Source organism: Podarcis pityusensis (assembly GCF_964106645.2).
Source record: "Podarcis pityusensis genome assembly, chromosome: 8".
Lineage (NCBI taxonomy): Eukaryota > Metazoa > Chordata > Lepidosauria > Squamata > Lacertidae > Podarcis > Podarcis pityusensis.
Genome location: NC_138033.1, coordinates 18461062 through 18516770, shown reverse-complemented (window position 1 = coordinate 18516770; position 55709 = coordinate 18461062). Strand labels below are relative to the sequence as shown.

Here is a 55709-nt window from a genome sequence, read left to right as displayed (position 1 = left end):
AAAATGTATATAAAAAACCATCTCTCGCCACCAATGAGCAATATATTTTACATTTTGACAGTAGGAGAAACAAGAGAAGAACAAGACTTAATTCACAATTTTGGTATATGTGTCTGCTGGAGATGGGCAGAGAATGCATGTTTGTTTGTTTGTTTGTTTGAAGAATTATTATTTACAGATAGGGGTGCCAACTGACCAGAAAAAAAGCTCCTCTTGAGTCCCTCATCACCGCGAAACCTGCAGAAATCAGCAGGCAAACCTCTTTTACAGAGCAGCCTGCAGATCCAGCTGCTGCTGCGAAAGACAGAGCCACAGAGTTCAGCTGGAAAGTTGGCAACCCAGTTTGCGGCACTCTCCTTTCATCTGCTGCAGTTCAGCCACAGTGGAGCCAGCTGAAGTCAGAGACTTGTGGCTTTGGGGAAGTCAGTGGGATGCAGCAACACAGATGGCAGGGATTGCCTGCTCTTTGGCTTCGTGGAACTCAGGTCTCATGATTCTCCATGGGCCATCCCACATCCTGCTCAAGCATCAGAGGATGAGGCAACCCATTTCCCCCCTTTTTAAAAAAAGAACCCCATAGCTGGTTGTGCAGTCCGGAGACCAGTCTCAGAAAGACCATGTGGGGCTTTACTGTTTGCATTTTCTCCCTGCTTGCTGGTGAGTGTCTTTGGAAATATTTTTTAAAATGGTTGGAGTTTGTACATATGGGCTTCCAGGCTCTCTGTAGCTCTAGTGGGTAGGCAAACTAAGGCCTGGGGCCCAATCACCTTCTAAATCTCGCTCGCGGACGGTCCGGGAATCAGTGTGTTTTTAAACGAGTAGAATGTGCCCTTTTATTTAAAACGCATTTCTGGGTGATTTGTGGGGCCTGTCTGGTGTTTTTACATAAGTAGAATGTGTGCTTTTATTTAAAATGCATCTCTGGGTTATTTGTGGGGCATAGGAATTCGTTCATTTCCCCCCCTTCAAAATATAGTCCGCCCCCCCCAAGGTCTGGGGGACAGTGGACTGGCCCCCTGCTGAAAATGTTTGCTGACCCCTGCTCTAGGAGCTTGGCTACAAATAGTCTCTTCATCTGGTTTGATGCTTGTTGGAGACTCAGCTCATGAACGTTACTCTCTCTATACAGTGGTACCTCGGGTTACATACGCTTCAGGTTACAGATTCCACTGACCCAGAAATAATACCTTGAGTTAAGAACTTTGCTTCAGGATGAGAACAGAAATTGTGCTCCGGCAGCACGGTAGCAGCAGGAGGCCCCGTTAGCTAAAGTGGTGCTTCAGGTTGAGAGCAGTTTCAGGTTAAGAACGGACCTCTGGAACTACTTAACCTGAGGTACCACTGTACTGCCTTGAACAGGTAGGGCCATAGCTCAGTGGCTCGGTACATACTTAGGGAGCAATCCAAACCCAATATACCTTGGGATGAGTGAAGTTTGGAAAGGGGAGATCTCCAGCTGGGCTAAGCCAGGGCTATGCCAGCCAAAGTCCTACATCCTAACTCAGCTAGAGATTCACTGGTTTAAGTCCTCCATCCTGGCTCAGCCTTTTCAACCAGGGCTCAACCAAAGCAGGGGTAAATCTAAAAGAAAGAAAAAGAAGGGGGGTGTTTCAGGGGTGTGGCCAAAACAGAACAAGGGGAGGCTTATCTTTATTCCAAACTTGATTGTTCACCTGTAAAGCTCTGATATTGTGATGGACATTGAAAAAAACGTGTTCTGCACTCCTTTCTTTTCCTCCGATTACTTTCCTTGTTGTGTTGTTCGGAAGCTTAAAAATAAAAATTACTGAAAAGAAGCACCTGAAATATCTTGAAAAAACGTCTCTGCCTGAGACCATGGAGAGCACCTGCAAGTCAGAGTAGGCAGTCTAGAGGTTTAATGAACTAACTCAGTATACGGCAGCCATGTGTGAATGCGGCTGATGGCTTTGCCCACTGTCTACTTCTTGTGCTCCAACAAGATATTTGGCGGATAGTTTTTAATGATAATTGATTCTGAAAAAAATATGATCCTTCTTTAATTGGTGCTAGAACCTATTTGTTTATTTCATAAAATTTATACACCGCACGATAGTTGCTAGGTTCATAGCAGGGGCAATCAGAATAAGGGCCACTAACTGACGGCAGATTCAGGACTTTAAATTGTGCTCTTATATCAAATTTCCTTTTCTGCGTATACTGTAATGTTTTACTGTTGCTATGGCCATTGGCTAATGCGAATAAATTTTTATCTCTCTATCATCTCGAAATGGTTTACAAAAGATGTAAAATCAAGAAAAAAATGCAACCCTACCTTAAAACATATGGAAGTTGGAATACGAAAACAGATGGAAATGACCTTGACTTTCTAAGCATCTGGGTAGGCTTGTCTCAACAGGAATGGTTTTAGTAGGTGTTGAAAAGAGTACAGCGAAGGCATCTGCTTAATCTCAAGAGGCAGGGAGTTCCAATGTCTAGGTGCTGCCACACTTTTTACCAGTGTGGAACGGGTATTATGGGGCACCTATAATAGTGCCAATTCGAGTTAATACGTAGAGAGGAAGGGCACCCTGACACAGAATCATACTATTGTCAAGTTGGAAGGGACCTTGAGGATCGTCTAGTCCAATCCCCTGCAATGCAGGAATCTTCCACCCAACATGGGGCTTGAACCCATGTCCCTGAGATTAAGCGTCACATGCTCTACTGACTGAACCATCCCTCAGTGCTATAACCAAACTCTTTGTGTGGGATTCGGCTAGCTGTCTTCTAGTGGTTTGAAAGTTCATTAGCTTACATCTCAGCTCAGCCCTTTACTCATGAGGTGACCTTAACCAAGCTGCTTCTATCAGCTTCAGCCTCTTCCCTGCCACTCCCAAGTACAGTGGTACCTCGGGTTAAGTACTTAATTCGTTCCGGAGGTCCGTTCTTAACCTGAAACTGTTTTTAACCTGAAGCACCACTTTAGCTAATGGGGCCTCCTGCTGCCACCGCACAATTTCTGTTCTCATCCTGAAGCAAAGTTCTTAACCTGAAGCACTATTTCTGGGTTAGCGGAGTCTGTAACCTGAAGCGTATGTAACCTGAAGTGTATGTAACCTGAGGCAACTTTACACTAGTGTTATCAGGATTAAGGAAATATCATATAAACATACACATTTAAAGCACCCCCTGTCCCCGGTCCAAAGAATCCTGGGAACTGTAGTTTTTTTAAGGCTGCTAGGGATTGCTGCTTGGTGAGGGGCAAACTACAGTTCCCAGGATTCTTTAGACAGGGAGTGTGTTTTAAATGGGATTTAAATGTGTGGTATGTATGGAGCCATAGTTTAAGAGGGATCTTGTTTCAGCAAGTGCTTGTCCTTATGTAGCTGAAACAGTGTCAGCTATGTCAAAGAGGGAGGTAACTTCTTCAGGGGAATCCCAAGGTTTACAGAAGTACAAAAAAAGAGAGAAACCGTAAGAGGAACCTTCCTCCCCACCCCCTATTGAGGACTGAGCATGCTCCGTGGCTGTTCTAGAGAAGTGGGGAACCAATGGAAAGCTAGTGCAATGGGAGAATGGAACGGACTACCTGGAAAAAGGCCAGTGTGCCAGCCACATTTTGTTGCAGGTCCCGCTTAGTGTTTGTCACACAGTATGCCTTGTGGATGAGTGGGGATCCCAACCCCAGTCTCCTCAGCCTAAACCCAACACCCAAATTGCTACTCTCTTGAGACCGTGCATGCAAACGGCTTTGAACACCCGTGCAACGTGCATAAAGTCATGTTGCTGTTATGGGTGGCAACGGCGATGTCATGTGCCTTCGGCTTTGTGCCGATTTAGCTGTGCAAAGCTGAGGTTAAGCTAAGGGGGTTGTGGGTCTGTCTTACGTGGGGGGAGAGGGTCCCCTTCTCAAAGCTGTTCTTTGCAGAGTGTGACGGGGGGTTTGCCCATGTGTCGGAGGAACTGAAACTGCTAGCGGTGTCTGTATTCGTGTGTGTCTGGTGGGAGGAAAGGGGGTGGGAATGCAAGATGGTGTGGCAAGAGGAAGTCGCAGCAGCTGACAGGAAAACTATATGCACTGTAACCACTGCTCTTTCAGCCTCCACACATTCTAGTGTCCCAGATAACCTCTCCCTTTCCTTCAATGCATTTAGTCCCCAGAATTCACAGCTTGCCCTCATCCCACAAAATAAATAGAGGCGAGGAACCTCAAGCTCAGGGGCCAAATGCAGCGCTCTGGGCCTCTTTACCTGAGCCTCAGGAGTCTCCACAGGTGAGACCTCTTCTCCAGGCCCCATCCTCTCTGCCTAGGTTGTCCCCCTCACTTGTCCTGTTCTATGATCTTGTCAAAGACCCAGAATTGTGGCGATGCTTCTCACTTGGTGGCCTGCATGGACCCCTACCATGGATAGCTCAGTTGGTTGGAGCATGGTACTGATAATGTGGGAATGTTCAGGGCGGCAGGAGAGGATATATTGTTTATCAATATCCTTCTGAACTTGCGTTACCAAGTTCCTTTACTCAGCAGAGTTTACATTCCCCTTCTAACACACAGCAGATAGCTGGTTGCAGGCTTGTGTAAGCCTCTCACTATCATACAGATCAGTATTGAATTGTATGTTCCTGGTAAGTTCCCTTTTATCCCTCTTAAAAAGAATAAAGGCACGGCAATCTTATTTAAAGTCAGTAAAAGTTGTTTACTCACATCAGTTCACAGTTGGATCCCTGAAGGCAGACTTTGTTACAAATATGTACATGTGGATGTACCCCATATGGGGGGTTAACCCCAGTGCTTCTGCTAGCTGGGAAGCTAGCATTTCTAGCTGGTCCAACGACAAAGAAAGTGAAAAAGAGAGTGGCAGCATGCCTTGGCCTTTTGTTACCTGGGCAGGTAAGGTCATGCCCACCTCTAGTCACATGCAAAAGGAAGGATGTTCCAGCCCAGGAGGAAACAGGAAGTTCTGACTGGCTGGACCAAACATCCCCTTGCATGCCCACTCTAGGAAAACAAGGAATGTTGTATTTGACTGCTCCCAGTGGATTATATCCCACAGATAATGCCAGTGTTGCAGGTTCTGTCCCTGACAGCTGCATATTCCTGCATTGCAGGGGGTTGGACTAGCTGTTCCTCAGGGTTCCTTCCAACTCTATGATTCTATGAAACATATATCCATTACTCTGAGCATGCTTTTGCCTTTGGCCTTGCCAGCCAATAATATGCGGACCCCAGAAAGATGCTCAAGAGGGAATGCAGGCTTCAATCTGAAAGTGCTTCCCCATCATTGCATGAGAAATCAACTACTTGCAACTGCACCCCGCTTTTCCTTCAGGGAAGCGAGGCATGAGGTTATGACCCATTTTGTTTTCAACAGAGTCTTAACGAGAATGACAGGCTGTAGGGCATGCATGGAGCTTCATGGCTGAATGGGGAAGTGAATCCAGGTCTCCTTCAAAGGGATGGGGAGAAATTTGATTCAGTTCACATTTAAAGCCAACTTTGTCACATTCGCGCTTTCAGAAACAATGGGGGAACCGAAACACAGCCACCCTTTGAAATTTGCGCTTCTCCGAATTTTGCAATGCCGTTCTCCAACCAAATCATCTTTGCAAAATGCATTGATGAGGAGAAAGTGTGCCCCCAAATGAATATATATTTGAAAATAATATACAAAAATGTTATATATATATATATATATATATATATATATATATGCAAAAATATGTACATGTGTCAAAACTGCATAAAATGGGGTAATTCTGCAATAAAATGATATATAAATAGAGAGAGAGATATACAAATCGCTGCAGAAATGTGAAGAACCAACATTAAGATTAGAAAAATGAGAAACTGAGAGACCCAAAATGACAGATCCTTCCACCCTTGTTTCATCCCAATGTGACCATGCTGGGTATACCCAAAATAAAGCCAACCTTGTTTATTTTCATGACAGTTCATTCAAATTGCTTATTGTGAAAGTCACACATTTTTCCTTTGAATATATACAATTATTCAAATTGTCTTACATTCCCCCCACGAACCTTCTTGCAACAGTCCTCTAAGGTAGGCCAGGAATTATTATTAACCCTTTCCCCGCTTCCCCTCAAATACTGATGTTGATGGAAAGTAGCGTTCTGAAAGCCATCTAGCAAACTCAAGTTTTAAACTGGCAAAAACAATATAGGGTAATACCCAACGTTAGTTACACTCAAAAGCAAACCCATTTAAATCAGTAGACTCTGATAACTTGTCCATTAGTTACACTGGGTCTACTCTATGTATGATAGAACCAGTCCCCAGGCAATCTTGTGACACCTTAACAACAAACATTTTAATTTTGATACAAACTTTCAAGCTATTATGAACCTGTTAGTTTCTAAACTGCCACGAGACTTCATGTTATTTTTGCTGCAGCAATCTATTTCACTACTGTTTTGGAAGGTCTGCGTCTAGGCGTTCCTGATTTCACACTCACAGACAGTGCTATCCTGTGAGTCACACGCAGGTCTGCGTAAACACCATATATTTGAAACACATGCCCCCCCTCCAAATTCTGGGAACTCTAGTTTGTTAAGAGTGCTGGGAATTGCAGCTCTGTGAGGGACAAGCTATACAGTTCCCAGGATTCTTTGGAGGAGATTGTGTGCTTTAAAATGTGTTTAAAATGCATGGTATGTACACAGCTTGGACCCTATTAAGTTCAGGCTGAATCCCAAATTAATGTGCTGTGTATAGGATCTCAGCATCAGTCTCTTAGCTACTACACAGAGACTCGTCTCTGTATCAAATCTCCCCACAGACAGAGCCTGTTCCATTAACCAGTAATATAGGGCGGTATATAAATTAAATTAATAATAATAATAAGGGACTCAGCTACATTAGTCAAAAAACTGTGATTTGATTGCATTATAAACACACAACACCAGATGGCACCAGAGAGCACAAAACATTTCTATAGCTTTTTAACATAGGTTTTCCTCCTTTTCATTATAACAATTTAATTTCTGACTTATTTATAGCGTTTTTCCCCCTGTGTGTACTTCCACCCTTGGTTGCCACCATTTTGTTTTATTCTATTTTTAAATGTCCTTTACAAGTGACACTCCTTTGCACAAACATGATGCTCATATATATCTTTTTAACAACAGACTGTGAGCCAGCCTCCCCTCTCTCTTCCTCAGAGGTGATTGGTGCCTATCCATCTAGGCACATATCATCCTCTTAAAAAGGAGAATTTAGCCTAAGAATGGTAAAAGTGATGATCAGAGTGCCCTTCAATAAAAGTTCTCAGGGTGGTGTATGGCAGGGTCAGAATGGGATCACACAAGTAATTCTTGGATTATATAAGTGTTGATAACATTTACATCCTACTGCCTTGTCCAAAAAGCTCAGGGCAGTATAATTGGCTTCTTCCCCCATCTCACTTTCCGCGGTTAACTCACCCTTTAAAGTTGGCAAGGCAGCATAATATTACCGAAAGCCGAAGAGCATAAAGGAATTTTTCCGAAATGCTTCTGATAAAAAGCTTTCTGAAGGTGGCTGACAAACTAAAACATACAAAGCATGAATAGTAAAATATGTGTAAAATACAAGTAGCTAAAATAACATCTGATAGACTATACAAATTTAACCCCTTGAGTTGCTTGGGACCAGAGAAACTGGTTGCAACTTGATATTGATTGGGGAAAGGCTAACAGGCTTCCTCCTCTCCAGAAAAAGTTGAAAGGAACCTATTATTATTATTATTATTATTATTATTATGCCATTTGAAGATGTACCAAGGAAGTTCAGAAGCAAATAAAGTCAACAGCAAAATACCAGGAATAAAACCAAAACCAAAACCAGAAAAAATAAAAACACAACTACCAATAAATTAAAATATATAGTAAAACAACAATAAAGGTAAAGGTAAAGGGACCCCTGACCATTAGGTCCAGTCGTGACCGACTCTGGGGTTGCTTCGCTCATCTCACTTTATTGGCTGAGGGAGCCGGCGTACAGCTTCCAGGTCATGTGGCCAGCATGACTAAGCCGCTTCTGGTGAACCAGAGCAGCGCACGGAAATGCCGTTTACCTTCCCACTGGAGCGGTACCTATTTATCTACTTGCACTTTGATGTGCTTTCGAACTGCTAGGTTGGCAGGAGCAGGGGCTGAGCAACAGGAGCTCACCCCGTTGCGGGGATTCGAACCGCTGACCTTCTGATCAGCTAGGCTCTGTGGTTTAACCCACAGCGCCACCCACGTCCCTGAAACAACAATAAAACATCCATAATTAAAATACATAATAAACAAGCCCATTAAAACAGCATAACAGTTAAAACCATTATGGCTGTGTTCTATACTTATCAGGCTATCTATGTTGGGTCGGAAAATGCGACAGTAGTTGCGAGTCAGGAAGCCACTCCCTTCTTACGAGAAGCAAGTCTGCAGTGCACAGAGAGCCCCTTCAGGCGCAGCTGGCCCTGTTGTTACCAAGAGGGAGGCAGCTGCCTCAGGCAGCAAATGTGGAGGGCGGGGAGCAGGAGCGAGGGGCTGAAGGCCAGCTCTGTGGGTGCCACGTGGCCTTCGCCCGTGCCCTGTAAACTAGTCTGGCTCCGGCATTGGGGAAAGATTCAACAGCCATTCTGGGCAACTGAAATGGGGGGTGGAGTGGGGGCAGCTCTTTTGTTATTTGACACAGGCAGCAAAATGTATTTTGTGAGTCGCCCACCCCTCTCTCTCTGCCATCCACGCAAGCAAAAGGCCCTGTCAGAGTTCAAGGACACATTGCAGCCAGGCAAAAACAGCGAAAGCAGGGCCAACAAAGAGGAGTCCCAACACTAAAATTCAGGGACCTCCAATGAAGCTGAACGTTGGAGGAAGTTTCAGGGCAGTACAAGAAAGTATTTCTTCATACAGTGCCTAGTTGAACTCGGGAACTCAGCCTAGCGGTGGCCACCAACTTGGATGACTTTAAAACAGGATTATGGAGTAGAAGGCTATCGGTCAGAAGCAGTAAAGGCTCTGAATACCAGCTCCTGGGAACCACAGGAGGAGAGCGTCTCCACCCGCATCGTTTTGCCCGGATGCTGAGGTCCAGCGCCGAGGGCCTTCTGGCGGTTCCCTCACTGCGAGAACCCAAGTTACAGGGGACCAGGCAGAGGGCCTTCTTGGTAGTGGCACCTGCCCTGTGGAACGCCCTCCCACCAGATGTCAAAGAGAAGAACAACTACCAGACTTTCAGAGGACATCTGAAGGCAGCCCTCTTTAGAAGAAGAAGAAGAGTTGGATTTGATATACCGCCTTTCACTCCCTTTAAGGAGTCTCAAAGCGGCTAACATTCTCCTTTCCCTTCCTCCCCCACAACAAACACTCTGTGAGGTGAGTGGGGCTGAGAGACTTCAAAGAAGTGTGCCTAGCCCAAGGTCACCCAGCAGCTGCATGTGGAGGAGCAGAGACGCGAACCCGGTTCACCAGATTACGAGACTACCGTTAAACAGACCACTGTATTTTAATACTTTGTTGGAAACCGCCCAGAGTGGCTGGGGAGGCCCGGACAGATGGGTGGGGTATAAATAAATAAATTATTATTATTATTATTATTATTATTATTATTATTATTATTATGTTTGGGTCTTGCTTGCAGTGGCTGACCACTTTGAGAACAAGATTTGGGACTAGATGTGATGTTGAGCTGATCCAGTAGGCTCTTCTTTTGCTTTTGGGCATGGCTGGGAGTGGTGCATGGCCTTGGGAGAGTCCCGAGGGCCTGACAGAGGGGCTTGGAGGCCACATGTGGTTCCCCGCCCCTGGCAGATGGAAAGAAGGCTTGCCTTGTGAGAAGGGATTGTTATACCTCTGGAGTGACAGTATTGTTTTCTTTCCCTCTATCCTTTTCAGCAAGCGCCGCCACTGGGACAACAGGTAAGAGATTTCAGCAGATTGTCACGGGGTCCGGAAGGACGGCTTCGTTTTCTATGAGTGATTCACACATATGGAAACAGCTATGCAGCCAAGCGTGTGAAAAACAACACGTGCACTTGGGCCTTCGAAACCACTGGGTTTCCCCACCCCAAACTCAACCTGTTCCCCTGGGGAATTGGCCTTTGAGTCAATGCTTTCGAGCTGGGAAGGTTCACCCGACTTTGCCTTTGAGCAAAGACCGAGGAGCTCTTTGTCAGGTGCCACACCAAAGCAAGACTCACTGGGTTTCCCCTCTCCCTCTAGGCACCAGCTCCTTGTTGTGATACAGTAGTCTGATTAAGGCATCCGTGTTCTTAAAATCTGGGGGAAGTACGAGGGAGGCTGCCCACCCAGAAGAGAACTCCCCTTCATGGGCACATGTTAGTCTAAATGCATCCCGTTACGTACTGTCAGAGGTTAGGGAGGGAGCCACAATCTGACATCTGTATTTATGCACGGCTATGCAAAGGAAATGGGACGCGGGTGGCGCTGTGGGTTAAACCACAGAGCCTAGGACTTGCCGATTAGAAGGTTGGCAGTTCGAATCCCCGCGACAGGGTGAGCTCCCGTCGCTCGGTCCCTGCTCCTGCCAACCTAGCAGTTCAAAAGCACGTCAAAGTGCAAGTAGATAAATAGGTACCGCTCTGGCGGGAAGGTAAACAGCGTTTCCATGTGCTGCTCTGGTTCGCCAGAAGCGGCTTAGTCATGCTGGCCACATGACCCAGAAGCTGTATGCCGGCTCCCTCGGCCAGTAAAGCGAGATGATCGCTGCAACCCCAGAGTCGGCCACGACTGGACCTAATGCTCAGGGGTCCCTTTATCTTTACCTAGCATTCAGAAGCTGTCTTATACCAAATCAAACCATTACTCCTTCTAGTTGAGTACCGTCAACACTGACTGACAGAAGCTCCCTGTGGTTTTAGACAGGTAATCTCCCCCAGTCCTACCTGGAGATGGCAGGGTTTGAACCCGGGATATTCTGCATGCAAAGCAGATGCTCTACCACTGAGCTATATGGGGTGTGTGTGTGTGTTTGTCCAGATGAACAGTGGATAGATCTTTAGCAGATGTAAAGAAGATTTATTTCAGCAGGTGCTATTTTTTCCTCTGGCACTCATACACCAATCTTTTTGGTATTGTTGCTTTGCTGAAATTTCCATTTACATGACAGAGGACAGCTCTGACGTGAAATTACTTGCTGCTTTCCTAAGCATTCTTTGGGGCTGAGCAAAAAAGACCTCACCCCAATTCTGGACCCTGTTTGCAGGTGGTGAAATTGGGGTCGAGGCATTTTGTTGAATTTTGTTGTTTTTAGTGGTAGAAGGATTCATCAACAATTTCTTGTGAGGGTTGACCATTCACACCTGTGGCAGGCAGTTTAATTTCCTTCTTGTTCTCTCGGTTTTGTTATCCTTCCACCACAGGTTGCAGCAGTGGCAACAGCAGTTTAGGGCAGTCTGGTAGCCATTTTGTGACCCTCCCTTCACAATACCCTCAAGTAATTTTGTTTGGGGGCATTGTGTGGGATGGGGTGTGTGTGTGTGGACAGCCTCCACTATAAAAATGGCGGAGCAAATGTTTGACAAAATGACCTCTTTTTACAAGGGGGCAGGGGGCTGAAGGGGGAAAATCTAGGTGAAAATTGCATTAAAACTCTTCTGAAAATGCTTGGTCTAGGTCTCCTTCCTCATGAGGTCCACTCATAGCCTCTGATGCAGGCTTCCTCAACCTTGGCCCTCCAGATGTTTTGAGACTACAATTCCCATCATCCCTGACCACTGGCCCTGCAAACTAGGGATCATGGGAGTTGTAGGCCAAAAACATCTGGAGGGCCAAGGTTGAGGAAACCTGCTCTGATACCATGTAACACAGAGATCATGAATAGGGGAGGGCTATTGTATTCACATTTGCGAGTGGGAAAGGGTTATCATGCTTTTCCATTGAGATTGGACTGGTCACTGTGAGAAGAGATTGCTAGGCAAAATGGGCTTTTGGCTTGAATCAGAATCAGAATCATGGAACTATAGGGAAGGGACCACAAGGGTAATCTAGTCCAACCCCCTGCAATGCAGGAATCTTTTGCCCAGTTTGGGTCTTGAACCCATGACATTGAGATTAAGAGTCTCATGCTCTACCAACTGAGCTGCCCATCTAATGAGTCCCATCAGATCTTAGGGTTTATCCACACTTACTTTTTGCGCCACACTTTCCAGGCACAGCTCCGCATTTTAAAGCTCTGTGTCTGAGCGCTCTCTCCCCCCATTTTGGAGTCCCCACCCACAAAACCCCGCTCTTTAAAACTGAAGCACAACAAATGCCAATTCAGGTTTTCTGCAGATTACTGTTCGCTCCGATTCAGCAGTAAAGAGCGGGATTTTGCGGGGAAAGCTCTGGAGGAAAAAAAATAAAGAGTGCTCAGACACGGAGCTTTTAAGCACAGACCATGCCTAGAAAGCACGGAAGGAGGGTAATTGTGCATAAACCTGTTTCTCAAGAGGAGGGACAACTTGACGACAAATGGGGACACAGTGCCCTCTGGTGGTGATCTGGGGTCACTGCATTCTGCTGCTGCCTTGACTCGAATGGGAGAAGAGAAGCTGATAGCGTCCATGACCGGTTCTTTCCTCTCACATACAGGGCATTATGAAGACTGCTACCACATCACCACAGGCATCATGATTGCCATTGTGGCCGGAGATGTTGCTCTCACCTTGCTCTTCCTCAAGCTGGTCTCCTGCGAGAAGCAAGACAAGTGAAACGGTGGGATCTGTTCTGGAGAAGTGTGCCAGTTTGAAGGAATGGCTCTTTGGAAGCAAGACAAGTGAAACGGTGGGATCTGTTCTGGAGAAGTGTGCCAGTTTGAAGGAATGGCTCTTTGGAAGAAGGGACGGAGAAGGGTGGTGCGGTGGGGGCGGACCTCCCCAGGTGTCCTCATTGAGTGGGGTGGCATTTGGCGCACCGCCAGTGACTCCCGAGCCTACTCCAAGCCACTGGGGGAAGGGGGGAGCTGAACTGTTTTGCCGGCGGCATTCCCCCCTTCCCCCTTCGTTTTGACATCTTGGGGAATGCTTGGGAGTTGTGGGCGGCCGGTGTGCCGAATGTCCGCCATTGGCGGCTCGCTCCACCCCCGGCTGCAGGGCATGTGCACCACTCCGTACACCCGAGCGGCTATCCTGCACCTGGGTTAGCATCCTCCGCATCCCACCCCCCTCAGGGGTGTGCCCTGCCCCCCTCAGAAGTGCACCCTGCCCCCCCTTGGGAGCACAGGCATATGCTCTGCCACTGTTTGGAAGAAGGGCAGATTCATAGCCCTTAGCGTCCCACAGGTGGTTTCTGAAGCCTGTTTTGCGGTAGAGTAATTTTTATTGATTGACCTCCCACTTTTCGGCCAAGGAGTTCAAGGTTAGCAGACTTAGCACCTCCTCTTTCATTTCCGCCTCACAATAACTCCGTGAAATAGGTTAGGCTGAGAGATCATGACTACACTAAGGTCGGCCACTGAGTTCCATGGCTAAGTGGGAATTTAAACCTTGGTCTCCCAGGTCCTAGTCCTTTGCTCTAACCTCTAGACCATTCTGGCTTTCATAAAAGGTCTGATTGAAAGTGCTAATAATTAACACACACTCCCCCCAAAAAGGGTAGGATAGAACCAGGGCAGAAGTTATTCTCATTTTTTCTTTTATTCATACGTTTCAAGTTTATACATTTCACTAATTTTACAATCACTTTGACATTTCAAAGCTTGACTTCCTTCCCCCTTTTTCTGTGGTTCCTTAAATTTGTTTTTAATATCTTCTGCATATCCAAATTCACTCTCTTCGGAGGCTAAGCGAAGGGCCTTTACCTGTGCCCGTCTCAACTGTTTTCCTACAGCAGTTCTGTCGGGTCGTTATTCCAGAGTTCCCATCGCAAATAGAACATGCACCTGTAACGACACGGCCCTGGAGACTATGGAACATGTAATGCTCTTCTGTCCTAACTGGACAGATGAAAGATCTCGGTTTTTAACTCCCCTCGTGAATAAGCTTCATCTCCCAATCCAGCCTTGGATAGTGTCCCTCCTTTTGCAGGATTCTGATTGTTGGATTACCGAGATGACAGCTAACTTCCTGCTTAGTGTGATGAAGAGGAAAGCGGCACTAACTTCTTCCTTAACACCACAGCTGCAGTCGATACGCCGCACAATCGAACGAAGTTCCAAGTAGTCTTATTGTACAAGGATAATGGAGTTAGGATAAATCTGAGGAGCTGAAGGACCCTTTAACGGTCCTCCCCCAGCTTCAGCAGTTTTTTTTGTTTGTTTGTTTCTGTACTATCTGTCGCTCAATGTTTTAAATCCCCTGTCGCTTTACTAACCCCCCCTTTCCCCCTCCTCTTTCTTTAAGTATTCGCCCAGGAAGATATCTACCTTTACCTCCCCACCCCCATTTCATGTTGTTATTTCAATGTATATCATGCTATGGCCACACGGCTAATGCAATAAAATCTATTGATTGATTGAACTTAATTTACTCATTTATTTGTCTTCTTTAAATATATACTCTTATAAAACTGCAGGTTATTACAACAATCCTGTCCATGTTTTTATCTGTTTATAATTTACCTGTAAATATTCAACAAACCATTTCCATTCTTTTGTTATTTTTTATCTTGATTTCTTATTCTTCCAGTAAGTTTCGCCATTTCTGCATATTCCATAAGTTTTTGTATCCATTCTTCCTTTGCTGGGACTTCTGCTTCTTTCCATTTTGGGACAAGTAACATTCTTGCCGCTATAGTAGCATACATGAATAAGTTTCTATACATTTTAGGTAGTTCTGTCCCTATAATTTCCAAAAGAAAAGCTTCTGGGTTGTTGTTATTATTATTATTATTATTTTTTACAAAGTTTATTTTAAACATCCTTTTCATTTCATTATATATCATTTCCCAGTAAGCTCCAGGGCAGAAGTTATGAGAGATGCAGGGCCGCCACTGAAAGCTGTGACCCTGTGCTCTCCCTGGTAAGGCCTAGAGGGGCTGGCCTAGGACAATTTGTTGCCTGAGGCAAAAGAAAAAATGGCGCCCCTGCTTCTGTATACAGAAGCCCTACGAGATCTTGCCAGAACCCAGAAGCTGCGGCTGTGCGACCCTGGTTAGCAAGGCTTGGGTGAGGGTGGCAATGATGGCGGGTGGCATGTGTGGGGCAGCACCCTTCTATTTTGCCTCAGGTGGCGAAATGGAATGCTTTCCAGCCTCTCTGCTGCTTCCTAAATAGGCATGGGACAATGCAGCTCAGGACAGAGGTGGGTTCCCTGGTGAGAGTGCAGGATCCATTGGCTTACCTGGAAAGGTTTACCTCCCCAGGTAAGCAGCAGCAGTGCCGTTGTAGGGAGGGTAGCTCCTTTTTTTATATAACATTTTATTATTAATTTCCCAAAAACAACAAAGATAAAACAATAACAATATCATATTGAAACAAAGCAAAACAAATTGACTTCCCCCAGTCCGTTCCTTGGTTCCATTGTTTATCAACATACTGCATGTCCATTGTAAAGTTATAAACCATTGAATTACTTATTGTCCATTCAAAATTAAATTACAAGTAGTCTTAAAACCCTGCTAATGTATTAACCTGAGTACATTGCTTCTGAATATATGCAACAAACTCCTTCTGTTCTTCCTTAAATTCGTTTTTCAGCATATTCCATTAATTTAACTTGCCAATCTTCTTTAACTGGGACACCTTCTTCTTTCCAATGTTGTGCTAATAATATTCATGCGGCCGTAGTTGCATACATAAATAGATACTTTAGTGATCTTGGTCAATCCATTCCTGTAATACCTAGTAGGAAAGCTTCTGGTGTTTTTTTAACAAAGGTTATTTTAAACATCTTGTTCATTTCATTATAAATCATTTCCCAATATTTCTTCACAATTTTGCAATCCCACCACATATGAAAAAATGCCCCTTCTGTTGTTTACATTTCCAACACTTACTTTCTTTGGTTTTGTACATTTTTACTAATTTGACTGGAGTTAGATACCATCTATACATCATTTTCAGGGAGGGTAGCTCCTTGGCTGTGCCCGCTACGCAAACCATTGCTGGTGTCAACCCTCTGTGCAAACTTAGCCCCCATATCCAACCTAATTGTGAATCTTTCCATCTTTCTCCAGGAGAAATGCACAGTTATGTGAACGTGATTGGAATGAATAAATGACACTCCTTCCCATTTGGATCTCACCACAAGTATCCAGCAGACATGACCAAAATCAGCACCTCCACAATACATTTGCCAGCAGGGGGGAGGTCCTCTTTGTGTTGGGTGGGCTGAAACCTGACATTTTGGGTGTGCGAGGGTTTTGGTGTTGTGTCTCTTAATGGGCAGAATTTAGCTCCATCTGTTGATGTGCATTTTATTGTGAATTCCCACTGATACAGTAATTTTTTGTGTATTTTTTATCACTAGCAAAAGCCTTTTTATCCAAGCTTTATATGTGTTTTTTTGTACATACTGAGCTGTCTTCAACTAAACATTGCTCAGAAGAGACCTGTTAAAATTAATAGGCCTAAGTTAGTCATGGCCATTAATTTCAGTTGGCCCTCTTTAAGTAAAAGTTAGTTGAAAACAATCCATAATGTGGCTGGAGCTTTGTATTGCAAAGAAGTGTGAATTTTGAAGAATGGCTGTATGTCAGTTTGTGTATTGTATCATAAAGCACAAATTAGAATAACTGAATCATAGAATTGTAGAGTTGGAAGGGACCACAAGGATCCTTTAGTCCAAACCCCTGAAATGCAGGAATCTTTAGCCCAATGTGGGGCTTGAACGCACAACCCTGAGATTAAGAGTCTCATGCTCTACCACTGTATTTACTGGCACTGACATAATGGAACATAATGGGACATAATTTCTAGCATAAACATGTTCTAAAATTCCTTGGACTGAGACTGTTATTTTGGTACAAAAAATGCTTCTGTGTGTTTCCTCTGAAATATAAGGGCACAAGGGGAGTCCAGGTAGATCGGACCAAAAGGTCCATCTAATTCAGCATCCTGCCTCTTGTAGGGTCAGGGCCGACCCGATACATTTTGCTGCCTGAAGTGAAGGGCAAGCTGACACCCTCCTGTACCATTTACAGGAGCTCACTTGACTAGCAGCTAAATTTTCAACACTGGCAATAGGACATCTTCTACTGTATCTGAGGGCAGTGGGTTGCACAGGCACACACCTCCCAGCACCTTGCCACCACTTCCTGCCTCTCAGCATTTGCCACCTGAGGCAGTCATTTCCCTCTTTCCTAATGGTAGGGCTGGCACATGGATTGGCCTGCTCTGCTGGAAAAAATAATAATTAATGAACAATGTGCTATCCCATCTGAAGCCTCAAGATGGTGGTACTGCATACGTCTACTATGATAATTCGCATTCAGCTTATCTTCCCTTCCTGCATCAGGCTTGCAGTTTGTGGAACTGCATTCTCTTCCACAAGGTCACCTTTGGGGGTGAAGTTAGCAGTCAGACCTCTCTGCAATGCTGTGGGATGTTTATATTCAGCATATGTGATCCAAAGATAAAAACGAGCACGACAAGTTTCTCTGTCTCGTTGCGATGAAAAGTTTTCAGAGGCCCATCTTTTTAGCAAAAGGAGAGCGATGAGATCTTAGGATACAACATTTAATTGCATCCAGTCTTTGATATACTAAACTGTGTGAAAAAGTCCATAAGAAGGAAGCACAGAGAATTTGTAGCTTATATAGTAACAGCAACCAGAATAACACATGCAAAAAAATAAAAATAAAATGAAGGCAGATGGGTATACAGCGGTACCTTGGTTTGCAACCACATTGGATTACAACCATTTTGGATTACAACCATGTCAAACCCGGAAGTGCGTGTCCCTTTTTTTGGATTACAACCCATTTTTTTGGGATTACAACCCATTTTGGGGGGGGAGGCCCCATTGGCAAAAGTGCGCCTTGGGTTACAACATGTTTTGGTTTACAACCGGACCTCCAGAAGGATTATGGCCGTAAACCAAGGTACCACTGCACCTTCTACCAAAGAATGGTATGAGAAAGTCTGTGAATGGCAAAAACAACCCTGAGGTAAAAAAAAAAGGGCAACAGAAGCAAGATACTGTCTGGAGGGAAGTTGAGACATTTGTATTCAGTGTAACAGGTTTAGGAAGGACATACAGTGGTACCTTGGGTTAAAAACTTAATTCGTTATGGAGGTCCAGTCTTAACCTGAAACTGTTCTTAACCTGAGGTACTATTTTAGCTAATGGGGCCTCCTGCTGCCGCCGAGCAATTTCTGTTCTCATCCTGAAGCAAAGTTCTTAACCCGAGGTACTATTTCTGGGCTAGCGGAGTCTGTAACCTGAAGCATATGTAACCTGAAGTCCCTGTAACCCGAGGTACTAGTGTACTGAATATAGGTTATGGATTCACACTGTTTTGAATATAAGTACCAGTGGTGGCTTCATTTCTGATTTGCAATATAAAGCATGCTTGATGTTGCCTCTAGTTCTTTTTCTTGTCATTTATTCCTCTTTATAGTCATCATAAAATTTAAAAAATAATGACACCAGGAGTCCAAAGCAGTGCCTGAAAATACTGGTTGATGAAAATACACAAACACGGCTTCACAAAGACATCTTTGGTTATGCAAAGCCAATGTGCCATGTCCCTGTTGGATGCGCTGGTCTGGGTTCTGGCAACCGCAGGAGAGCAGTCTTGTGTTCAGGTGCTGCTTTGGGGCTTCCCATAAGGAATCTGGATGGCTGCTGTGAGAGCCAGATGCTGGACTAAAAGGGCCACTGGCGTAATCTAGCAAGCTCTTCTTACGTTTGTATGCTTTTTTGCATTTTGGGGAAATGGAGGGTGGCTGCAGCTTTGCCAAGCCCTTTGCTTTCCAGGACGAGCACTCCTGGCCTTTTGCCCTAGTGAGAAAGTTAGGGAGGGGGAGAGAAAGAAAGGGATGCCTGACTCTGCCAGTACCCATCCACATTCAGTAAGCTTAGCAGGGAGCAAGCGGGTGGTCATGATGAAGAGCACACTTTGCTTATGCACGGTTGTGGTCCTCGTTGCACAATGGGAGCACTGCTCAGTGGCAAAGCACCTGCTCTGGATGAAAGAGGATCTCAGTTCAATCCCTGGCAAATCCAGTTAAAAAGAATCAAAGGGTCAAAGAAGCTTCTGGGATCACAGGTAGGTATGGACAGAGGCGTCATTTTTGGTTCTCCAGGTTTTTGCTTTTCCCAATCTTAAATCAATTCTCCACATTTCTGCAGTAATTTGCAGGGTTTTAAAGAAATCATCATGCATATTTGTAATCATTCTAATGTGATTTTCTCCCAATAAACACATTTTCATTTGGAGTTTTGACATACCAATTGCAAGCAATTTTCTTCAATAAAATGCATCTTGGCATGCAATTTTCACCAAAATATGCATTCATATGCACATTTCAATTTTTTTTTACCTGTTGTCCAATTGAAGAACTGCATTGCAAAATTCAGTGCAGCACAAATTTCAGAGAATACCTATTTCAGTTCACGTATTTGTTTGAAGCATCCAAATTGGGTAATTTCTCATTAAAATTCTGCAAACAAAACTGAATTTTAACTCCATGCCTACTGCGGCCCTCCAGAGGTTGTTGGACTCCCCATTCCCATCAGCCCCAGTCACAAGGGGCAATGGTCAAGGATGATGGGAGTTGTAGTCCAGCCACATCTGGAAGGCAGCACCTTACAGCTGCAGTAGTGGGTGGACTGGACTGCTGAGTTTGATCAGTGGTCACTTGGTGTGACAGAGAGAAACTTTAAAAGGAGCTGAGAGAGAGAGAGACAGGAAGGTCAGATGGTTTGAGTGAGTCACATCATGTGCTTCTTGCTGGGCTGTGGCTTCAGCCAGACCACAGGGACTGTCGTGCTGATTACCCCATGTTCTCAGACAACACAGGAAATATGGTAATACTCTAGCTACAGCACACCACACAGCTAGAATGGAGCTTGTCACTAGAGCAGCAAGGAGGCATCAGAAAACCAGGCCTGGCCAGTCAAGAGGCTTTTTACTGCCAGCCAACTGTAGGCCACAGTTTTTGCACACAGCTGTTCTTGGTTGGACCAGCAGAGGATACTGAAGCTTGGATACCCATGGTCACTCACTAAGTAAGGTTCCCATCTCCAGAGCCATATATGTGTGAAAGATTAAACATAGGGATAAGGGTGTGCACATAAGCTCTGCCCCCGATGTTCTCAATGGACTGTTAGTCACATGAAGATATGAAGAGACTTTTCTATTCATAGGCATATATGGCCTAGGGGAAGCTTTGGCCCTCCAGATGTTGCTGAGATACGTGCAAATGTGTATGTGAACCCGGTCTTTGGGTGGGTGTTTGATTTTCGTTGTTGTATATACTGTGTATATACGGACAATGACAATAAATTTATCTTAATCTTAATCTTAATCTTAATCTTAATCTTAATCTTAATCTTAATCTTAATCTCTTAATCTTAATCTTAATCTTAATCTTAATCTTAATCTGAATGACAACTTCCATCAACCCTGATTATTGCCCATGCTGGTTGCGGCTGATGTGAGTTGGAGACCAATATCATCTAGAGGGCCACAAGTTTCCCAAATCTGACCTGGGACTGGGTTACTTTACCCTACAGCCCAGCTAAAAGAATGAACCTGCCTGAGATGGGCATCAGGGGCCGTTGTCTCCGGCCTGACATTTGCAAGGATTTGCTGTCCCCCCAGGAAATCTAAAATGCCCCATTTCTGCCTATTTTTAGGAGAGATCTGAAGATGCTTGTGTTCCAGAAGGACCTTAGCTTTATGCTGGTTTCTTTGATTTCTGTACCGAAGTGTGTGTGTGTGTGTGTGTGTGTGTGTGTATTCAATTTGCTTTTCACCATGGATTGTTTTAGGTTTCATTTTATTGTTGCTCTTATGTATATATTGGGCAGGGCTTGCTAAATTTGGGGGTCAAACGATTAAAACAAACAAACAGGTCCAAATGAAATGAAATGTTTGGGTCACTGCTGGCGTTGGAGAAAAGGAGACGCCGTTAACCTATCTGGGGTATCTGGGGTGCGTTGATAGGGGAAGACATGCTATGTTACAAGTTCAAAATATGTCCTTCAGATTGGTGCAGCCTTAAGCTAAGAATCATTTGTTTGTGGAGCTAGGAGCAGGTTGAGTGAGTGGCAAGGATGCTGTTCTTAAAAGGGCCATAGCTCAGTGGTAGAGCAGCTAATTTGCCCGCAGCAAGTCCAATCCCCAACATCTACAGATATGGCTTGGCATGAAAACCTTATCATGGAACCCTGGAGAGCTGCTGTCAATCATTCTTGTCAATACTAATCTAGATGACTGATAGTCTGACTCAGTACAAGGCAGCTTCCTGTGTTAAAAGCACCCTGCCCAAGCAGCAGCAGCTACTCACTTTTTGCCGTTGCCCACCATCCTGCCCACCCAACATAATTCTTTAGGTTCAGCCTTAGCCCAACTGCTGATTCCTCCAAATCGAAGAGCAGGATCCTCTCTGTAGGAAGGAATGAAAAACCTCTTTCCCCACCCCCTCCACAGCAACAAGGCTGTCTGTGGTCTCACACTGCTTGCTCCTCCCGCTGAGAAAGATCAGATTAGAAGCAAACACAGGACGCAGTGAATGGTTACCCAACTCTTACTTTGCAGCCTGTCTCAAAAACAGAATAGTTAGCCCACACTAGATCTAACAGACTGGATGATTTTGCATCTTACATTCTGATTTCTCAGCCTTGCCCTGTCACCCCTTTTCATACATCAACTCTGACGGCAACAATGTTATAGATCAGGGCTTTGATTGATTTTCTGCACTTTCCCCCCACTGCTGAATGTCTGAAGCGTTTGGAATCTGAATGATCATAACTTAGCAGATCTAGACCAGGAGTAGTCAACCTTTTTATACCTACCACCCACTAATGCATCTTTCTTGATGGTCAAATTTCCTTACCGCCCACCAGTGCTGGATGGAAGGAGGATTCAGCTTGTGCCGTAGAACCCCCTACCACCCACCTAGAATCCTGAAATGCCCACTAGTGGGTGGTAAGGACCAGGATGACAACCCCTGATCAAGACTAAAACATTCAATCGGTTTCATAGCAGCTTTACCATCAAAGCATCCCCACATAGGAGTTTGGCAGCACCCACTGGTGAGGATGCTTAGAATTCTGTATCCATTCCCTTTAGAGAATTACAGAGTCATGAAGGACAGTTGGAGAGGTCCAGAGGGCTACATTTGTCCCCTGGGCCCCATTCCCCCCACCCCTCTTCTTAGGGACATCAATCACAAAAGAACAGAAGCAATGTGTCATGTCCTATGAGTGTCTGGAAATAATTTCTCAATGGCCCTGGTGGATGGGGATTACTAACAGGAAAATCTAGAGCAGGACTGACAAAGAAATAAAGTGATCAAATAGGGGTGGCTCTCTTCAGTAAAAAAAACAAACAAACTTCTGCCCAACCCTTATTGGGTTATATATTTCAGTCCCAGAGTGTCCCGCTGGACTTAAGGAGTCTCTTGCTTCTTTCACTATAAATCGGACAAAAGTATCAGTTTACAGCAGGGGTAGCCGGGATTCAGGGTTTTTTTGTGTGTGTGCTACAACTCCCCAGGTCCATCAGTGGGAACCAGGAACAAAATAAAAATAAAAATATCTGGTGGTGGAGCCAGATGTACAATGGGGGTCTTAGGACTGGGGAACATGCTGTTAGACTATTTATTTTTGGTACTACAACTCTCATCATTCCTGGCCATTGGCCATGCTGGCCGAGGCTGATGGGAGCTGGAGTCCATCACCAGCCTAAGAGAGCTACATGTTCCCTATCCCTGTCTTATGGCTATTGAGAAGATATGAATTGTGACATATTTGTAGAACAACAACACAAAAGCATGTTTGATTTGTTTAATTATTTATTGGAATAATTACACTGCATTTTTTACAATATATATTTGGCATATTTGATATAGGCACCCCCCATTTGCACTGGGGTTACCTTGCAGGCCCCCAGGCTCATAAGCAAAATCATGAAAATTGGGGAGTGCCCTCTAAAATGCTTCCAAATGTCCATTTCCCCCTGCTCTCAAGCTCTTTCTCCATGATGCTCTAGGGCTGGCTGAAGAATGCAGAGGAAAGCAGCAGCTGCTGCAGTGCTCAAACATCAGCTGCTAGGTGGTTTGCAAATTACCATCATAGTGCACATTTCTCTGAAAAGATTTTTGTGTATGCACTTTTGCCTAAGATGCCCACTTTTGCAGAGCTAATATCATGCATGCTTGTGCGTCATTTTCACAAATATATGCATTTATATGGACGGCTTCCTCATATATATGGATTTTTGGCTGGAGAACTGCATTGCCAAATTTGGGGAAGTGCAAATTTCAAAGGAGGGCTTTGCTTCCATTCATGCATTGTTTCTGAAATTAGGTAAGTTGGCCTTTAAATGTCAGCCGAAATGGATTTCTCCTCTAGTCTTATGCATGACACAGCATTATACAGCACTGCTGTGGCATTTGGCCACCAGACAGAGTTTCTATGCTTGAAGAAGGGGGTCCTGGTTGAAGAAAGGTGGGCTCACATGTCCCAACCCCCTCCCACCAAGAGCTCTGCATTGTGTCTCAACTCGTGGCAGTTCCGACCATGTTGCAATTGATGCATGTGGGTGGGTGGGGGGGATGGGACAGAACACGCTCCACAAAAATAGAGCAGACGATCTCTGTGGAGGAAGTTCTATATTGAGAAGAAGCAAAGGAAAGTTCACAGTTAGAAAGCTCTCCTTAAAGTACAACTTCTGAATAGGCCTGCTGAAGAGGAGAAACTGAACAGCAATCTTGTACAGTGGTACCTCAGGTTAAGTATTTAATTCGTTCCGGAGGCCCGTACTTAACCTGAAACTGTTCTTAACCTGAAGCACCACTTTAGCCAATGGGGCCTCCCGCTGCTGCCGCGCCGCCGGAGCACGATTTCTGTTCTCATCCTGAAGCAAAGTTCTTAACCTGAAGCACTATTTCTGGGTTAGCGGAGTCTTTAACCTGAAGCGTATGTAACCTGAAGCGTATGTAACCCGAGGTACCACTGTACGTAGAAGCTCAAAAGAGCAGCACAGAGAAGGAAGACTATTTGTAGGTTCCAGGGCCGGGATTTTTGAGGTCACTGTAAATATCCACCCCACGGACTTGGAGCTCCTGTAAGGGAAGAAAGAAGCAGAGTTTCAAGGCATATCTTCGTTATTTGGCTGGCTGAATAGTCATTTCTTCTCCTTTGTTGGAAATGCAACAGCCGGGACAGGGGCGTCTATTACAGGGGGCGGAAGGAGTCCTCTGTACTTTGATACTAAGAATGGAGAGCAAGGGGACTTTACAGTGGGCAGGAGACCTGGCCACCATCTGCACACCCTATGGGATACATACATATAAATTACTACATGAAAATTTTATACCTGACTGTGATTTCCCTTCTGGACATGCATTTCCTCATTTTTTGGGCAACGAATTGGAGGCAACCCTGACCGCTATGTGCATATGCATGCCCTGTTTTGATTTTCTGCCCTGGCACTATAATTTATTAATCAAATAAATTTCATAAAGTCTATATACTGCTGGACGGCAAAAACAAAACAAAACAAAACGAAAACCTCAAAATGGTTTACAAAAAATAGCAAAATTATCAATAAAAATGTTTTTTTTTTAAAGCTATTGAAAATAGGGAAAAAATTAAAAACAGCAATAAACTAAAAACAGATTAACACGCACACCAGCATTCAACCTATCAGGGTATAATGCCTTGGTTTGCCTTCCCATTGTGGCAATGATTCAGGGCTCATCGTCATGGCAACCGCTTGGCTCATCACAACAGGCCTGCTCAGTAGGCCTCAGGGTCAAAGCAAGGAATCACATGGTCACACTCACCTCATATGGGGACTCATGAGGAGGGTTCTTTAGGTCTCCTAAGAAGAAGAAAAATAAGTGTTTGCATGTGGGAGAGAAACAGTTCTGCTTCTTATTCCATCTGTGTAGATCAGGTGCTGCTAACCCGTCACCCTCTGTATGTTTTGGGTGAAATAGCTGGAGGATGACAGGCTGACATAGATGCTATTTTTCAAGCATAAACGAGACTCTGGTATTTGAGAGTTATATCAACATTTGTCAGTTACGTGTCTGAGGGCTTATCCACACATCCTCTTGTTCTGCTGCTTCCCGCCGCCCCCGGGAAAACCGCTCTTTAGCTCTCAATCAGAGCAAACTCCAATTGGGTATTCTGCATAATGCTGTTTGTTCTGATTTAAAGCTAAAGAGTAGGTTTTCCCTGGGAAAGGAGCCAGGCTTTCTAGCTGTGGGATAAGCAGAAGTGTGAATAAGCTCTTAGTGTGAGCCATTCCTCTCAGATATTTGCCCAGCACACCCCCTAAGGTGAAAGGAGATACGGTATTGAAAGATTCACTGGAAGGGCCATTTTTTTAAAAAAAGTTGCTATGGGGGATCACCTCAACTTTCATCAGATATGCTGGAGGAAGGTCCTCCCCACCATGGTCCTGAGGTAAATAACCTCTCCCCTCTCATGAATGCTAGGCACCTTATAATGAAAACCCCTAGTTCACACAGTGGGGGGATTTTCGTTGAGACTGTGGTGAGAGAGGAAGCATAACTCCAGCGGTTGCTTCCTTCTGTTCCTCCACCTTCCATGAAGGGAAGAAGGGGTGAGGCAGCCTCTCGCCGGTGGCAGCGCTAGGAGGAGGCAGAGGAGGAGCCGTGTGACCACAGTGTCTTGCTCTTCCCGATGACCTCAGGATGTTGCACATATGTGACGTCACACATGCAATAGTGCCCCCCCTAATCACCCTCACAAGCCGGTGCCTCTGAGCTAGCATGACAATATCTTGGCTAAAACTTGCTTCAGGGTCCTACAAATGGCTGGCCAAGAATAACTAGGATCGCTCTGAAGTTTCTAACCCTCCCCTGCCAGAGTCTTGTTCTTCAAAGGCAAATAGAGAGGCAAAAGAGCCTCAGCAGGTGGGAGCTGAGGTTACTTTGTCCTCCCTGCTCAAGGGAGGAAGGGTGTAATGCTGGTTAAAGTTTGTGGTTAAAAGGGTTCAGTTAAAACCTCCGGCTGCAAGCTGAGAAGGCCAAATTAGAAGCTAGGCAGAGTTCTGCAAGTCTTTTCCTTGGCTTTAAAAAAGGAAACCGACACTTTTACATGTCACAGCCAGCTAAGCCCTTCTCCAGGATGCTCCATTCCATCCGCCATCCTCCATCCTCCCTTTTCCATTTCCCCCCGTTCCAATTAACATGTAACATCCTGTGGCTACTGAGCGTGCTCAGTCTGCATTAGTCTGTTTCCTCTTCCATTGCAATTTATTGTCTGCTTGTTTACTTGCTTGTGTCTGCAAACCTCTGGTTCTCACAAACTCGCTGTGGTCCTGTTTTGACTCCAGCCACAGAGGTGCTCTTGGGGAGCACGACTCCAGCAGTCACTTCAAGCACAGAGTTTCTGGGGCACCGGAGCAGCTCTGCCACTATTACTCCAATGGAAGATGAGAGGCGGGGAAGGGCACTGGATTTTGGCATTACACGGAGCACCACTGAAATATGAGACACCAAGTTCTGCCACTCACCACGTCCATTTGCTATTAAAGGGAGTTATGGAAAGTAAGCTCAGGAGCTGCAAACAGTGGCACAGTTGGAAGGGATTTGTCAGTCCTTTCTTAGCCTGCCATTTGCCTGCTTAGAAAAAGAGAATCACCTTCCCAAACTGCTTTCCCATATCTGTTGGGGAAAGATACTTTTTCCACTTGTAGAGAGAAAATAGTTTCTTTGCATCTGTTTATTTCTGTGTTTCTAGCAGAGATGCACGCAAATTAGCACAAAGCAGAAGTTGGGGAGACAATTTCACTCCACAATCTTTTTTGCAGGTAAGGAGGAGAAATCATTCAACAGTTTCTTGGGAGTGGGTTCATGATTAGCAGCGACATTTGCACAATTCCTTCCTTCCTTCCTTCCTTCCTTCCTTCCTTCCTTCCTTCCTTCCTTCCTTCCTTCCATGACATCAGCAGTAGTAATTATGCTGGCAGCCAGCTTTGCATCCTCCCCAACACATCCTTCCCAATGCCTAAGACCTAATGTCACTCCATGGCATTGTGGGGGACATGAGAATGGTGACTACCACCAAAAAAACCTTTGAATATTTGGAGAAAATTCTGCAAAGTGGCCTCCTTTTTCTTAGGGGGTAGGGTGAGAAAAAGAAGAATCTCAGAGATTTTCTCAACCCTCGCAGTATTTCGCAGTTCTCAACCCCAGTATTTCTGCTCAGCTCTAGTTTCTAGTCTTGTACCCATATCCAATCAAGATACACTGAACTTGTATGGCTAGGTGGCTGGGACTCTGCTTTTGGCATAAGCTGTACAGATTTTCCATATATAGGTTCTACACCCAAGTTATGCTAAACTGCAGAGTAGATGGGCAGGGTCAGCAGGAACAATCCCCCACTTCCCGTGCGCATTCAGTGGACACCCATGCAGCAGGTTTATAGGCTTCTTGCCTTGTTCACATCTATGCATGTAGTGTTAACCTCCGCCGTTTTTTCAGAAGGGGAACGATCAACCAAGCTCAGGGAACAATAATTGTTAAGTGCAATTCTTTAATTGACATAGAAATGGAAAATGCCTGTATGTGTATTGCTAAGGGTTTTAACAATAGGAAATTCTATTTGAGTGTGCTAAAACAAAGTTTTGAGCTTCTAGATGGGCTAAATGTTGATGTTCACTGCTTTTTCACATGAGTGTTTAACCTTAGATCATGTGATTAAGGTATTTGGTTGCAAATTGCCATTTTGAAGGGAGTTGCCTTTGGTCTTCTGTTCCCGGACACAGTGGGAAAAAGATGTGAAAATGAGTCTGTCTGGAAGATAATACAGCTCCAGGCTAACAGAGACTGTAAGGAGAGAAATACATTTGATTCTAGTTACAGATAGGTAGCCGTGTTGGTCTGCCATAGTCAAAAGAAAAAAAATCCTTCCAGTAGCACCTTTAAGACCAACTAAGTTAGTTCTTGGTATGAGCTTTCGTGTGCAAGCACACTTCTTCAGATACACTGAAACAGAAGTTGCCAGATCCTTCTATATAGTGAGAAGGTGGGGAGGGGTATTACTCAGAAGGGTGACTCTCACCTAAGAGATCTACAGCAAACCTTTTCAGAACTAAAATACCCAGCAGATGAAGTTAGACAACAGATCAACAGAGCCAGACTTATACCCAGAGAGAACTTGCTGCAAGACAGACCCAAAAAAGAAAATAACAGAACACCTCTAGTCATCACATACAGCTCCCAAGTTAAAACAGTACAATGCATCATCAGAGATCTACAACCTCTCCTGGACAATGACAGTTCTCTTTCTCAAGCTCTGGGAGGAAGACCTTTCATTGCCTACAGACAGCCACCCAATCTTAAACAACTCCTAACCCACAATAATACTACAACCAGACTTAACACGGACACTGGCACCAGAGCCTGCAATAAACCCAGATGCCAACTTTGCTGCCACATACACCCGGACAACACCATTACTGGCCCCAACAACATCACACATACCATCTCGGGACTATTCAATTGCTCATCATCTAACATTGTGTATGGCATCAAATGCCAACAGTGTCCTTCAGCTCTCTATATTGGACAAACAGGCCAAACCTTACGCCAAAGAATAAATGGACATAAATCTGACATCAAGAATCACAAAACAGAGAAACCAGTAGGAGAACACTTTAATCTCCCAGGACATTCTATACAAGATCTCAAAGTAGCTGTTTTACTACAAAGGAATTTCAGAAATAGACTGGAAAGAGAAGCTGCTGAATTGCAACTCATTACCAAACTTAAAACCATGGAGAAACCTGGTTTGAACAAAGACATTGGATTCTTATCCCATTATACATGACTAAGCCATTTCTCACCTTCTCACCCCTTGCCTTTTCCTGTAAGACCCATTACAGTCGTTAAGAGTCGTCAGCAGGCTCATCCCAGCTATCTGCCAATCTCCCATTCCCACCACCCTTCTGAGTAATACCCCTCCCCACCTTCTCACTATATAGAAGGATCTGGCAACTTCTGTTTCAGTGTATCTGAAGAAGTGTGCTTGCACACGAAAGCTCATACCAAGAACTAACTTAGTTGGTCTTAAAGGTGCTACTGGAAGGATTTTTTTTCTATTTGATTCTAGGTTTGTTTAGAGTTATTATATTTCTAAGAAGATGCTGAGCCTATGCTTGGACAAGTATATGTCTTAGGGAACTATCTGGATGCATTATTGATTGATTTATTTTTACCTGTTTTGAATAAGTTCTGGTTAGTAAAGCTTTGAATAATACTTATGAGTCTGGACAATTTTTATTTGAAAATGAGTCATTTTTTATGCATCCATTTGCTTCAAGCTGCACAATATTAATATCTGCAGTAAGAATGGCTTTTCTCTCCTTACCAGCTGATTGGCGTTGATGGATGCAGGCAGCCACGTAGTATACAGCCAACGCAATGAGCAAAGTCAGCAGCAGATCTCCCAGCACCACGCCGGCAATGGTGCCTGGGTTGAGCTGGTAGCAGCTGCCACAGTCTGGGGAGAAACAGCAGTGGAATCATGAGACACACAGAACAGCAGCCACTAGGGTTTTAAACCCCCCCACAAACTTCTCGACTGGGGACATTGTGAAAGGCAGGATTTAATATTATGAGAAAAAATATTAAAACTCTGGAGGGCCGCAGCTTCCCTGTCCCCACCACTGGGCAACTGTCAGCACTTGCAGGATACAACCACCTGACAAGGCTGGGTGTCTTGATAGTGAGAGACTGAAAGTAGAAACTGAAGTGTTTCACAAGGGGCTGTGAGTGGTGCAAGAATCTGGAGGAACCACAGTCAAGGAATTGAAACCTCAAAGAACAGGTGCCCCCTTGCTATATCACTCTTAGGAACTGAACAGCCTAAATAAAAGTTTCTTTATCACAGGCTCCCATATTCTGCTTGCATCATTTATTTAAAACAGTAGCAGCAGTAAATAATATGAAAGAAGGTGTGAAAAGGTTCTTACCTCTCTGGGCTTGGACAGCTCCTACGAAAAGAAAAGGAAGAAAAGAGAGAGGTTTGAGAAAAGAGAGGTTTGGCATGTTTCCCCAGGGCATTCCCACCACCATCTTGAGTCCCATCTGCACTGTATATTTAAAGCCAGTATCATGCCACTTTGTAAACAGTTATGGCTTCCCCCGAAGAATCCTGGGAAATCTAGTTTAAGGCTACTGAGAATTATTAGGTGACCCCACAAAATTTGTATTAGAGATGCATCAGTTAAACTGTTTGGAAGCTTTCTTCTTCAAAAATTACAAGCATGAGTTGCAAATAAATAAATAAATAAATAAATAAATAAATAGTGGAAAAGCTGGAATTAGGCAAAATTATAGTACTATTGAAAAATGTTTTAGATTACAGGGTCTAATAAAAACCACTATATATACATTCAGTACTTTTTGTGATGGGGTTCACCTGCCCTGAGCAGCAGAAAATTTTGTTCTGGTGCCTGTGATGTGAGTAATGGCACTACATTTTTGACCAAGGGAGGGGAAGCATTGGATACATCTCACATGTGCTGCCTTGCCCCCGCAATTGAGGGGGTCCTGGGCCATGCAATGTCAGAATAATGATTGCTTTGCTCGTGATCAGTTTCTGTACCCAGAGAATTACTGACAGGCAAAGCAACACTCCACCTCCAGGTGACTAATCTAGGAAGCTGGAATCAAACGGAAGCAGAGATGTGAACTAGACCGCAATGCTGAGGCTTCTTTGAAATTAATCTTTTCCTGTTGATTGGTAAAGGCTCGAAAGCATATCAAAGAACAATCAGATGCTTGACTGGCTGGTGATGAAAAAGGGTCCAGAATAAAAAGTCCACCTCATGGTAGGGAAATCAACACCCATCTCTAAGCCTCCTGCAGTCAGCTGGTGCTGTTGAATCCATCTGGTGGAAACTGAGGGTGAAAACTGCATGTTATGTATAGTTCCGCAATTCTTTTTTGGGATAGGCTCTTATTTTTTTTAACCAATGCAGCTGCTGATGTTGCCATTTGAAGTAGAAAACCAGCAGGGGTTCCTTAATTCTCTCACTTCACATAATTTTTCTACCAAAAATTGCCCCTCTAAGGTGTTTTCGTCTTCTTTGGAGAACTTTCCCCAGGGGCAGGAAAAACAGGGGGGGAAATAATTGCATAAGGGGAAAGGGTTCAGAAGCCCCGTTCCCCTAGTCTGGCCTTCCACTTCTAACTGCAGCTTCATCAACTTCCTTGAGTTAAAAAAAGAAAAAGGTCTTCAAAAGCAATCACCAAACTATCTAGAGACGAGACAGGGAACTTTTAATTGGCTCCCAATTCAGCCAAGTATAAAGAGATCAGTCTTCTAAGCTGTTCCAGTTTTCTTCTTTCTTTCTTTCAGACTTCACAACCCTATGGATCATAAGCGTACAAATAACAGGAAAGGCCATAATCTCAGTTACCTTTCTAAGAGTCCTGTGCGTCTTTCTCCCCATGAGTTTGTGCAAGTATGAGTGTGCATGTGCATGTGTGAATGCATATTAATGTGCCTGTAGATCAGCATTGGGGGGCATGTACATGTGTTTGTGTGTGTGTTAATATGTGTGAGAGTGTGGTTGGCTCCAGCCACATCTGCCGGCATAACCATGTGCCTTAATGTATCTGTGGATGAACATGTCCCTTCCATCTCTTCAAGTCTGTCTATAAACAGGATAACTATCTGAAGTTACGTTTCACCCTTACTAGTTCCGCCTTATCTATTCTCGCTGGTAGCACTTTCTGAGGTCTCAGGTGGATCTCCTCTTTAGCCTTTCGAGATTCTTTGGCTAGGCTGCAGACTCAAAACCTGATGGATTCACTTGGTACATGCCCATGTTGAAACTGCCTGTACATCTCTCCTCTGAACAGCAGACCCAACAGTAAAACAAGCCAATTCCTAATCCAGGGGTGGGGAACATGGATATTGCTGGACTCCCATTCCCATCACCCTCAGTCAACACGGTCGACTGTCAGGGGTGATGGGAGCTGCAGTCCAGAAACATCTCAAGGTCCCCAGATTCCCCACCCTGACTTAATTCATAGGACCAGTGTTGCAACTAGGCAGTTGTAGACTTTGAACTTAACAGTCAAGCACATTACCTTACTTACTTGAAAATGTGATAAGACAGCCCTGCTGCTTTCCCCCTTCCAACTCATTCTGTAGAGTGGGACCCTTGACATCCTGCCCTAAGACCACTGACCTATAGATTAGGTCAGGCTCCTGATTTTGAGCCCCACAGCAGTCAGCGTCCCTGAATCACAAGTATCGTTGTGTGTCCTATAGGTGGGATCATCTGTGCATGAGAGTTCACATATCATAGGGGAGGGGAAACTTTCTCAACCTAAGGGCCACATTTCCTTCTTGGCAACCTTCCAGGAGCCACATGCCCTGAGTGGGCAGGGCCAGAGGGGAAAAATGGGTGGAGCAACCAACATTAATTTTACTTTAATACAGTATGCTAATTTCTACATGGATGAACATATGTCTCTCTATCCTTCATCTAGATTTGCCAGGGGCATTGTCAAAGTTGAAAGACACATTCCATCCAGGCAAAAACAACCACGGAGGGCACAATGTGGCATGTTGACTGGCATGCTGACCATTTAACAGCAGCAGCAGCAGCAACAACATCAGAATTTCTTCTCCCACTGTCTGGTAACTTGTAAACAGGGGGAGCAGGGAGGAGAGTGGCGTAGTGAGCAGTATGGGGCATTGGTGAGGGGATGCCCAGCATGGATGCAGCACTAATCCACATGGATTATGCATGTTTTTATGCATCTCAAAGAAAGTTTATGTCCCTCTCATCACTTTTCTTACATATTGCCTAGGGAGCCCTTGCAGAGTAAGGCACCAATGTTTTATGTATTGATTTATGCAATGCTCAGGGTGTCTAAGGAGTAAGGCTGCAATTCTAGGCGATGGGATGAGGAATCTGTAGCCCTCCAGAAGTTATTGGACTCCAGCTCTCATCCTCCCTGGTCTTTAGTCATGCTGGTGGAGGCTGATGGGAGTCGTAGTCCAACATCTGGAGGGCTACAGGTTCACCACTTGGTCTACAGCTCCCCCGCTCCCCCGGTAAGATCATTAAATCCAGAGTGAAAAATCACCTAGCTGAGCAACAGATGAGAATGGTGAGAGTGAATGCTAGAACATGTAGCTCTGTAGTCGAACTGATTGATGGTGCACTGAGGACAGACAAAAGGAAGCCTTCTTCAGGGGACACTTATTGGATTGAGGCACTGGAGCTGGGAGAGTGGGTTTTAAGCCTTTTCTCCATGCCATTCCCCTGATCTAATTTGCTTCTCTGCCACACAGAGGAAGCTGCTTTATAGTGAGCCTGATAAGTTGGCTTATCTAGTTTAGAATTTTCTGTTACACAGATGGGCAATGGAGCACCAAGGTTTCAGATGGAGGTCTTTCCGAGCCCCACCTGGTGATGCCACTGATTGAACTTGGGACCTTCTGAAAGCAAAGCAGGTGTCCTATTAGCTGAGTGACATACCTTCCCCAAGGAAGCTGAAAATATTGCTACAGCAGCAGAAGAAAGACAGGCATAGTAGAAGAACTTGTCTTTTTTCTCTCTTTGGTTCCCCAGTAGATAGCAGGTTGGGTGATAATGAAATTTAGACATGAGAAATGGTGGGGAGAGGTGTGTTAAACAAGCTCTCCTTCACCACAAATGCACTGATCGTGCACGCTACCAGAAAGTGGTTTTAAAGTGGTTGGAGGGGAAACCAGTTTGGCGGAATCTGCTCACAGATCTCACAAGGCATGTTTGTTTTGGCCCTGAATGGCTTGTCACTTTCAGGAGATGGGCCCTTCAGAAGAGAGATAACGCCACAAGATCAGCCTGGGCTCATGACCACGGTGACACTTAAAAACAAAACCATTATCTTCAGGAAGGACTATCTGACAGGAAGAGTTGTTCAACAGTGGAACACACTCGCAAGAGAAGTGGTGGACTCCCTTCCCTTGGAGGATTTTAAGCAGAGGTTGGAATGGCTACCTGTCATGTATGAGATTCCTGCATTGCAGAGGTTTGGACTAGATGACCCTCAGGGTGCCTTCCAGCTCTAGAATTCTGTGATTCTGTCTAAGGCTGTCGACTATCAGATGCTGCAGAGAAACACAGATCTGCTTCAGATCATTCCAGAGACATCTGGCTGGTCACTGTTGGAGACAGAATACTGGGTATGATGGAATGATGCAGCGCAATCCAACCTATGTTTACTTTAAAGTCTGCTTCACTGCGTTAAGTGGGGCTTACTCCCAGGACCCATAGCTTGCTCACCTTAGACTAATCCAGCAAGGCAAGAGGCTTGTTCACACATTACACTGAATACAACTACAAGCTGGTCCAACACATATACAAGTGTTTGGGTGAAATCGTTTACACTTGTTGACTTGTACTGCTCAAATCTTCTGCGCACAAGTGTACAGGCTCTGCACTTACTGAACATTACATGTAAAAAACCGTACACCTCTGGTATGGGGTAGAGTGGTACGCTAATTGTATTTGGGTTGACCTTAGATTTGGCCGGATTGGGTTGATGTAACCCCAGATTGCCCTGAGCTGGATAGGGTCAGCCCTGAGCAATTGGGGGCTTTGTAAATGTGAGGACATTCTGGCAGCAGTGAGAGCAAGGAGAAGGAGATGTGTAGGAAGCCTGTGTTTATCTCCTCCTTCCATAGCTCCCCACTGCATGTGGGTGGAAGGGGAGTGAAGAAGAAGAGGCATAGCTTTGTCTCCCTCCTTCCTGACCACATGGCTGTGCAAGGCCCTCAATAGATTTTCTTCTGAGATCCACTCAGTCCCTGATCATCCTGGGTCAGATCAGGGCCATTCCAAAGCTCCAGATCAGGCCTCAGATTTAATCTGGTGTGTGTGTGAGAGAGCGCGCAGCCCTGTTGAAGGCACCTAATATCTTACGTAGGATTGGTGCCATCCTCTGGCATTGATGGCCACAACACCCAGCTGGTACTGCTGGAATGCTTCTATCAAAGTCAGGGAAAGATCATTTCTAGAGTTCCTTCCTTTCTCACAAGATGGAAAGGGATAGAAAGAGACATAGCAGACAAAAGCTGCAGTCCTAACCTGCCCACTCCCACCCCAGTGTGGGGTTAGGATAGAGTACAGGTGCTTCTCCACTCAAACTATAGTGAGACACCGGTCACACAATGAGCCCAGGTAAGTGAGTGTACCTGTAACTCCCAAGGCTACCTCTGATCAGTGGGTGGTCTTGCCTAATCACTGATTATTCAGGACCAACTAAATAAATGTTGCTGTAGCATTTCTTCTTCTTCCTGGGGTTTTGGGCTAGTGGGTTAATGGGGGGAAACAAACAAGATATGTGTCCTATGGTGAGTTTTTTTGTATTGGAAGGGAAGGTGTGGGGAGGTCTGGCTGCTTTAGAAACTGTCATACTGATGTAAGCATTTAAAAATTTTAAGTGCACAACCGTGGTTACGCACACACACACGTCAGTTCTCCTTGCTCTGTATTACCGGAAATGGATGTTCAAGAGTTACACACACCAGCTAATGACTCATATACACCATGCTTGCTGGACCTGACTTGGTCTGCTTCTAACAAACAGATGTCATATCTTTATTTTCTAATAGTACCTGAGTACAGAAGAGCAGTTTTATTGCCTGGTTTTACCCACCAATATCCTAGACAGGACAAGGATAGATGGTGTCTTTGTCCCCATTTGGAGTTTGAAACAGCGTCTCGTGTATTTTGCTACTGTAGATGTTACCAAGGGGATAGAGAACATGTAATTTATTCCCTTATGACGCAGTTTCCTAATCAATCCTTAGGGACACTTTTTTTTTTTTTTTGAGTCTCAAAGGAGGTCTAATAAATCCATAAGAGGCAGATTTAGGGGAGCACAACCAGTTTGCCTGCACTGGGAGCCGAGAGGGTGTTGCAGGACCAACAATGGAAGGTGAGAGGTTGGGGAGGGCACCAGCTCAAACCTGGCGCTGCTGAAATGTTAAAGCTGCATCCACCACACCAGCTGAAGGAGAACTATGCTTAAGCAAAACCTTCCTGCGAGAACAGGATGTTTGAAAGCCTCAGCCCTGTTGAAAGCAAGAGGTAGTGGCCACAGATGGACTAATTTTCCCACCCCAGGTGAATGAAGGAGAAAACAGGAACTCTCACAGAAGAACATAACCACCACTGCCCCCCAGATGTTATCTGACTACAACTCCCATCGTCCCAACCATTGTCCATACTGCCTGGGGCTGATGGGTGTTGGGAGTCCAAAAATACCTGGAGATTGCCATGTTGGCTGCCCCTGGGTTAGAGGCTGGCTGCTCAGCTTCCTGCTTTGCCAGCCCCAAAACATTCTCCAATCTACAGCACCGAGACTCAGGCTGCATACACGAAATATATACACGCATTGGAATCACATCTTTTTCAAAGAATTCTGGGCACTGCAGTTTGCCCCTCGCAGAATTACAAATCCCAGCAACCCTTAACAAACTACAGTTCCCAGAATTCTTTGAGAGGGGAAATGTGCTTTGAATGTGATTTAAAAGGATAGTGTCTATGTCACCTCAGACCTGGCGATGCAATGTATTTAAGGTTACTGCTCAGGTTGGGCTCCTGCCCTGTTCACCCTCTTCCCACAATCACTTTTCTCTCTGCTAAGGGAGAAGATAAGCCGAGCCGCTGGCACCCAGGGGAGTCTTTGTGGGCCCTCTGTTAGAGCATAGTAACAAGGCAAGCAATTAAGCTGATGTTTTAAAATGGCAGTTTTTAAACTGAACACGGGAACATAGGAAACTGCCTTATACAGAATCATCTAGCTCAGTTTTGTTGACGGTCACTGGTAGCTTCAGGCAAGCTTACTTCCCAGCCCAGCCTTCAGATGCTGAGGATTGAAACTGGGGTATTCTGAATACAAAGCAAATGTTAAAATGTTGAGCTAGGATCCTTCCCCAAAATAAAATGAGAATGAGTACAAAGCTGATTGAGCAACACGGGGAGGTAGAAAAAGAGAAAGAATGGCTGAAACAGTCACACAGTCATATTGTTCACGTATGTGTCAGTTGCCCCTAAATTTGGGGGAAGAAAATATCCTAGTGAGATTATGGGCACGGGAAGCTGCTAGAAACCGAGAGAAGGCAACAAGTGATGGTCCGATAGAACTACCTGTGAGTTTGTGCGGGGTGTGTGTAGAAGAGGGGAAGATTCAAGTCTAGCTTGTTGTGTTAGTTTGGGACGAACACAACAACCTTTGGGCAAAGGTTGGAGGTGTACTTTAGGGCAATTTGTCCCAAGCTCTGACAAGAAAAACTGTGTAGCCCAAGACAATGCAGAGATGTCGCATTTGTTGAGAGTTGTTTGGTTGGTCAAGGGCTGTTCATAGCCAAGGAAGAAGAGTCACAGTAGGCAGAGGAGGAATCAGGAAGTTCAGAGGAGGCTGAAGAGATGGGAAGTATTTGATCCAACTCACCCAGCTGTGCCCAAACCAAGCCCAGAAGAACATGGAGGACAGGGAATCCTGGAGAGCCCATGGCGAAACCTCCTAAATTGGGGATCAATCTGACGCTGACGTCTCCCTGGCTGAGGATGATCCGATTCCGGGTTCCCAAGGGTGCGGAAGCCAAACCCCCAGAGACAGCAGTGGTTGTTTCTGGCTGAAGAGCAAGGAAGGAGAACTTGAAATTGCTTCAAGCAGGAAACCTCAGAAAAGGGGAAGGGAGATGTCAGAGGGGCGGGAGTCAGATTGTGGGCCGTGATCTACAATCTAGTCCACAATCAGAATGGAGAGAAAAGAGACCAAAGGACGAGATGTCGCTGCTCACCCACCTCACCAATTCCATCAACTTAAATGGACTTGAAGATGCCTCGGAAACTTCAGCTAGTCCAAAACACATCAGCCAGATTCCTGGCTGGGCTTCTCTGTAGAACTTGTGTAACTCCTGTTTTAAAGCAGCTACGTTGGTTGCCAGTTTGTTTCCAGGCCCAATTCAAAGTGTTCGTATTAGTGTTTGAAGTTCTAAAGCAACCCAGGCCCCAAATATATGAAATACTGTTTCTTTCCTTTCTGGTGTTAAGATCAGCAGAGGAGTCTTCTTCATAGTTTGGCTGAGGGACTCACCTGCTGCTGAAGGGCCTTGCCTGCCTCCTTCCATCTGGGCAGAGAGGGCTGTGTTTTTGTTTTTTAAATTGCTTTTATTTTTGTATCTATGCCATTTTAAATTGTAAATGATATGAATGCTGTATTCTTAGTTTTAGATTTTATGATTTCTGTGGAAATTGTTTTCCATTTGGTTGTGCACTTTTTGATGTGTTTTAGTTATTGCTTATGACTTTTGTTACGTTGGTAATTATGTAAATCTTGTCATGTTGTAAGCCGCCTTGAGCATTGTTTTAACTATGGAAAGATGGCATACAAATAAAATGCTGCTGCTGCTGATGCCGCCCTCAGAGGTTCGGCGGGGGGGCGGGGTGGCCTGAGAGAGGCCATTCTCTTTGGCACCTCCTAGGTTACAAATTCCCTCCCCGCAGAATTGTATCTGGCACCATCGCATGCTGAAGATGCAACTCTTTCCCTTGCCCTTTGACACCTGAGATATGTGAGGACCCACCCTAATCTTGTGGCTGTAATTTAACTGTTTTTAATATTGACTTTTCAATGGCTTTGAGTCCCATCCAGGAACCTGATAGCAAAGGGTGGGTAGTAAATCGAAACAACAACAGCAGCTGAATTTTAACACCGATGGGATGTTTTCTACCACACCAGAGAGCAGCAGGCTAGCTAGGTGATAGAGCAGAGGCCATGTGGCACACACAAGATTGTCCCCAATATCTTGCTGTCACTCTGGGGGGCCCACCAACTATTGCCTGATGTCAGTGAGAGTTTAATCCCATGTAAATGAGTCAAAAATTGCTGCCTAATTGTTTTGCTAATGCATAAATATTATCCGTCTTTATTAATGCATTTAGAATTTTGTTAAGACAATTGCTGTGCTTGCTACTTGTTAAATCCATTGTGTCTGTTTCAAGCAGGGGTGTGGACCTGTGGCCCTCCAAATGTTGTCGCACTCCAACTCCCATCAGGCCCAGCCAGCATGATCAATGGTCAGGGATGAAGGGAGTTGGAGTCCACCAACAACTGAAGGGCCACAGGTTCTCACCCCTTATTTAAACCACGTAGAACGGACATGCCGTTTCTTCCTGGTGTAATCCTGGCTCACATGTAGCCCTTGAGTGGTGTCCTTCACGTTAATTTCCAAAGAAGAGTTTAAAGAATTGTACTGACAAAAAAGGGAGCATTGGACACTTCGTGTAACTATACACCCTAGTCCAGTGATGGCCAAACTTGGCCCTCCAGCTGTTTTGGGACTACAACTCCCATCATCCCTAGCTGACAGGAACAGTGGTCACTGCCCTAGTCCTTTCAAAATGTTATTTTTTTTCGTATGCTCTTTATCTTTCATATTATGAGCTAATTTCATTTGGATTATGACACACCTGTTCTAATGGTACTCTCAAGTCAAATGTCACATGGCCTTCATTTGGTTGTTTGATTTCCCCCCCTGTTCTGGATATATTTGACATCCAACACATTTACAAAAGCACACATTTATTTATTTATTTATTTGTTTATTTATTTAGTAAGTAGCATTGGGACTGCCTTTTGCTACCAGGGATGAGCTTCCACTAGAGAAACTAACCAGCCAACAAAAACTGGATTAAAATGTTCCACTAGAGGTTTCTTGCAGAACATTTTAATCCAGTTTTTGTTGGCTGGTTAGTTTTGTAATTGTGATGCATTATCTTGTATAGTTTTTGTTTAAAACTGAAACTAATTTTGAAGGAAGATTCACAAGACCTGTTTCCTAACTCAAATGCACTTGCCACAATTCAAATGTATTTATTCTCCTCAATCAAGGCACTTCTAGACGGTCATTATTTTCAGGTGGGATACAATCTCTGGCAAATTCAGGCTGCACAATAATTGTTGGTTGGGAGGTGTTGTGCAACAAACCCACTTCCCCAAACGATTGAATTTTTATGTGATAATGAGAGTGGGGGAAGGACGAGATGCGAGATGAGTGGAAATTGTGAGATAACACTCGCTTGGAAGCAACTGCCACCTAAATTCCCTGCAAACAAATGAGAAATAATACTCATTAAATAGACAAATCAGGATGAATCTTCAGTAAACTGGGCATCTGGAAACACCGTCAGTTTTTTCCTCATCATTATCAGGGATTGATTAATAATTTTTGAGATTTAAGTTTTTTTAAAAAATAATAATAATAAAAGTTGCAAAATTTAGCAAGTTAATATGTCACAACCTTCCTCTTAAATTCCTCAGCAAGAGTTAACATTTTCATTCATTAATATCCCTCAGAATGTAAATATCAGAAGCCAAAATGTTAAACTTGTAGTCAGATTTAAATTCTGCAATGTCGTAATGGGGACCTTAACTGTTTTATTGGTCTTCCAACTGTAGGTGGCACTGTGTCCGAACTGTGCCAGTCAGCAAAGCTGCTGTTCTAGACAGTTCTTAGCAATAAAGCTGTTCAGTAACGCCTGCATTTTGGCCTGGCCTTTTCTCAGAAATAACTTGACATGGTGTCAGATGTCTAAGCCTGATACCAGGGATGGGGGACCTTTTTTTCCAGCTCAAGGGCCACATTATATTCTAAGCAACCTCCCAGGGGCCACATGCCATGGTGGTTAGGCCCAGAAGTAAAAGAGGGTGGAACAAAAATGTTAAGTGTCTCACACATCCCTATCTGTTATCCATTCAGGCGACAAAGGCCATATTCCAGCTAGGAATGGAGGGTTACAAAGCAGGGCCCATGAGGGGCGCCTGAAGAGAATATTGTGATTGCAGAGGGGGGTGGCCTGGGGAGAGTCCTGAGGGCCTGATTGAAAGCTCTGGAGGGCAACTTTGAGAGCCCTGAGGGCTAGATAGAGAAGTCTGGACGGCCACATTGACCTCCCCACTCTGAGCCTGCCATCCCTACTTTAAACCTTTTATAAGAAGAAGAAGAAAAGAGTTTGGATTTGATATCCTGCCTTTCACTCCCCTTCAGGAGTCTCAAAGCGGCTAACATTCTCCTTTCCCTTCCTCCCCCACAACAAACACTGTGAGGTGAGTGGGGCTGAGAGACTTCAGAGAAGTGTGGCTAGCCCAAGGTCACCCAGCAGCTGCATGTGGAGGAGCGGAGACGCGAACCCGGTTCACCAGATTACGAGACCACCGCTCTTAACCACTACACCACACTGGCTCTCTTATAAGTTGCTTGTCATGGCGTAGTGGACAGACTGGAAGGAAATATTTCAGCATTTCTGCACAGCGACAAAGCTCCACAACGAAGGGAAGTTCCCCCATCATGTCATGTGGAAAGGAAGCTTCACATCCTTCACCCTTGCCGTTAATGTGAGAGACAGATGAGGTACAGTGGTACCTCGGGTTACATACACTTCAGGTTACAGACTCCCCTAACCCAGAAATAGTACCTCGGGTTAAGAACTTTGCTTCAGGATGAGAACAGAAATCATGTTCCGGCAGCGCGGCGGCAGTGGGAGGCCCCATTAGCTAAAGTGGTGCTTCGGTTAAGAACAATTTCAGGTTAAGAACGGACCTCCAGAATGAATTAAGTACTTAACCTAAGGTAACACTGTACCTTATTTTAAGGAATGTAAAGGGAAAAAAATCCGGGGTGAGAGACTACTCAACAGCCCAGCTCGTCAGGGTGCAAGTCCCCCACAGGTCTATGCAATCAGTAAAAGAAGGAAGTTCCAGCCAAGTAATTTGGAGCAAAACAGCGGTCTGTAGACCATGATCTTTATTGTTGCGCAACAGGTCCCCACAGGAGTAAGAACCCTGAGCATTGGGCGACATCCTCTTTTAAAACTTCCCTCTTTCCTCCAGAATAGACTTTGAGCAGCATCATTGATACATCATCACTACATCACTAGCATGTCACAAATGGGGAGGGGTATACAAGGGTTACACAAGTTCAACATTAGGTCACTTTATCAGACACCTTTCCCAACACCTCTTAAGTACTCATTACCAAAAGTACAATAAAACTCTTTACATTTCCTTGCCCTCAAGACTTGTCTTGAGATGGGCTTTCAGAACACCCGACTTGCTAAACTGCCTCTGTGGATATCTATTGCTGCCCCCTTGGTCACTCCCTGGGTGGGGCGCCGAGTATGTGCTCTCAAAATTGGGGAATTATGGCGGTATGCCCTGTCCCTGCTGCCTACGTGACTTCCTGCTTCTTGGTTCATGTAATGTGTATGGGTTGCTCGTGCGTAAGTTGCCGCCTCTCCAGGCTTTGTTGCCTTGCTAAACCTTTCAGTCTGTGCAGCCCTTCACTTCGTGGCTGCCTCAGTCGCTAGCAGAATCCGTCAGTGGGCGTTTCTTAAATCTTTTCCAACATAAAAGTTGTTTGACACCCAGTCTCCTCCTACTCTCTCTGCGCGGAAGTCTTCTGCGCAGGGTGGGCGTGGGTAGCGGGGGACCCGTGCTCTCCCCGCTGGTGTCCGGTGAAGAGTCCTGGAGCCCTCTCACCGATTCCCCCATCAGCCCCTCTTTATCCCTGGTGTTGCGTTGATTTGCTTCCCCATCTGCGGAGCTGCCTCTCTCCCTGCTGGGCCCTTCTCCAGCATCATTTGAGAGCCTTCCCTCCGCCTCTAGCTCCAAAGTCAGTTCCCTGACAGTTCATGAAGGGAGTTGGAGCCCAAATTCACCTTTCTTTAAGGGTTAAAATGGGGTTGGAATGAGGAGAGTGGGTTAAAGTATGGATTTTCTACGAATTTATAAAGCTCCATATTTTGCCTGAGCTGTCAAGTCGAAAGGATACATTTAGGCATAATATTTGTAACATTGTAACAACTTTAAATATGTGCCCCCCCATCATTTCCGTAACAGGAATAATGATAATAATGTTATTACAGTGGACACTCGGGTTGCGAACGTGATCCGTGTGGGAGGCACGTTCGCAACCCTCAGCGTCTGCAACCCGCAGCGCCGCGTCTGCGTGGGTTGTGATTTGGCGCTTCTGCACATGGACAAAGTGAAATTTAGTGCTTCTGCGCATGAGCAAGTGCCGAAACCCAGAAGTAACCCGTTCTGGTACTTCCGGGTTTCGGCACATCCGTAACCCAAAAACGCGCAACCTGAAGCGTCTGTAACCTGAGGTATGGCTGTACTTCAGGGTGGCTTCTGAATTTGTAACAAGAATTGCCCTGATTTTTTTTTTTTTTAAATGTAGTTCCTTCCCATAGCACGACTGCCACCTTCCTCGCCATCTTCCCCACCACTGCTGGCATGCAGAGACAGCGTGCTCAATTTTCACCACCGCCCAGAAGGAGACGGCAATGCAAGTGGAGGCTGGTGATCTCGTTTGGATTCTTGGAGAGGACTGGTGGACAGGCTGCCACCGCAATGTTCAGGAAGAGGAGAAGGGTGGTGGTGGCGGCAGTTGGCCCCCGTCATGATTCAGCCCCACAAAGCCAGCCCCTCACTCTGCTGCTTCTGCCTCGAATCCAGTCTCTAGGAATGGGACAAGATAAATACACTAGCAAGATTATGGCTCCACACTGAGTACAGCCAAGTCCGCTGCAGAGCTCTTTGCCCTATGCGGAGCAAAAATGCACGCAGAGCTTACACTGAGGATGTTTGTGTGACACTTCTCGGCTTGCCTGCTTTCCTTCTCCCTTGCTAAACCGTCGGGGAGACTGATTAGCTGGCCAAACCAGTCCTCGTTTGGAAGCCAACCATTTCAAACAAGAAAAGGGGGTTTCTGCTTAACGACAGGCAGCGATAATAGACTTAGGGGCATCTCAGCTGCAGCCATGCAAAATTACTTGCACACTATAACAATGGCTGGCGTGGGTGGAGCTGTGGTCTAAACCCCAGAGCCTAGGGCTTGCCGATCGGAAGGTTGGCGGTTCGAATCCCCACAATGGGGTGAGCTCCCATTGTTCGGTCTCAGCTCCTGCCCACCTAGCAGTTCGAAAGCACATCAAGTGCAAATAGATAAATGGGTACCGCTCCGGCAGGAAGGTAAACAGCGTTTCCGTGCGCTGCTCTGGTTCGCCAGAAGCGGCTTAGTCATGCTGACCACATGACTCGGAAGCTGTACACCGGCTCCCTCGGCCAATAAAGCGAGATGAGCGCCGCAACCCCAGAGTCGTCCACGACTGGACCTAATGGTCAGGGGTACCTTTACCTTTATAACAATGGCTGCTTCTTGAAATGTGTTGCTGTCAAGTGTTCTGCTGGGCTTTCCAGCTGCTGCACCTCTGCTGCTTTCCAGAGGTATGACTGGCTGTTCTTGGAAACTGATTACTGCTGGACTGGATAGAGCTATGCTCTGATGTAGCAAGGTTGTTGTTGTTCTTTTACTTTCACGGTGAGCGGGAGGCGAGTGGAAGGCGGCATCATGCCAACGAAGAACTGAGATAAACAAGTTTCAACAAGTTGGAGCTGTCATGAGATGCTGCAATGTGTGTCAAATTACTAATCTGTTGGCAGCTTTTGATTGAACTTCTGTGGGTAAAATAGGAAAATTTGATAAAACTCAAAGTAAGTCAGACAACATGGTAAAACCTTAGGCAAATGCGTATTTAAAGAATTTAATCAGGGAATGCAATGGGGGGATTGGAGGTCAAGTTAAACTGAATTACAAAACGATGTACGAAGCAAGTATCAATTAAGGAATGAAAGATTGTATACTTCTATTTTTTTTGTGTGTTTAACATCAACTGATCGTCCTTGTTATGTTATGCAGTTTTCTTTTATAAGTTTTTATTAAGATTTTCCAACAAATTTTAACATATTCAGAAATTCAAATTGCTTTTTACATTTTCAATTACACCCCCCCCCCCACGCGACTTCCCCCAACTTCCCTTTCTGGTTTATAATATATTTATTCATTCTGTTCATAATTTTGTATACCTTATATACTAAAACTAAAATTATATTCTTAATCTATTCTTGACCTTTTTAACCTCATACAGTGGTACCTCGGGTTAAGTACTTAATTCGTTCCGGAGGCCTATTCTTAATCTGAAATTGTTCTTAACCTGAAGCACCACTTTAGCTAATGGGGCCTCCCGCTGCTGCCGTGCCGCCGGAGCACAATTTCTGTCCTCACCCTGAAGCAAAGTTCTTAACCTGAAGCACTATTTCTGGGTTAGCAGAGTCTGTAACCTGAAGCGTATGTAACCTGAGGTACCACTGTATTTGTGTTTTCTATTTACATTTGTCAAATCCTGCAAGTGAGTTCATTTTAATGCATTGTTTCTTTTTGTACATCTTAAAGGGTTCCCAATCCTTTTTAAAGTCATTATTGTCTTTATCTTTAAGTCTCTCAGGTAACTTCGCCTTTTCTGCATATTCCATCAACTTTTCTTGCCAATGTTCTTTCGTTGGCATTTCCTCGCTTTTCCATCTTTGAGCTAATAGGATTCTGGCCACAGTTGTCGCATACATAAATTCTTTTTCTCTTTTGGTAACTTTTGCCCTACAATGGCTAATAAAAATGCTTCTGAACTTTTAACAAACATTTTTTCCATTTCATTATAAATCATATCCCAATAATTTTTGATTATTTTGCAATTCCATTACATATGAAAGAAGGTACCTTCCTTTTCTTTACATTTCCAACACTTATTGGAGCTCATTCTATACATTTTTGCCATTTTCACCAGTGTAATATACCATCTGTACATCATTTTCATATAATTCTCTTTCAACAATATACAATCCGTAAATTTTAAATTGCTCTTCCATAACTTTCCCCAATCTTCCATTTGTATATTGTGTTCTATATCTTGTGCCCATATAATCATTACTGATTTCACCTCCTCATCTTTTGTCTCCCATTCTAGCAATAAACTGTAGGTTTTCTTTAGTTACTTACTATTCTCTTCTGTTATTTCTCTTTGGAATCTAGATATGGTGTAGTTAAATCCTTTCTTATTATCTTCCTTAAAGATCTCATTTAAGTGCCGATGTTGCAGCCAATCATAAACCGAATCTTTGCTTTCATCATAATCTTTTAATCTTAATTTCCCTTCTCTTTCTATCAATAAATCTCTACATGTCGGCCATTTTGCCTCCACATTTATTCTTTTGATTGACATTGCGTCTGTAGGGGCCACCCACCAGGGTGTTTTTTGCTCTAATACATCTTTATTTTTTTCCATACCTTTATCAATGCTTTCCTAATTATATGATTATGAAATCCTTTATGTATCTTCCCTTTATTATACCATAAATATGCCTGTCAACCAAATCTATTATCGTGTCCTTCCAAGTCTAATAAATCAGTATTTTCTAATTTAATCCAATCCCGGATCCAAGTAATGCAGCTTGCCTCATCATACAATTTTAAATCTGGAAGAGAGAAGCCTCCTCTATCCTTCACATCTGTTAATATTTTATATTTTATTCTCGGCCCCTTCCCTTTCCAGATAAATTTAGATATATCTTTTTGCCACTTCTTGAGGGAAGCCGCATCACTTATTACTGGTATTGTTTAAAATAAAAACAGCATTTTGGGCAAAACATTCAGCTTGATTGCTGCAATTAATCCTATGAAGGAGTATGTTATGTTATGCAGTTTTCAACCAATAAAGCTCAGTTCTCTCTCTCTTTTTCTTAAAATAATTTTTATTAACCTGCCAATCAGATCAAATCAAATCACATCACACAAATTCCGAATTACAAAGCCAAATTTTAAATTTTGTTGAGGGGACCCATATTTCAAGATCCGAAGGGGGATTCTGATCATCTTCTTGCTACTGCATTAATGTCCAAATCAGTCCAAACAAAGTTCATAATTCTATCCAGTCTTATCTTGCTATTTCCACATCACATCTTGTTCATATATTTTCTCTTTTTTCTTTATGATCTCTTCTGATAGTCTCCTTAAGCCGATAAACACCAATAATAATCCTGTGTGAATTTTTCCGTTCTTCCAATCCTCAAATCGAGATGGTTTCCATATATCATCGCCTTCATAGATAACATCGCTCTTTCCATCATTAATTGCAGAACTGTCGATCTTAAGTCCCTCTGAGGAGTTTCATCCACAATATAAAAACAGCTCTATTTCTCTATTTCTCCTCCCAGACTCAAGACCTCCGACAGAACTTCCCAATATGGCGACGATATTTTTAACTGCGTCATTCCAAAGCCCTTATACATTCCACGCTCTTCTTAAAACATGCTTTGGTTCGAAAGTTTATCTCCACACAGCCTTAAATCCACAGCTTAAGTCCTTAAATCGACATTCCTGACTTGTGAGGGGAGGGGATTCTTGTTTAATCACATAAAGGAAAGAAAGGGAAGTTTTTCCCCCCTCCCCCATCAGCCCCTTTGCCATACCGAATCTTGGCGTATCTTCTCATAATCTATGCTTGTTCCTCCGACTCGTCTTGTTTTATCAGAGATCTCTTCTGTTAGCAGTCTTTACTCCCCCTCCTTCCTTGAAATATGTGCATTCGCTTCATCCAAATCGTTTCTTTTGAAGTTCTTGCAGCTAGTGGCGCGGATCAGAGACGGCGTCCAGGAGCGCCGAAATCCCACAGGAGGGCTTTGTGCCTAGTGCCCCCATCCCCACAAATTCGGGGGTGGTATAGGGCACAGCAGGCAAGGGCAGTCCCCCCCACAATCCTGGGGGGGGGTAGGGAGGCTATTTACTCCCATCACAGCCTCCAAATTACCTCGTGTGGGTCGGAGAGATGTTATTGTCAGCCATCTTCTGATGCGCCCCCTAGTGGCCCCCCCAATAAAGCTCAGTTCTCACTGAGTTGTTTTAAACCTCCCTCAGGAGTTACTGGTATGATGGTGCCACAGAGCCACCCTCCCAACACCAGGATTTCTGCCACTTTTAATTCATTTATTTATTAAATTTATATATGAGGATTGTGACAGGGTGGAGCAGGGCAGGGGTGAAGGCAGGGGTGGACCTACATCAGGCTTCCTCAACCTCGGCCCTCCAGATGTTTTGAGACTACAATTCCCATCATCCCTGACCACTGGTCCTGCTAGCTAGGGATCATGGGAGTTGTAGCCCAAAAACCTCTGGAGGGCCGAGGTTGAGGAATTCTGACCTACATTTTTGGGACCCTGAAGCTTAAACTGCTATGGGGCAGCATACGACGTACAATTAAAATAATTATTTAACATGCTGGATACAGTGGTATCTTGGTTCTCAAACGCCTTGGTACTCAGACAACCTGGAATCCAAACACTGCAAACCTGGAAGTAAGAATTCCAGTTTGCGAACCTTTTTCAGAAGCCGAAAGTGCTCCATTTTGAGCACTATGCTTTTGTTCTGAGTGCCACACTTCCATTTTGAGTGTTATGCTGAGGTCTGCCTGTTTTTGGTATTTATTTTGCGTTTTTGTTTCATGGCTCTTTTTTTTGTTTTTGTGATTGTGTGGAACCCAGTTCAGCTACTGATTGATTGATTGTTTGACTGCAGTACATTGATTATTGCTTTCATTTTATGGATCAATGGTCTCGTTACATAGTAAAATCCATGTTAAATGGCTGTTTTAGGGGTTGTTTTTAAAAGCCTGGAACGGATTAATCCACTTTACCTATCTTTCTATGGGAAAGTGCGCCTTGGTTTTGGAACGCTTTGGTTTTGGAATGGACTTCCGGAACGGATTAAGTTTGAGAACCAAGATACCACTGTATTTTGAATGCCTATGGAGTATTTAACCTAATGCACCCTCTAGAGGATAGGAAAAGTATTTGCAGAGGCCGCTCCACAACATGGGATAGAATGTGCTAATACAGCTCTAGATTCTTGGGCAGGAGTGGGGAACTTTAGGCTCTCCAGACGTCGCTGAATAACTCTCCCTTTTGCAACAACAACAAAAATATAGCTGTGATGGAAAGAAGACACCTTCAGCCAATCATTTTATTGCAGGCTTCGGTGCAGGTCTTGTCTCAAATGTTCCTGGCAGGACAGTGGAAGATAAGGACTCCTCCCTGGTTCTTTGCTGATCAAGCTGCTAGACTCCTTGACCCACTGACATGTAAACTTATAGAATATTGCTTGGCCCGATCCCAGTTTATTGCTTTTCTGTCAAAGTATGTTTAACGAGGGTGATATTCTGACGTAGCTCTCATACCTCCTTGTTTGCTTAGCTGCCCATCCTTGAGCTCTGACAATGATCTCAAGCGATAAAATTCTTTAAAGGCTTCTTCAAATAGTTTAAAACTTGTACATAAAAACCATTGCCTCATAGGGGAAGAAAAGGAAAGATAATGAGATTTTGCCCTTGAAGCTGTCATGTTAGATGGCCACACCCACATTTCTTCTGTGTGGGTATGCATGGGTTGGAAAGCTGTGATTGGCTCTCTGTGTTTCTTACAGGCTCCAGTCGGGGCAGAAGAACCCAAGATCTAATAGCATGGTCAGAGCTGTCTCCAGGAACTGCACGTTGCTTGCATTCATCGGATGTCAGTGGGGCCAGATTACATCTTCTCTTGCAATCTGCCTTTAATTGGTTTCAGAAGCAAAATGCAATGAATGTGTGTGTCCTCTCAGCCCTGTACTTAGAAACAAGGGTACAGGGGACTAAAATAGGTGTGTTGTCTTGCTCCCTTTCATCAGAGGCTGAGTAATCCTGAGCCAGCTGCAGAATTTTATTAAATTCAGCGGACTTATTTTGCTGCAAAAGTAGGGTTTCCATATTTCAAAAAGTAAAAACCAGGACACCCTGAAAGTTGTGGAGACCCCAACATTGTTGAGCTTCTTTCTTAGGAAAACACTGAAATGGTTGAGTTTTTCTTCAGAAAACCCCAAAGGAGGGCATAGGAGAGGTTCAGTGGTTGCAGCTGCCAAAGGATCTTGGGTATCTTTGTACAGTACAGTAACCTGGTACCTCAGGTTAAGTACTTAATTTGTTCCGGAGGTCCGTACTTAACCTGAAACTGTTCTTAACCTGAAGCACCACTTTAGCCAATGGGGCCTCCCGCTGCTGCCGTGCCACTGGAGCACAATTTCTGTTCTCATCCTGAAGCAAAGTTCTTAACCTGAAGCACTATTTCTGGGTTAGCGGAGTCTTTAACCTGAAGCGTATGTAACCTGAAGCGTATGTAACCTGAGGTACCACTGCAGATGGCAACGTATGACCCATTAAGAGTATGCCCCAGGTGGATATTTCATGGGCAGTCCTTATACAGGCTCCTGGAAACACGGACTTTCTCATTTAAAAGTACCTACGAAGTGGTCTGAGGGTTGTATGCTCCTTCTATGTTCCCCTCCTCATTCCCCCCCCCCCATTTAAGCCCCCCTCCCTGAGTGGATTGCCACTTGCTTTCAGTGTACATTGAGCAGGCCCCTTGAAAGGGTGGCAGAACTTGATGTTGTTCAGTGGACAGCATTCACCCCTGCTTCATAGAGGCCTGGCAATCCCATAGAATTCCGCTTCCGCTGTGTGCCACAGTCCACTGCTGAAAAACCTTCTCTAACACTGGGCAACAATTTTTTACTTTTTGAATGTTGTCTAGATTTCTACAACTGATTTAGGGTATTTTTGCACTGCTGAATCAGGAAATAGCATCCGTTTCTCTCCATCAGGTCAGGTTTTTGTGCTATGTTGATTTGAAAAAAATCAGATGTTGTGACAAAATCGATTACATTTTTGTGGCATTATTAGCTGATTTTTGTCAACACATATCATCCTAAATATGTTTTTAAGAGAAAAAAATGTTTTCCCAACAACATATATTGATTACCTGATAGAAACATCGATTACTGTAAACTGAATTGTGGGCATTGATAAAGGTAAGTACACGTAAATTGCATGTTGCTTCACCATTTTTCAAACTTCAGGGCTTGAACTTCCGTTTCTTGGAACTCCTGGAATGCTCAGCGGCAGGGAGGTCTCTCTTCAGAGTCCAACAGTAGTCAGCCATCATGACTGCTTCCCAGCGACCCTGATACCTGGTCTCCATCTCTTTCATGTCCTGATGGAATCTCTCCCCCTGCTCGTCACTCATTGAACCCAGGTTCTCAGGAAACCGGTCCATACGTGAAAATAGGTAGTGCATCTTGACGCTCATATTGCAGCCCAGGTTTCTGAAAGCAGTCGGCATGTTGTTGACAAGTTCTGCGTAGTTTCTGGCCTTATTGTTGCCAAGAAAGTTCTTCACTACCAGAAAAAATGCCTTCCACGGTTCCAGTTCCACTTCGTTCATTGAGTTTCCGAACCCTGGATCTCTGATGAGCTGACGGATCTGAGGACCGTCAAAGATGCCAGCTTTCAACTTCTCCATGGTCAATCCTGGAAAAGCCTGGCACAAGTAAGTGAAGCAGTCACCATCCTTGTCCAGAGCCTTGGTGAACTGCTTGATTAAGCCAAGCTTGATGTGCAGTGGTGGGAAGAGCATTCTGTCTCTGTCCACCAGAGGGTCATTGATGACGTTCCTTTCTTTGCAAGGCACCAATTCCTCCCGCACAGGCCAGTCCTTCTTTGTGTAATGCTGAGCACGGTCCCTACTATCCCACATGCACAGAAAACATGGGTACTTGGTGAAGCCAGACTGTTGTTCCAACAAAAAGTTCACCATCTTCAGGTCAACACAAATAAACCATTTATGCTGATCATAACCAATTTTCTCCAGCACATACTTCACCGCTTCATAGTTCTCCTTCAGTGTACTCGAGTGAGCCAGGGGTATAGAGGCAAACTGGTTGCCATTGTGTAGCAGAACACATTTCAGTGATCGCTTGCTGCTGTCAATGAACAGTCTCCAATCTTTGGGTTTGTACTGTGGCACTCCAAGCTTGAGCAGAAGCTGCGCAATATCTGCACAGTACACCAAGTCCTTCTCTTCCGAGAAAAAACGGAGGTACTCTTGATGCCTGTTGCAGAAGAAGCTAATGCGAGCACTGTCAGAGAGGAGGTTTTTTCCCTTCAATCTGGATGCCAACAGTTTGGCAGAGTCCTTTGACAAGCTGAGGTCGTAAACTAGATCATTCAACTCCTTTTGGGAAAATGGATGTGGAGCATCATCTTCAAGAACCACTTCTTCTTCATGTCCTTCAACACTGGAGGCATCTTCGTCACTAATGTCAGGAAGTTCTCCGAAGATAGGCACTGGAATTTCATCACAGGACGACATGCTGATTGAAGATCAGGATACTTGAGGCTGCTCCAGTTCTTTCTGTTGATCCCAGCCGCACCAATTTATGGAAGATTTCGAGGTTTTATGACTTCAAACTGATCCCTTTTCGACATAATCACCCAGAACTATCGGACCTGAATACTTCTTGTCATTAAAATAATCATTTCCAATCAAAACAATTATTCGACATGGCATTTTACCCCCACCAACTTCTTCTAAAATGCTCCACACAAGCGTACATGTGATCAAAAACGTAGAAAAACGACATGTGGCCATAGCTCAAAAACTTGACCTGATTGAGCAAAACCAATGTGATTTTTGGATTCAGCGCATCAGATTCTTCCTAAATCAGCTGAAAAAACGCAGACAACAAATTTGTTGTTGACCAGTGTAATTTACCCAGAATATTCTGTAGAAATATCTACACAGACATATAGGACCAGGGTGTTTTTAAAAATTCAGTTAAATTTCATTCTGTGTGTATGTGTGTGTGTTTTAGCTGCCTTTTATGTTGTGTGGTCAACACTGTACGTGGAAATATTAACCAGCTCAAATATGTGTTGAAAGTGTAAGGAAAAGGAGGGGACATTTTACCATATGTGGTGGGACTATATTGAAATTAAAAAGTTTTGGGAAATGATATACAGTGGTACCTCGGGTTACATACGCTTCAGGTTACATACGCTTCAGGTTACAGACTCCGCTAACCCAGAAATAGTATCTCGGGTTAAGAACTTTGCTTCAGGATGAGAACAGAAGTCGTGCTCCGGCGGTGCAGCAGCAGCAGCAGCAAGAGCCCCATTAGCTAAAGTGGTGCTTCAGGTTAAGAACAGTTTCAGGTTAAGAACGGACCTCCAGAACAAATTAAGTACTTAACCCGATTGTACCACTGTACAATGAATTGAAGAAATTGTTCCATCTAACATTTGTTAAGAAACCTGAAGCATTTCTGTTGGGGATTGTAGGAAAAGTCTTGCCAAGGAAGGTGAAAAATATCTTTATGTATGCGACAACGGTGGCGAGAGTCCTAATAGCACAAGGATGGAAGAATGAGGATACCACAACTATAGAACTATGGCAAGAGAAACTGATGGACTATGCAGAATTGGCAAAACTGACACATAAACTACGGGAAAAGGACAACTGTGACTTTTAAGATGAATGGGAACCTTTTACAAAGTACTTAAAGAAGCAACAAAGTGAACTGGACTCCTTGGTAGGCTTTCAATAAACACTCACAAACTTTTTTTTTGACAATAATCAGTCAGATAAATTAAGGATTTATACAATTTTGTAACATGCAGAGAATAGCATCTGTAAAGAAACCAGAGATTGGAGCTGAGGGAAGTCAGGGGCGGAGGGTAGGGTAGGTCGTCTTAGGGGAGGGGGAAATGGGGGGGGGAATTAAAGATGATATGTTTTAAGATAATATGTTTTGTTCAAATTCCTAATAAAAAAATATTTTTTTAAAAAAACCAGTGTATGTGGAAATATTAGATTCCACTGGGATCCTGTAACTAGAATTCTGTACCCCACCTGGAATGTTATATTTTATGGATGAATGTTAAAGAATCCAGTTGAACCTGTCTTTCTCTCCAGCCATGAGGAAATGCAAATAACACACTTCTGGGATGAGGATAAAGGGAGCCTATATATGGGGATGAAAATAACTCAATTGTGGGACGCACAGCACCCTTCTGCAGGTGAGTATGTGCTAAATGATGGTCATGCCCTGCATTTCTGGATGATTTGAGGATGACCATTGCAGACAACATGGCAAGGCTGGCAGTAGACGTTTCCATGTTTGATATTGGAATTAGAAGAAACTGGGAACGTCACGACATTTAGTGGGTTTAGATTCTGGACTAAACTAGGGCCAGAGAATCTCTCGCTCTTCAGATGTTGTTGGGCTCTAATATGGCTTGTCCTCATGAATGATAGGAGTTGTACTCCAGCCGTAATTGAGTTCAGCTGGGGAATTCAGCATAAATTGAACTCCAGTTGGATCTCGTAGAATCGGAGAATGTTTAAACTTTGGCTGGATCATGTTCATTAGTTTTAGCTGCCACCTTGTAAATTTCATCTAAGAATAAAGGGTTTTAGCCTATACAGTGGTACCTCGGGTTACATACATTTCAGGTTACATACGGTTACAGATAGGTAGCCGTGTTGGTCTGCCATAGTCAAAATAAAAAAATTCCTTCCAGTAGCACCTTAAAGACCAACTAAGTTAGTTCTTGGTATGAGCTTTCGTGTGCATGCACACTTCTTCAGGTTACATACGCTTCAGGTCACAGACTCCGCTAACCCAGAAATAGTGCTTCAGGTTACGAACTTTGCTTCAGGATGAGAACAGAAATTGTGCTCCAGCGGTGCGGCAGCAGCAGGAGGCCCCATTAGCTAAAGTGGTGGTTCAGGTTAAGAACAGTTTCAGGTTAAGAACGGACCTCCGGAATGAATTAAGTACTTAACCCGAGGCACCACTGTACATAGGATCCAGCTTGTAGGGGCTGAGGTCCCTTCACACCCCCATTAAATATTTGAGGGGGGCCAGGGGCTTGCCATTCAAATGGTGTGCATGTGCCATGTCTTGTGATCGATTATGTGAGGCAGGGCTTACCGCCCCTCCCAATATTTTATCCAGGTTGGCGCCCCTGAGCCTATAGAAGCAAATGCAACAACATAGCTTTATTGGTCTTTTAAGGAGCTACAGAGTTTCTTACTGTTCTCCTTAACTTCCTTTGTCCTTCAGCACAGCCCCATCCTATTTTAGATGAAGCTAAACACCCATCTAGCCCAACAACCTGGTCTCATGGGTCCCAGCAGATGCCTATGGGAAACCTGCAGGGAGGACCTGTGTGCAACGGTACTCTCCTCACTTGTGCTCCTCAGGAACTGGTCTCCAGAAGCATATGGCTCATGCTGGCCATGGATGGACTTAACCTTCCTGAAGGACACCCTTAGTCTTTAGTCGGGGAAGTCGGCTCTTGCTTAAGGGGATTGGGGAGGCACAATCTAGCCACCACTATAATGGACACCCTTAATTGCTTGCATGGGAGGCAGGGAGGGCCGCCATCTTGGATGGCTTTAAAAGGGGATTAGCCAAATCTACTACATTGTGGCTACTACCCACAATGGCGATGTCAAAGAGAGTGTAGTTTTTAATTCCAGGTGTGGGGAAACACAGGTGGGCAGGTGCTTGGGCACTCATATCCAGCTTGCCCGTTTCTCTCAGGCACCTGTTCAGCTACTGTGAGAACAGGATTCTGGACTAGACGGGCCACTGGCCTGATCCAGCAGGCTCTTCTTGGGTTCTTAAGTTAGTCTTCAGGGAGCCTCAGGAGTGTTTTGTTCCTACGTGCCAAGGTGGAGAGACTCTTTGGAGATAAGTTCACAGGAACTTCTGGGAGGTGACAGCAGTGTGACACACCCATGGAACATGGGTAGGCAAACTAAGGCCCAGGGGCCAGATCCGGCCCAATCGCCTTCTCAATCCAGCCCACGGACAGTCTGGGAATCA

The 55709-nt window shown here is 44.5% G+C and overlaps 1 protein-coding gene and 2 long non-coding RNA genes across 3 annotated transcripts; 2 read left to right on the top strand and 1 right to left on the bottom strand.

Moving 5' to 3' along the window:
- Nucleotides 1-425: 425 nt before the first annotated feature.
- On the top strand, nucleotides 426-12636 carry LOC308484530. Its single transcript, XR_013989937.1, has 3 exons — nucleotides 426-657; nucleotides 9841-9864; nucleotides 12541-12636. It is a non-coding gene; the product is annotated as an uncharacterized lncRNA (long non-coding RNA).
- Nucleotides 12637-22834: 10198 nt separating this feature from the next.
- On the bottom strand, nucleotides 22835-37732 carry TYROBP (transmembrane immune signaling adaptor TYROBP). Its single transcript, XM_081019531.1, has 5 exons — nucleotides 37508-37732; nucleotides 30013-30033; nucleotides 29409-29540; nucleotides 24848-24885; nucleotides 22835-24124 (listed from the first exon to the last, which is right to left on the bottom strand). Exons 1-5 carry the CDS (start codon nucleotides 37566-37568, stop codon nucleotides 24056-24058), a joined length of 321 nt encoding a protein of 106 aa, XP_080875657.1. The 5' UTR covers nucleotides 37569-37732; the 3' UTR covers nucleotides 22835-24055.
- Nucleotides 24903-29388, top strand: LOC308484601. Its single transcript, XR_013990030.1, has 3 exons — nucleotides 24903-25948; nucleotides 26778-27905; nucleotides 29161-29388. It is a non-coding gene; the product is annotated as an uncharacterized lncRNA (long non-coding RNA).
- Nucleotides 37733-55709: the final 17977 nt, after the last annotated feature.

What these genes read in the sequence shown, in the direction of transcription:
- TYROBP (XM_081019531.1), bottom strand. Translation starts at nt 37,568, where the DNA reads ATGGGCTCTCCAGGATTCCCTGTCCTCCATGTTCTTCTGGGCTTGGTT. An exon ending in AGCTGTCCAAGCCCAGAGAG is followed by an intron (nt 29,541 to 30,012) that starts GTAAGAACCTTT and finishes GTTTCTCCCCAG; the next exon opens with ACTGTGGCAGCTGCTACCAG. An exon ending in CCATCAACGCCAATCAGCTG is followed by an intron (nt 24,886 to 29,408) that starts GTAAGGAGAGAA and finishes TCTTCTTCTTAG; the next exon opens with GAGACCTAAAGAACCCTCCT.